Source organism: Bos javanicus, chromosome 3 (assembly GCF_032452875.1).
Source record: "Bos javanicus breed banteng chromosome 3, ARS-OSU_banteng_1.0, whole genome shotgun sequence".
Taxonomy (NCBI): domain Eukaryota; kingdom Metazoa; phylum Chordata; class Mammalia; order Artiodactyla; family Bovidae; genus Bos; species Bos javanicus.
The window spans coordinates 120,858,492-120,929,301 of NC_083870.1; the positions used below are offsets into that span (position 1 = coordinate 120,858,492).

The window sequence follows — 70,810 nt, forward strand, 5'->3', positions numbered from 1 at the left end:
TCCCTCCAGGTCCTCGGCAATGTGTACATGTGTGTGTGAGACAGCATGGGCGGTCCCTCCAGGTCCTCGCCTGTGTACATGTGTGTGTGAGACAGCATGGGCAGTCCGTCCCGGTCCTCGCCTGTGTACACGTGTGTGTGTGAGACAGCACAGGCAGTCCTTCCAGGTCCTCCTGGGGCGGCAGCACCCAGGCGGGGCTGGGGGCTGTGGTGGCAGGTGTCGTGCAGACAGTTTAACCCCAGCTCCACGTGGTCCACCTCAGCCCTGGGACGAGTGGGGTGGCCGTCCTGGGAGGGAGGCTCTCTAACAGCCTTGGACTCTGATTACAGGCCCCCCAGGGGCTTTGACTGCCCCCAGCAGCCCCACTCAGCCCCCTGGGATCCCACCCGTGGGTCTCCTGTGGGTGGCATGGTCTGAACAGCTGCAGTCCACGCTTCCATTTTCAAAAGAAAGAAAAAATCTCAGTCATTGTCACATCTTCGTGGGTGTCTGACTTTTTGAATAATCCACTGGATCAAATGAGAAATCACAGGAAAATTGGAAAACAAAGTGAAGTGAATAGAAATGAAATGCAACATTTCAACAAGTACAGGATGAAGTTAAAGTAGTTTTAGAGGGAAATTTCTGTACCACATTCTTATGTTTGAAAAGAGAAAAATCAGAATCAATGACGCAACTTCAACCAGAAGAGGCTGGAAAAATTGAGTACATTTATCTTGAACTGAGTAGAAGGAAGAAAATAATAAAGCCAATATATTGATTATATTTAGAAAACAAGTAAACGGTAAAATCAGAGATAGACAAAGAATTAAAAAAATCAATGATCACAAATGCTGGTTGTTTGAAAAAGTCACACAAGTCGCTGCACTTGCAGTGGAACAACCGAGGCAGAGCCTGTTGATTTTACCCCAACTGCGAACTTCCCGCCTTCTTGTGGCTTCTTTGTCTGTGGCTGTGGGGTATCTTTTTTGGTGGGTTTCAGTGATTTTTGTCAATGGCTGCTCAGCAGGTAGCTGTGATTTTGCTGCTTTCACGGAGGCAGTGAGCTCACATCCTTCTGTATCACTGTCTTGGCTCCATTCTCCCAAACTTGCTGTGAAGAGGGGGCCCTGGGGGACTGCGGTGTCTCTGAAGGGCACGATGGAAACTGGACTCAGCTGCCGCTGCAGGAAGGCTCTCCTGCTGCCACAGACAGACGTGAGGGTTCTCTGCAGTCACTCTGTCCTGAAGGACCTGCGTGTCCTTGGCCTGATTTACCTTCCTCACATGATGGTAGCTTGTTGTCAGCACGAAGGCCACCTTCAGAATCCTCCTCTCCCTCAGGTGCTGCCCCCAGGCCCCTCCCATGGGTGCTGCCCTCATCTACCCGTCCTTCCATCTGTCTCTCCACCCATCCATCCTTCCATTCTTCCTTCCATCCTTCCTTCCATCCATCTGTCTCTCCATCCATCCTTCCATCCATCTCTCCACCCATCCATCCACCCATCTATCCTTCCACCTATCCATCCATCCATCCATCCATCCATCCATCCTTCCTTCCATCCATCCATCCATCATCCCATTTGTGGATCCATCCATCTCTCTATCTAGTAATTATGATTATTTACATGCCCTTTTTGGTCATAAGTGACTGTCTTTCTCGGTTAAGTGCTGGGTGATAGAATGGATGATTGATCTAACACGCTTACTATGGGTAATTCCCCTCAAAGAGCACATTGAAAACTTCTTAAAAACAAAATCACCTCAGCAGTTTGGCCAAAGATAACAGACAAATGTGCTGATTTTGGGGGAAATTAGACCCCCTGCCGAGGGCCAGTGCCAGCACAGAGTACTGCACAGATGAGGTGGAAAATACGATTAGAGTGGAAAACACCTCCTCCTGGAGGAGGCTGCAGCTTCTCGCCTCACCCTTGCACTTCTTTTTTTTTTTTCCTTTTAATTTTCCAAGGCGACTTGTATTTTTACTCTAGGGAGTACAGACCACTATGGAAAGTATTGACAAATGCACTGCATTAAAATTAAGCACTTGTGTTCATACCCTGCCCCCATCAAAAAGAACTAAAGAAGGTATTCAAAGCAGCATCACAGGTAAAAGGAAATGCGCAGCGCGGCGAGTCTCAGCGCCTCACAGCAGGCTTGAGCCTGGGAGGCGGCTCAGCTTTTGTTCCATCACTAAGTCGTGTCGGACTCTGTGGCCCCACGACCGCAGCACACACTCAGGCTCCTCTGTCGTTCACTGTCTCCTGGACTTTGCTCAGGTTTGTGTCTACTCAGTCTCACCACTGCATTTCTATGCAGTTCTGGCGAGTTAGTGCCCAGGCCGGCCCCTGCCCTGGGACCAGTCCCGTCCATGCAGTGGACTTGCAGCTGAGCCTCCACGAGTACCGAGGCTATGTTCATCTCTGTTCAAAGCCCAGCCCTCAAGGGTGGTGCCTCTCGGTGAGGAAGGGGGCCTCTGTGTGGCTGGAGGTGGTCCTTTCAAGAAAGCTTCCATCAGTGTGATAAACAGCAGCGGAAGGCTGCCTTTTACACATACTCCTGTTCTCAGAACGCGTCCTTGGCTTTTCCATCTTATTAGTCATGAATGAAAACACACTACAGTCTAGGATGAACAAAGTGAAGCTACGGAAACAAAAAGTAAAAGAATTAAGAAAACCAAGGTCAAAGGCAGTCTGGAATTTCCAAGCGTATATAAATTTTTTCTTTTCTATTGGTTGCTGCAGGAAACTGTGAAGCACATAAAAATCCACAGGAAGTTGGGAAGATGTCTCATCACCAGCCCAGCAGCAGTGCTGGTGCTTTTTAAAAAGCTGCTGTAGACTGACACACATATGAGGGATCTGACACACATATGAGGGATCACAGTGTAATATGCGCCTGGCGGGAGGCCAGCCTGGAGTGAGCCGATCCTACAGCAGGAAGATCCCGGGATTGCCCCAGGAAACGTGGTCCCGCATGCTGGGAGCTTCTGGTAGCCTCGGGCTGGGACCCCTGTGCCCCAACTGTGCAGGCGACTCTCCAGTGATGACATCCAAAGATAAATGAAGGGTCCAGGTGTCCATATCATCAGTCTGAACCTCCCTCCCAGGGTGGCCGTTCCCAGGAGGCTGCTGTCCCCTGCGCTCGTCCGGACCTGCCCACGCCCTTCTTGGCCCGGGGCCGGCCGGGCTGGAGAGGGTCTCCTGTGGTCTCTGTGGCTTGTCTCCCCAGTGCGTCCCCCAGTCTCTCTGTTGCCGATGGTTTGTCGTCAGGCTTGGCCGGTTTCATGTGGTCGGGTGCTTCCGCCTTTCCCTGAGTGCCCACTGAGTCTGACCACAGCTGGAGGAGCCCTTCTCCTCCCAGGAGCAACCACGGCTCCTTGCCTTTTCTTCTGGGACCTTATGGCTTTGTCTGGACACTCATGCCATGGGCACACTGGCTGCTTTACTCTGCGGTCTGAGGGTGGCCCTGATCTGATTTTGCTTCAGCGGCCGGCCAGGCTTCTCATTGGCATTTCTCCAAAACCTCTTGCTCTTCTTGCACTGAGTTCAAGCGCCACTTTGTCCTTCACTCGGCTGTGGGCAAGGGGTTAGCTTTCCCTGACTAGCTGTTACACGACTCTCATTTTTTTAGGATGAGTTCCAAATCTCCATCTGGTGTACTTTCTTTTTTCTGGAAGAGCATCTTTCACCTTTTTGTTTTGTAATGAGAATCTGCTGGTGATGATTTTTTTTGGCCTGAGAAGTTACTATTTCATTTGAGTTAAAAAACATTAACTATTTCTGTCGTCTTGGCTGCACTCTGCGTTCGAGGTGGGCTTCTTGTTGCGGTGGCCTCTCTTGTTTCAGAACACGGCCCTCAGGCGTGTGGGCTGCGGTAGCTGTGCCCCCAGGCTCGAGAGCCCAGGCTCAGTAGCTGCGGTGCACGGGCTTCACTGCTCTGTGGATCTTCCAGGACCAAGGATGAAGCCCTGTGTCCCTGCCCTGGCAGATGAATTCTTAACTGCTGGACCTCCAGGGAAGTCCTCATCTTATTGTCGATGGGCAGACTGGCAGCGGTTTTCTCTCTATGCTGTAAACAGCTGGCTTCTTTCCCAGAACCTCGGGCCACGTCTGTCTGTGGTGCGCCCCGATCTCCGCCTCCTCGTGGGTTCTGTGGGGAAGCCTCTGGGCTGTGAGGCTCAGGGGCTTTGTGGGCTTGTCTCCTTTCCGAGGGGTCGCACACCTGTGCCTAGGGCCGCTCAGCGCTGGGAAGCACTTCCCCTCATAGTTTGTTTGGTTTTATGATTGTCTGTAGTGAGAGACTAAGTCTCACTCTTGTTAAGGCATCTTAGCTAAAAATGGAAGTTCCTATTCACTTTTTGAATGTCTTTTAAAATTTATAATGAGAAAAAATAAGCCGGCAGTGTATAGAGTGCTTAGTCTGTGAAGTTAAACAACAGTTTCACCTTCTTAATGTGGAAATTAGTGGTGTTTTACTTACAGAGCATCACAGCTTTGTTCTTACACAAGCTCCTGGATGGAATCAGGTGTGCAAGCACAAACGCTGCAGGCTGGGATTGTGTGTTTCCTTATCAGTTCACGTGTCCCAAGAACGTGCTCTTGGCAGATAAATGTTTCCTTGCATAGAAACAGAAACAGCAAAACATTAGCACGAGGTCGAACAAGCCGTTCTTCTCAAAGGCTACAGACACAGCTAGATTCTGAAGATGACTGACACAGGAGAACAGGTCAGCGCCTCGGCTCTGGAGCACGCGGAGAGCTGTCCACCATGGGGGTGGCGGCTGCAGCCCCTTCTTCAGGAACAGAGAGGTGATATTTCATAACCGCATCGTGGGTAAAGATGCCAAAGCTGAATGGCCAGTGAAACCCTGCGGGGTTGCTTGCTCTGTGTGAGCAACGGATCTCCCTGACTTGTGAATCGGATGCATCAGCTTGTCGCGTGTGCGGGCCGACACGCTGTTCCCCACGGTCCCAGCCTGCTTCCCGCCTGGGTGCCCTAGCTGAAGCAGGGGTGCTTGCTTTTTCTCGGTTGTTCCCCAAGGTTTTCTGGGTGACGTGAACTTGGTCGCAGGGCCTGGGCCCCCATCAGATGCACATGGGCTGGTTTCCTGTCTTGTGCTGGTCTTGTCCCCCTGCAGCCAGGGGCAGAGACAGACCACGTGCTCCCGGACGTGGCCCTTAAACAGTCAGACCCTCCTGTTGACAGGAAGTTAGCATGTCATGGTAGCATGTTAACATGTCATGCCACGTCAACCTAGCATAAACACGGACTACATCCTGAAAACTCTTATCAAAGAGGAAGGAGTCATGAATCACAATTCTGGAAAGCTATTTTGGTTGACATTGGGCTGGTATTACTCATTACTTGTGGGCGGATATCAGAGATGCAAAAATCCCATCTTCCCCTGAGGGCTGTACTACGTGTTTCCATCCCGTGGTGGGAATGTCTCAGGTACAAACACGTGCGTGCTAAGTCGCTCAGTGGTGTCTGGCTCTGTGTGACTCCGTGGACTGTAGCCCGCCAGACTCCTCCGTCCATGGGGTTCTCCAGGCAAGGACACTGCAGTGGCTGCATGCCCTCCTCCAGGGGTCTTCCTGACCCAGGGCTCAAGCCTCCATCTCTTATGTCTCTTGCATTTGCAGGTGGGTTCTTTACCAGCAGCGCCACCTGGAACCTGTGAAGCTTCAGGGCAGGCGCACGGTGGGGTGAGCCCAGGGTGACAGAAGGGTTTGGAAGAGAAGAGACTTCCAGGAGTTTCCGAGATGAAGGTAGCTTTCTGTTTCTGGAGGGACATGGACTCTGCTCAAAGGTCTGGCCTCGCGGCATCAGAGCGTTCAAGGAGGAGAAATGCTCTTTGGGGTGGCGATGGACACCGTCTGCCTTCACCGTGTCCTCGGTGAGAGCTGCTGATTTCCCTCCTTGGTGTCTGATGCTACCATAACTGTTTCTTAGTCTGTCTTCCACAGAACTGTTAACTTGTTTTCTTCAAGAGTCCTCGATAATTTGACTCACAATCGTTAAAACTTGCGTTTCCCACGGCAAATATGAGAAGCAGAGGACAGACAGAGGCTGGTGGTGCCGGTGTAAGTCAGCCACTGAACCTGGGCCCCTCACAAGCTTGCCGCCTGCCCGGAACCTGGGGCTGAATTACGAGCACCTGTGACTGAGCTGACCCATCACCTGCTGTCGTCCTGCAGTGCCCACGCCTAGTTTGTGAGTGCAAAGCAAAGACGCGATCAGGACGACCCTGCCGTCACGGCGACAAAGCAAAGCGGGGCTGGGGCTGCAGGGAGGCCTGCTGCTCTGGCACCTGGCATCACGTGCCCTCCTGGAGGGCAGCTAGCCATCCTGTGGAGATTTCCCGTCATTTCTGGCTGTGCCCCAGCCCTCTGTGGCCTCTCCGTGGTCATCTGCACAGCGCTGGACCCGAGCACTGGCTCCTTGCGGCATCCAGCCCAGAGCTGCATGGCCAGTGCTTCCCTAGCGGCCACGCGAAGCTCAAGTCAAAGCCAACCTGGTGTGACCCGGGCCCTCCTCCCGCGGCCCCAGCTCCAGCCTCCTCCAGGCCTGAGCGGCTGCGTCCAGAGGACTCCAGGTTGTGTGGACACGCGGGGTGTGGCGCCTGACCCCTTCTTCATGTGAGCCTGTGCCCAACCTGCCCCCGACACCAGGCCAGGGCCTGTCCTGCTTCTGTGCTGCTCTCTGGGGGCTTCAGCCCGGGTTTTGGTCAGCATGGTTGGGGGCTGCCAGGCTGGGCCTGGAGAAGCCGAGTCAGGGCCCTTCACTGCTCAGACAGGAGTGCCTGCTGAGCCCAGGGCAGAGGAAGGAGGCGAGCGGTAGGGAGTGTCTGAGAGCAGATGCTCGAGGGTGGGCAGGGAGGCCTGGGGTAGGAGAGGTCTGGGCTGCTCAGTCGTCTGGAGCGACAGGAGGAACCAGGAGGGAAGGGGCTCCTCACTGCAGGCCTGGGGGGCAGCAGTCAGTGCCCCGCTCCCCCTAGGCCTGCTCCCTCCTGGGTGGGTGCATGGACTGTGCTGTCTGCTCCATGCTGAGCTCTGTGAGGGACCCCAGCCGACCTCATCCCAGACCACACCCGGTCCTCCCCAAAGGTCACCCGGATGTGGCTAAAGGTGGCAGACTCGGGGGTTCTTGGGGGGCTTGTGGCTCAAGGAGGCAGACTGGATGGTGTCTCGGGGCCCGTGGCTCCCCTTTTGGGAATTTCTAACACAAGCTTCCCTGGTGGTTCAGAGGGTAAAGCATTTGCCTGCAATGCAGGAGACCTGGGTTTGATCCCTGGGTTCGGAAGATGCTCTGGAGAAGGAAATGGCAACCCACTCCAGTATGCTGGCCTGGAGAATCCCATGGACTATATAGTCTGCAGGTTCGCAAAGAGTCGGACACGACTGAGTGACTTCACTTTCTTTTCTCTTTCTTTCTAACACACATTCACTTCAGGTCTCGGACTTTTGTGCCACTGCGCTCTCATTTTTTTGAAAAAAGATCTCTGTCTACTCTCTCTGGCTTGCCTTGTCATTTTGGAAAGCTGGCTGTTTCCATCACTCCCTGTTTGTCACTTTGGTTCCAGGGATGGATCAGGAGGGTCAGGGAGTGGCGGCAACAGGGCATCTGATTCTTGGCCCCGTGGGCTGGGGTGGCTGCGGGCTGGGGGCCGTGGGCTGGGCAGTCGTGGGCTGGGGTGGCCGTGGGCTGGGCGGCCATGGGCAGCACTTTTCTGGGTCAAATGTGCCAGTTTCCCTGCACAGTCTCTGGAGGCCACTCACAGGCGCCCTGCAGACAGTAGGTCAAGGCCCACATCTGTGAGCTCTTCTTGTGAGCCACAGGTCAAGGGCGGTCAGGCCCTCTGGCCAGGGCCTTGCGTGGGTGACAGGGAGGGGTGGGCTCTGATCTGAGGTCTGGGGTGAGTCCCCTCTGTCTGCAGGCTCCCCCAGCATGGGCACAGCTCAGGTCCTCACCGTCATGGGACTGAGGTGGCTTCCTGGCTGTCCAGCCTCTGTCCCTTCAAACCAGCGATGGTGGGCAGAGTCCTTCTCACCACCCAGCGTCTCTGACCCCTTTCAGAGGGCAGAGGAAACAGTGCTCCTTGTCTGCTGGGGTCCGTGTCACAGGTCAGACCCTCTGGACCGTCTGGGACACAGTCCCAACCTCAGGTCTCTGGTCTTAGTCACTTCCTCAGCGTCCTTTGGCCCTGAGAGGGGACATATCCACAGGTCCAGGGATTGGGACGTGGAGTGGGCCTGTCGGCGGACCGGAAGCCCATAAACAGGGCAACATCCAGGGAATCCAACGCACAGCCACCGAGAGCATCTGGGGAGAAAACAGAGCAGCTCGCAGGAACCTGCAGGTGGCTGGTTCCACCTACAGACCAGGTAACGAGCCGGAAAGGACGGCTTGTTCGTGCCAGGACCAGGGGCTCCTGGAGGCTGGGCCCTTCATCCCTCGGGGGGCTGCAGCCGCTCTCCAGGGGTGGAGAGGGATGCGGACCTGGGGAGGACACAGGCCTCTTGGCTAAGCGGAAGGCTTGGGCGACGTGGGCAGGAGCTTGTTCTGCTGGGTCCTTAACGTCTGTGGCGGTGACGCAGGGTTTTTAAGCTTATGTCTATTACATGGTGCTAAGATCTCGGCCAACTGGCTGAACTGGCTAAACTGTTGCCCCTTCAGGATCAGGAGTTAGAGTCTGGGCTTCGGTCTTCTGGGTAAAGTTCACTGTGGGCTCTGGCTCTATCAGAAGCCACTCTGACTTCCATGGATGTCAGTGGAAAACAGAATTCACTTCACTGTGATTGAACATAAACCTTAGTCCACCATCTTCCAGCCATTTCGCGAAATAAGAGCCAATCCGTGTCACGTTTTGTAGAACAGTGACTGGTAGTTATCCTTGGCTGAATAAATGGGTCCACTTTCTGCAGTGCATGCCTTCCTGCGTCTAGATTTCATTCTCTCTCCCTCCGGATTTTTAGCCTAAAAGTCTTAAGTGAAGTCAGTCAGGTTTTGGAGAATGAGGAGCCACCAATGGCAGGGTTTTCAAGGTTTTGGGACAAAGCCCTTCTCAGGAGCTGTTGTTGTCAAACAAACAGGACGGGCGGTGGGGAAACAGAATGAGCCCTGACCTCCCAGGGGCAATGAGATTCTTGGAGCGCTTGCTTGTTGCTCGCTCATCTTAGACACTCTGGACGCAGAAAGTTCTGGGTGTGGGGCTGCCTGTCCCCACAGGGTGCGGGTCCTGGGCTGGTCCCTGTCTGGTGGGAGATGGAGTCTCCCTGGTCTGAACGGTGGGAAGCCGTCTGCTCGTGAGAGTGGGGGAGCAGCCAGTGTCTGGGGGCCTCGGTGGCCTGACGGGGAGAGGGGAGCAGTGACCAAAGGCCCATCCTCCTGCCTGTTACTGCCTGGCAGACCCAGGCTGCCTGGGAGCCGCCTGCCCTGCCTAAGGACGTGGCCTTTGGATGCTTTGTGAAGCCTCTCTTATACTTGACTAAACCCTTGCTGGCCTTACGATCTAGGCCACGGACTTCAATGTTAGTGCCTCTCCAGGTGGGCCCATCACACCCAGGTCCTCCCAGGTTGGGATGCAAGCTCTGAGAGTGAGCATTGTGCCCCAGCATCTCAGATGCTCTCACAGAACCAAGGGAGCATCTGGAGTTCCACAGATGCCTGTCAGCTGATTGAGTCACAGTTTACAGGCGGCATTAGGCAGGTGTATCAGTCAGCGCTGAGGAAGCAACACCATGTGACAAGCTGCCCGGATACTCTGGCTCACAAGAGGCACTTATTCTCACGCTCGTGCAATGAATTTACCGCGTGTGTCTCACCCTCCTTGTCCTATGGCCACCTGGCCTTGCCCCTCCCCTGTGATGGAGCATAAGAGACAAAGCCACATGCGCATGTGTTAATGCATCTGTTCTTGGGACATCTGACAACATTTGATTGGCTGATGGAAATCTCATTGATGGGGCAGAAAACACATTGGAATCATGCAGCTCGGGGAGCACACGCATGCCACATGACAAAGGGTGTGTGCACAAGTCTTCTCACAGAGACAGATGGAACAGGACCAGAGACCCCCATCTGTCTACCTGGGCAGGGAGGCAAAGGGGGCCAGGTCCAGCAAGCACCCTTGCTTCCTTCTGCTCTGGTTGCACCTGAGTTTTATATACACTGATCCCTGTAGCCCATCTTAGCAGAGTTGTGAGATGCTGATAAAAATCCGAGGATGAACAAACTTCAGGAGCCGGCTTCTGAAGCCCAGGCCTCTGACCTTGGAGCTTCTGTTAGAGCAGGAATCCTGATGCCTCGCTGTGTCCTTGGGATCCCGCTGGGTGCTGTGGGTGATGCCATGCTGACCGCAGCTGCTTCCTGCCCCTTCCCTTTCCAGGGGCAGCTACCCAGTTGGGGAGGGAGGGCTTGAGCCACAGCTCTGTACCTGCTTTTGCGAGGGGAATGTCCCAGGCCAGGATTGACCAGGTGTCCTAGAGGGCAGGGCTGCTCCCCACCTCATTGTGCTGACTGTTTCGGGACCACCGAGGTTGGTGCCTGATTGCTGAAGAAAGTCAGGTTTTCAAGAGTCTCCGGCTAAGTGCGGGAGATGCTCTGGGTCCTAGATGTGGTGTGAACTTCCTTCCTGTGCAGACCCTGATGGCCAGGAGCTCCGTGCTCAATTCCTGTATTTTATGACCTTATTATAGAACCTAATGTTTATCGCCTTTGAAAGTCGGCCATTTGGAATATTCCGAGATGATGGATCCAGGAGTTTCCCAGCCTCCTCTCCTGTTCTTACTCCTGCCAGACCCAGCAGGATGGCCTCAACCTTCAGCCTCTGGCAGCCTCTTCTGTGAGGCCATCTAGGCGATGTGCCCCAGCCGTCACAGGGGATTTCTGCCCCAGGCACGTGGACCATTGGGATGATGTCTTCCTGAGAAGGCCCGGGCGGCCCTGGCCTGTGAGTGGCCTTAGCCCCATGGAGACTCCAGCAGAGCCCTGCCGGGCAGGAGGCCGTGCAGCCAGTGGATGCTCCCTGTGGTGCCCACAGCCCCGTGCGCCCAGCGAGGATGCCTGCTGTCCAGGATGACAGCCTCGTGTTAACAGTTAACTCAGACTTTGAACACGAGCTTGGTAAACGTTGTGCTGAGTCGGAAGGACTGGAGACAAACATACAGGTTTTACCAGATGGCACGCTGGCATCGCAACGGTCCATAGATCTGAGTCTTCTTCTGTTGTTCGCTGTGGTTCTCCCAGACCCCCAGGCAGCACCTTAGTCTTCATTCTCTGCCAAGTCCTGTGAAGTGGACGTTAAGAGGTAGGTATTTAAAGTACTGAGTATCTGAAATGGTCACATATTTTAGGAATAATATATTTTGTTACAACATATTTTTAGTCTCACTATTTTATTAACAGTATGCCTTTGCATCCAGTTTTCTAACAATGTATGATTTAAAAGTTTAAGTGGCAGAAATTGCTCCAATTTAACGTTTTATTCATCTGCAGGCTGAACATTTCAATCACTTCTCTGTGTGGCCGGGCGCCCCTGAAAATGCCTGTTGTGTGCACCTCGGGGGCCCAGAGGCTCTCCTTCGGGGATGGGGTGAGGCTTGCTCCAGGCGGTGCAGCGCTTGCTTATGGAACCTCTGAAGCACATGGTGAGGCTGATGTCAGTGCCTTCAGGTTTCCATAGTAACCCTGGCTCCCTGCATGGGACCCTCAGGCATGGACGTCGACCCCTGGACCCAGAGCCTCATCCAAGCAAAGGATGAGTGAGGAACATGGTTGGATCCGATGCCCCTCACCCTCCAGACCCGAGGGCAGTGCCCCTGCCAGGCGCACCGAGGAGTGCTGCCCTGACAGGCTCTTCCCTGGCAGTCCTCTGGGGGCGCTCCTTCTTCTGCCGGGGTCCCACACGCCTCAGCGGGTGACGCAGTCTCTCCCATCAGCTGGTAAAGAATCTGCCTGCAATGCAGGAGACCCCAGATTGATTCCTGGGTCAGGAAGATCCGCTGGAGAAGGGGTAGGCTACCCACTTCAGTATTCTTGGGCTTCCCTTGTGGCTCTGCTGGTAAAGAATCCGCCTGCAATGCAGGAGACCTGGGTTCGATCCCTGGGTTGGGGAGGTACCCTGGAGAAGGGAAAGGCTACACACTCCAGTATTCTCGCCTGGAGAATCCCATGGACTGTATAGTCTCTGGGGTCCAAGAGTTGGACATGGCTGATATAAGGTATATCAAGAAATATTTCCACTGTAGATTACATGAAAGAAACACTTTTATGTTGTAAAAATAAAGCTATCCTAAATTTAAATGGTAAAGAGCGTGTGTTGGTGGGAATGTAAATTGATGCAGCCACTATGGAAAAAATTATGGCAGTCCCTCAAAATGTTAAAAACAGGATGACCTTGGGATCCAGCAACTTCACTTCTGGGTGTTTTTCTGAGGAAAACAAAAACACTAACTTGAAAAGACACATGCTTTCTTATACTCACTGTAGCGCTGTTCACAAGAGTGAAGATAAGGAGTGACCTGAGTGCCCACTGACAGTTGGAAGGATAAAGAAGCTGTCGCACACGAACACGGTAGAACATTACCAACCCATGAAAAGAATCAGCTTACCACCTGTGACAACGTGGACGGACCTGGAGGGTGTTATGCTAAGTGAAGTATTAGACAGAGAAAGACAAATAGTCTATGATTTCACTTACATGTGGAATCTAAAAACACAGCAAGCAAACAGAAATGGAAACAGACCCACAGATCCAGAGAAGGTGCAGGGGGTCGCCCGAGGGGAGAAGCTGCGGCAACGAGTGACGCGGGTCACAGACCAGAGGCTCAGCCCTCCAGGCATAAGGCAACCGAGTCGCGTGCAGGCACCAGCCTCGGAACAACCCCGTGTGAAGACAGATGGCAACTCGCCGTGCCGCGCTAGTCACGTGATAATGTCCACGAGGGTCTACCCTCTCTCTTGTACACCTGAAGCTGATACATCTCTGTAAGTCAAATGTACTTCAAAAATGGCCCAACAGTTTGGAAACAGTGATTCGTTTCTCCCCTTCCTGGGAGACTACTTGGCAAATAGTGTTTAGTTCCAAAAGAAGCTGGGTAATAAAATACGTGTTATTCATGCTTTCTAATATTTGTGCAACACCCGCCCTTCTTCACGCTCGGATGCGCACGTCAGTGGGTTTCGACAACGTTCCCCCAACCCCTACCCCTGTCCTGTAAACCACTTGGCCCGTGGAGATGTCGTGGACTTAGTTTAGTTCACTCGGCTGTTCTGTTAACTTGGCCAAATCATTCTAAGATCTGTCTCTTGGGGGTGGGGGCTGGTTGGTGGAGACTGGCCTGTGGAGACTGACCATGGCTCCATCAGTCCCCCTCCCATCAGGAGGGGACGGGTGACCACATGACAGTTCATCCCGCCCCTGGGCTGTCTGTCAGTGTCCCCCACGGTGGACCCTCGGATGGGTTGCGGAGCCCCTCTGGGATGTGGGGGCTCTGTGTCACTGTCTGCCCCTGACTTACTGCACACGAGGTGTAATAAGTGCACAGGGTGGAGGGCTTGTCTCCCTACACGGAATCTCCCTACATGGAGTATGAGCTTCAGCAACAGTACCTCCAATGAATATTCAGGACTGATTTCCTTCAGGATTCACTGGTTTGATCTCCTTGCAGTCCAAGGGTCTCTGAAGAGTCTTCTGCAACACCACAGTTCAAAAGCATCAATACTTTGGTGCTCAGCTTTCTTGCTGGTCCAACTCTCACATCCATACATGACCACTGGAAAAACCATAGCCTTGACTAGACAGACCTTTGTTGGCAAAACAATGTCTCTGCTTTATAATATGCTGTCTAGGTTGGCCGTAGCTTTTCTTTCAAGGAGCAAGCGTCTTTTAATTTCATCGCTGCAGTCACCACCTGCAGTGATTTTGGAGCCCCCAAAATAAAATCTGTCACTGTTTCCACTGTTTCTCCATCTGTTTCCCATGAAGTGATGGGACTGGATGCCATGATCTTCATTTTCTGAATGTTGAGCTTTAAGCCAACTTTTTCACTCTCCACTTTCACTTTCATCAAGAGGCTTTTGAGTTCCTCTTCACTTTCTGCCATAAGGGTGGTGTCATCTGCATATCTGAGGTTATTGATATTTCTCCCGGCAATCTTGATTCCAGCTTGTACTTCATTTAGCCCAGCATTTCACATGATATATTCTGCATATAAGTTAAATAAGCACGGTGACGATATACAGCCTTGATGTACTCCTTTCCAACTTGGAACCAGTTTGTTGTTCCACATCCAGTTCTAACTGTTGCTTCTTGACCTGCATACAGGTTTCTCAGGATGCAGGTAAGGTGGTCTGGTGTTTCCATCTCTTTAAGAGTTTTCCACTGTTTGTTGTGATCCACAGAGTCAAAGGCTTTAGTGTAGTTGATGAAGCAGAAGTAGATATTTTTCTGGAATGCTCTTGCTTTTTCTATGATCCAATGAGTATAGGCAATTTGATCTCTGGTTCCTCTGCATTTTCTAAATCCAGCTTGAACATCTATGTGTTCTGGTTCACATACTGTTGAAGCCTAGCTTTGAGAATTTTGAGCATTGCCTTGCTAGCGTGTGAGATGAGTGCAACTGTATGGTAGTCTGAGCATTCTTTGGCATTGCCTTTTTTGGGGATTGGAGTGAAAACTGTCCTTTTCCAGTCCTGTGGCCACTGCTGAGTTTTCTAAATTTGGTGGTATATTGAGTGCAGCACTTTAACAGCGTTATCTTTTAGGGTTTGAAATAGCTCATCTGGAATTCCATCACCTCCACTAGCTTTGTTCATTGTGATGCTTCCTAAGACCCACTTGAGTTCGCATTCCAGGATGTCTGGCTCTCGGTGAGTGATCACACTGTCGTGGTCATCTGGGTCATGAAGATCTTTTTGTATTGCTGTCAGGTTTAAGTTCATTCTTTAAATTCTCTTAGGCAGTGCATGTCATGTGACCTTTTTTAAAAATGGAAAGCTGCTTATTGGAAAAGCAGCTGTTCAGAACATATGGGAGATAGTAAGAAATACTGAGAAACCAGAATTGAGTGTTCAGCTTTTGAAAAACTGTGCTTCGAATCTCCATATGGGGAGGTGAAACTTGAGGTGCCTCGTTACCCTTGATGTCAAAACCTGACAAAGACTTTAAATAAAGGAAAATTACGAAACGTCTCTTTCACGATAGCAAACAAAGAAATCCTAAGCAAAAATTGGCCAAATTACATAGAAACGCCAATATATCATGATGCAGTGGGTTTATTCCAGGAAAACAAGGGTGGTTTAAAGCTAAAAAGTCAATGTAATTCAACACTATCAGATGAAAGAGAAAACCCCATCTCAATGGACGCAGGAAAAGTATTGATAAAATGCAAACTCCATTCATTGTGAAATCTTTTAACCAACACTAGGGACTGAAGGGAACCTCCTCAGTCCAATAAAGAGAGTAGATAGCTGTCCAGCCACGAACAGCACTTGTGAGTTAGTAACACTGCCACCATGTCTGTTCAACAGTTCTCTGGGCAAGAAAAACATGCCTGAGGATTTGAAAGGAAGAAATAAAATTCATAATGTGATTGTGTACAGAGAAGGAAAGAATACATTTAAAAACTCCCCAAATAAATATGGATACAGATCAATATTAAGAAATCACTTGTAGTTCTCAATACCAGCGACAGACAACAGAATCCTAAGATAGCAACCTTTCCAGTCGTGCAAACAGTATCCAGCGGTATGTGGATGCCATGTGCACTGAGAACCAATCTCAGCTGAAGGAAATGAAAGGTGAGTGGGGCGAGAGGCCACACGGTTTTTGAATGTCAATCTTCCTCAAACTGACTATAAATTCAGTGCGATTCTAATCAATATTCAGTGTGATTCTAATCAACATTCTAGCTGATTCCTTTTCTGGAAATCAACACGCTTACTTTGAAGTCAATGTGTGTGGTCATCAGCCTCTGAGATGACCCAGGGACCCCCAACTTCCCCCCTGTAGCCACCCCCGTCCCCTGCCCTCACCAAGGTGGGCTGGCACAGGGACCCTCTCCAGTGAGGGTACAGTGTCACTTCTGAAGTGCTGAGGTTAGCTTCACTCAAGGAAGCCACTCCTGGATTCCTGATTTACGCTCAGAGATAATAAGTGAGGGTGTTTACACTGCTGAGTTTTGGGTGGTTTGTTTCCCAGCAACAAATAACTAATACAACACAGAAATGCAAAGGGCCTAGAAGAGCCAGAGCGCATGTGAGAACACAGCTGCAGGACTTCCTGCAAAGCAACAGTGACTGAGACTGTGTGATGCTGATGTGTGCTTTCCTGGTGGCTCAGCGGCAAAGAATCAGCCTGCCATGCAGGAGCCACAGGAGGTGTGGGTTCAATCCCTGGATGGGGAAGATTCCCTGGAGGAGGGCATGGCAACCCCCTCCAGTATTCTTGCCTGGAGAATCCCATGGACAGAGGAGTCTGGCGGGCTACAGTCCACAGGGTTGCAAAGAGTTGGGCACGACTGAGTGACTAAGCACACAGCACCACGATGCTGATGTAAAAGCAGACAAATGGAACCACAGGACCAGACAGATGACACAGAAACCGCCCCCTGATCCAGGCCACGGTGGCGCCTCGCTGTGCGGAAAGGACGTTTTAAAAATAAAATGTGTGTGCTAATTGGTTCAAGGTGGGAAAGAGTGACGTTCTGGCTCTTTCCACATTTTATGCAAAAACAAATTCACATTCTAGGTGTACTGCAGGTCCACACGTGGACGAGGAAGCAGTTAAGATTTAAGGAGAAAACAAAGAGAATGCCTTCTTTCTTCTGGGAGGTAAAGGCATCTTAAGCAGGAAGCACACACTCTATAAACATGAGGAACAGGCTTGCTACCTGTGCGACGCTGTGATTAAGAACATCTGCTCATCAACAGACACAGCGAAGAAAGTGAAAATGCAGGTCACAGAACAGGAGGCTTTGTCTGTATCTGTTTATCTCTATATACTTACATGCGTCAAAGTATCTCATCCAACGAAGAACTACAAATCGCTCAAATACACGCACAGCAAATAAAGTATTTACACAGGCCCTTCAGAAAAGAAAAATATTCAGACAGCGTGTAAATGGCAAAAAGGGCTAAAGTGTTACTCGTTAGGGAGTAAGGCATAAAACCCCAGCGTGACACCATGGCACACTCACCATGGCACACTCACCAAATGGCTGGAAAGAACTCACGTGCTGACTTGTGGCTGGCATGGCATGAGTGCAGCCACCACGCTGGAGGGGAGACAAAAGCCACGTGTGTTCTGAGCCTGCAGCCCTGTGCCTCCCTGGCTCAGAGTCCCCACGGCCCCACGGATGCACGCACTTGAGCTGCTGCCAGAGCAGGCAGCCGGAGGCAGGTCCAGGCTCAGTGACGGCGTCCAAGGGGAAAGAGCTCCCGGGGATGTAACAGAAAGAGCCCAGCGGATTGGCTCCTGAGGGGGAACTCGTCCTGAGATGACAGACGCTCCAGAAGGAAGTCACTGTGCAAATCTGTGACACAGCCAGGAACCGTTTAAGCTTTATTGAACAGCAGCCCTGGAGCCACAGAGGCTGGAAAACGGGCTGGTTTCCAGACAGTGTCGTGTGAAGGCGGGAGGTGCGGGCAGTCGTCTGCTGGTCACTAGTTCCCCAGAAGGCAGATGTTGCCCATAGGATCAGACCAGTTACATTCATTGTTGGTTTACTAACCTGAAGTTGTTTCGGCAGGAAGCATCATGCGGATCAATATAATCAAACCTGCAGCAAATCTGAGGGGCATTATTTTATCCTTTGATTTAATAGTTTTCCCTCTTCGATCTGGCTTGTAAAGAACTGAGCCTAAATGCCTGTGTGGCCCTTGTATGGTGATTTGGTTGCAAGATTTCAAACTTTATTCAATTTCAATCAGGGAAAAATCACATTTTATTACAGTTTTTGGGTATTTCCCCATATTAAGTCCCAATGCCAGCAAAGTCATAACTGAGATACCTGTTTACTTTAAAATAAGGTATCTGATTTCTTTGAAACTATGGACCAGATAGTAATGGAGGGCATTAAATTTTGTCTTTTATATTGAACAATATTTTGGCAATATTAGACTCGGTGATTCACGACAATGGTGAACTGCTTTATCGAAATAATAGAGACAAACGAATTTCAAGACAGAAAGCCTGGGAAATGGCCAACTGGACCCTGGGGTTCTAGAACATTCACTCTGACGGCACTTTCCACTTCCAGTTCGTGAGGGATTTGGCGTCACCAGGTTGAAGCTGGGGCTGTTCCAGAAGCTTGGATAGACAGGAGGACGGACGAGCCCCGGGGTTCGAGTCTCCCTCGAAGTTCCCAGCAGGGAGCGGCAGCCCCACAGCCCTGTGCATGGGGAGAAGCTGCTGGTAATGAAAACACTTTTCTGAAAAACCCTTAACTGGAGTAGAGGCAGCCGAGGGCCGGGCCTTGCTTTAGCGGGATTTAAGAGTCTGACACGACTGAGCGACTTCACGTTTACTTTTCACTTTCATGCACGTGAGAAGGAAATGGCAACCCACTCCAGTATGCTTGCCCGGAGAATCCCAGGGATGGGAGCCTGGTGGGCCGCCATCTATGGGGTCGCACAGAGTCGGACACGACTGACGTGACTTAGCAGCAGCAGCAGCGAGGGTCGGTAGCTGTCATTCTAGCTGTCTGTCTGGTGACTCCACCAGCTGCTGTGGGCGGTGCTTGCCGGGGGCCCGCCCACCGTATGCTCTGAAAGAGCGTAGCCCCCCAGGGGCGTCCCTAGGGCCCTCTGAAAGGGCGCCTCCTCCTTGTCCAATTCGGCAGCTCTCACAGCTGCGGGAGGCCGGCCTTTGTTTCCGTGCCTGTGCACTGCAGTGAGCTTGTGCACACACACACGCACACACACGTGCGTGTTGGCTCCAGGAGGGCCCAGTGTATTCCCTGCAGGGTTGCGGGGCTGTAGATTGGGGCCTGACCTTCGCCACCTCCCAGGAGCGTTGGTTCCGGTCAGAGCAACACAGGGGCTGCTGAGGAGCCGGGCTGGCGGAGGGACAGTGAGAGGCAGGGGCGTCGGGGGTCCGGGTCGCCGGGGGTCCGAGACGCTGGCTGGAGACCCTCAGGGCCTGCAGCCCGGCCCGGCCCCTGGGAGGCCCTCGGGTCTCCCTAAGGGCACCTCAGACAGCGGTGAGGCTGGGTTACATCCGTGTGTGAGATGTATCACTTGTAATAGGGCTTGCTTTTAACAGAAAATAAAATGATGCATAGAAATAAAGCTTTGGGGAGACACAGAAGTTAATAGAAACGATAAAGCTGACCACTGCAGTCACAGGCAACAAGAAAAACAAGCCCTGGGATAAATAACAATAGTAACAGAAAAAGGAATCGAATTAGAGGAAACACTGACAGAGGAGATTAGCAATCTATTTTGAGCTCCAGGCTTAACCTTGTGGAACTGCACGTTGAATTCTGCGGATTGCAGTCCTGTGCACGTGCCTTGAAGAGCTGAGATTCAAACGTGGAACTGCAACACGCGAAAGCCGACTCTGCCCTTCAGACGCCCGTCTTCCTCTGCTCCTGCTCCCTTGCCGCAGGCAACTCCGGAATTCTCGATGCGCCGATGTGCTGGGGTGGCCGACCTGACCTTGAGCTGGTGTTTGGCAATCCTTGCTCCAGGGATGCTGGATCATTCCGGGAGTGGAGGGGCAGCGAGAGTCCCACGGGAGGAGGAGGCCCCTGTTTGTGGGTGGTGGTCCAGGGGCCCACCGCCCTGCATCTGTGGGAAGGCCCCCTTATTCTGTTTTCTGTGCCTTATGCAGCCAGATCTCTGTCTGGGACCCTGTGCTCGTGTCCTGGGGATGGATGGTCTGCGGGAGCCATGTGCAGGGTCCCCGGAGCCCTGGGAGCATCACAGCGGCCGTCTGTGGATCTCCCCAGGACAACCTGCCCGGCCCAGACACTGTGCCCTCAGTCAGTCAGTTCAGTCGCTCAGTCGTGTCCCACTCTATGTGACCCCATGAATCGCAGCACGCCACGCCTCCCTGTCCATCACCAACTCCCGGAGTTCACTCAGACTCACGTCCATCGAGTCAGTGATGCCATCCAGCCATCTCATCCTCTGTTGTCCCCTTCTCCTCCTGCCCCTAATCCCTCCCAGCATCAGAGTCTTTTCCAATGAGTCAACTCTTCACATGAGGTGGCCAAAGTACTGGAGTTTCAGCTTTAGCATCATTCCTTCCAAAGAACACCCAGGACTGATTTCCTTTAGAGTGGACTGGTTGGATCTCCTTGCAGTCCAAAGGACTCTCAAGAGTCTTCTCCAACACCACAGTTCAAAAACATCAATTCTTCGGCTCTCAGCTTTCTTCACAGTCCAACTCTCACATCCATACATGACTACTGGAAAAACCCTAGCCTTGACTAGATGGACCTTTGTTGGCAAAGCAATGTCTCTGCTTTTTAATATGCTATCGAGGTTGGTCATAACCCTCCTTCCAAGGAGTAAGCGTCTTTTAATTTCATGGCTGCAATCACCATCTGCAGTGATTTTGGAGCCCCCCAAAATAAAGTCTGACACTGTTTCCACTGTTTCCCCATCTATTTCCCATGAAGTGATGGGACCAGATGCCATGATCTTAGTTTTCTGAATGTTGAGCTTTAAGCCAACTTTTTCACTCTCCTCTCTCACTTTCATCAAGAGGGTTTTTAGTTCCTCTTCACTTTCTGCCATAAGGGTGGTGTCATCTGCATGTCTGAGGTTATTGATATTTCTCCCGGCAATCTTGATTCCAGCTTGTGCTTCTTCCAGCCCAGTGTTTCTCATGATGTACTCTGCATATAAGTTAAATAAGCAGGGTGACAATATACAGCCTTGACATACTCCTTTTCCTATTTGGAACCAGTCTGTTGTTCCATGTCCAGTTCTAACTGTTGCTTCCTGACCTGCAAATAGGTTTCTCAAAAGGCTGGTCAGGTGGTCTGGTATTCACATCTCTTTCAGAATTTTCCACAGTTTATTGTGATCCACACAGTCAAAGGCTTTGGCATAGTCAATAAAGCAGAAATAGATGTTTTTCTGGAACTCTCTTGCTTTTTCCATGATCCAGCGGATGTTGGCAATTTGATCTCTGGTTCCTCTGCCTTTTCTAAAACCAGCTTGAACATCTGGAAGTTCACGGTTCACGTATTGCTGAAGCCTGGCTTGGAGCATTTTGAGCATTACTTTACTAGCATGTGAGATGAGTGCAATTGTGCGGTAGTTTGAGCATTCTTTGGCATTGCCTTTCTTTTGGGTTGGAATGAAAACTGACCTTTTCCAGTCCTGTGGCCGCTGCTGAGTTTTCCAAATGTGCTGGCATATTGAATGCAGCACTTTCACAGCATCATCTTTCAGGATTTGGAATAGCTCAACTGGAATTCCATCACCTCCACTAGCTTTGTTTGTAGTGATGCTTTCTAAGGCCCACTTGACTTCACATTCCAGGATGTCTGGCTCTAGGTGAGTGATCACACCATCGTGATTATCTTGGTCGTGAAGATCTTTTTTGTACAGTTCTTCTGTGTATTCTTGCCACCTCTTCTTAATATCTTCTGCTTCTGTTAGGTCCATACCATTTCTGTCCTTTATTGAGCCCATCTTTGCATGAAATGTTCCCTTGGTATCTCTGATTTTCTTGAAGAGATCTCTAGTCTTTACCATTCTGTTGCTTTCCTCTATTTCTTTGCATTGATTGCTGAAGAAGGCTTTCTTATCTCTTCTTGCTATTCTTTGAAACTCTGCATTCAGATGTTTATATCTTTCCTTTTCTCCTTTGCTTTTCACTTCTCTTCTTTTCACAGCTATTTGTAAGGCCTCCCCAGACAGCCATTTTTGCTTTTTTGCATTTCTTTTCCATGGGGATGGTCTTGATCCCTGTCTCCTGGACAATGTCATGAACCTCATTCCATAGTTCATCAGGCACTCTATCTATCAGATCTAGGCCCTTAAATCTATTTCTCACTTCCACTGTATAATCATAAGGGATTTGATTTAGGTCATACCTGAATGGTCTAGTGGTTTTCCCTACTTTCTTCAATTTAAGTCTGAATTTGGCAATAAGGAGTTCATGATCTGAGCCACAGTCAGCTCCTGGTCTTGTTTTTGCTGACTGTATAGAGCTTCTCCATCTTTGGCTGCAAAGAATATAATCAATCTGATTTTGGTGTTGACCATCTAGTGATGTCCACGTGTAGAGTCTTCTCTTGTGTTGTTTGAAGAGGGTGTTTGCTATGACCAGTGCATTCTCTTGGCAAAACTCTATTAGCCTTTGCCCTGCTTCATTCTGTATTCCAAGGCCAAATTTGCCTGTTACTCCAGGTGTTTCTTGACTTCCTACTTTTGCATTCCAGTCCCCTATAATGAAAGGACATCTTTTATGGGTGTTAGTTCTAAAAGGTCTTGTAGGTCTTCATAGAACTGTTCAACTTCAGCTTCTTCAGCATTACTGGTTGGGGCATAGACTTGGATTACTGTGATACTGAATGGTTTGCCTTGGAAACGAACAGAGATCATTCTGTCATTTTTGAGATTGCATCCAAGTACTGCATTTCAGACTCTTTTGTTGACCATCATGGCTATTCCATTTCTTCTAAGGGATTCCTGCCCGCAGTAGTAGATATAATGGTCATTTGAGGAGCAACCCCATGTCTAAGGAGTGGTGGCTGTGCAGGCGCAGGAGGGCCAAGAGGAGCTACTCCACGTTCAAGGTCAGGAGGGGCAGCAGTAAGGAGATACCCCTCATCCAAGGTAAGGAGCAGCAGCTGTGCTTTGCTGGAGCAGCCATGAAAAGATACCCCAAGGTAAGAGAAACCCAAGTAAGATGGTAGGTGTTGCGAGAAGGCATCAGAGGGCAGACACACTGAAACCATAATCACAGAAAAGTAGTCAATCTAATCACATGGACCACAGCCTTGTGTAACTCAGTGAAACTAAGCCATGCCATGTGGGGCCACCCAAGATGGGCAGGTCATGGTGGAAAGGTCTGACAGAATGTGGTCCACTGGAGAAGGGAATGGCAAACCACTTCAGTATTCTTGCCTTGAGAACCCCATGAACAGTATGAAAAGGCAAAATGATAGGATACTGAAGAGGAACTCCCCAGGTCAGTAGGTGCCCAACATGCTAGTGGAGATCAGTGGAGAAATAACTCCAGAAAGAATGAAGGGATGGAGCCAAAGCAAAAGCAATACCCAGCTGTGGATGTGACTGGTGATAGAAGCAAGGTCTGATGCTGTAAAGAGCAATATTGCATAGGAACGTGAAATGTCAGGTCCATGAATCAAGGCAAATTGGAAGTGGTCGAACAGGAGATGGCAAGAGTGAAGAATCAGTGAACTAAAATGGACCAGAATGGGTGAATTTAACTCAGATGACCGTTATATCTACTACCGTGCCCTCAGCTCAGGGGCTTTTCTGGGGGATTGAAAGCCAGCATGTTCCTGTTACTCCAGGAAAATGTTTTTTGCAGCAAATGTGTGCGTGTGGGGACAGCCGTGTGAGGTGCCCAGGACCCACCGTGACACAGGCGGGGAAACACCAGGGCAGCAGAGAGGTCAAGGTCAAGGTCAAGGAGCAGGAAGCGGGTGGGGTCTGCCCAGGCCTGGCAGAGGTGGAGGGTGCAGCCCCCTGACCTCGGGGACTGGGGGCCAAGTGGGCACCTCCTCCCGGAAGGTGGGCCTCTGACAGCTGCTCTGAGAGGACAGGCCTCAGCACTTGGGGTCCACACGGCCCCTCACCGACCGTCACCTGCTGTCCTGGGTGCCAGGTGGCGGAGTAGCCACAGGCCACTCTCTGGGGTGGAAATTCTGGTGATGACTGGTGTGTTGACCGCGGTGGCCACACTGACTCTTCTGGTCCGGCCCCCCCACCACTGATCAGACTGTGGCATCCAGACAGGGGCCAGGGGCAGCGTGGACCCTCCTGCTTGAGGCTGTGAGCTTCTAGGGCTTGCTAAAAATCGTTTGACTTTAAAATAATTAGAGTTACAGAAATTGTTTGCAAAATAGTACAAGTAATTCCAATAAACCCTTCACCCAAATTCCCCAAATATTATCATTTTATTGCATTTGAGTCATCATTCTTGTGCACCTGGCACTTTCAGGTGGGTAGGAATCCAGGTAAGGGGATGGGTAGGTGGGTGGGCAGATGGGTGGCTGACTGGGTGGGTGGGTAGGTGGGCAGATGGGTGGGTGGCAGGTAGAGGGAAGAGGGTGGTTGGATGGGCAGAGGGTGTGCATGTCTAATTCTTTCTCGGAGACTTCTTGATGTGCTTATTGTATCCAACATGTCTAAATTACTAGAGCTACAACTTCTAGAGTCATATTAAAGCATCCAAATTATGAATATTTAATAATAATCACCGTTAATTGGTTTAGTTTATGATTGTTTGGCACTTAAAAGCATCAGTTCCTTTCCTTCCACATTTAAGGTCGGCATCTGCGTCTGGACCACAGAGCTGTTTGTCTCTGCTACTCGGAGTGCTGCGGGGTGGTCTGCAGTCACAGATGGGCTGTGCCTCAAGGGTTAGGGTTCCTGACAGCACCCTGATTCTGATGAGTAATGCTTTATAAGGATGAGGCCTAAATTCTAACAGCTGAGTAATCCCTGACTCGATAGAAGAGATACCACAAAGGACAACAGCAGCAGAGTCATTTGCTGTCACTTCAACCCCCAGACTCCCACCGGCTCAGCCTGTTTTGTTGGGGGTGGTGGGGAGGGAGGCAGACCGTAAGCCCACTCAGAGAAGGGTGGCCATGGTGAGGGGCTCCCCAGGGCACAGGGAGAAATGCCGAGGGAGGGGAGGAAATGTCCTCGTGTTTGGGGGCTGCAGAAGACACGAGAAAGGGTGGTCCGAGGTGATCAGAGGGCGGGGGGCCCAGCCTTGCAGGGATAATTCCAAGAAGCTCCCTGGGAGGGAAGGCTGGGCTGGGTGATGCTAGGTCTCGTCGCTCTGGTTTTGAACTTGGTGGCATGTTCTGTTTGGTGCAGTCAGGAGCCACCCAGTATCTCCAAAGGTGTCTGAGACGGTGGGGGGCTGATTGCCCACGACCAGGTGGTGCAGAGAGCTGGAGCAGCAGTGGCTCCATTGGTCACTCCTCACTGAGGAACAGGTTAGGAGTGGCCCTGAGCATCTGTGCAGTGGCCCTCCCAGCAGAGCCCATGGCGCTGGGCAGAGGAGGGGCATGACCCTGAGGTGGGGAAGCTTGGGCACCTGGGAAGGACGCGTGCAGGTGGGGTGTGGCTCTGGGGCCTGGGGCCGCCCACCCTAATAGCAAGGACCAGAATGCAGAGGGCGAGGGTTGGGCGCACTGGGGAGGCCCTCCTGGGGGGGTGGCCCATTGAGTGCCCAGGCCTCCAGCGCTGGGATGAACAGCACCTGCAGATCCCTTGAGCCTGGCAGAGCCCCCTCCCCAGGGCTCACCCTCCTGTTCCCAGGCTCGCAGCCTGGCTCTGTGCTCTGGAGCAGACACCTTCTCTGTGATGAGTTCACCTTCGGGCACACTTCTTGGCAGCAAGGTCTTTCCAGCTTCAGGTCAGGGAGGAAGGGTTCCTTTTCCAGACAGGCCCCCCAGCCCCGACTTCTGGTCCTCCAGCCTCCACTTAGATTGGTCCAGCTAGAACATAGTCAGGATTTGGCAAAATCAGACACACACCAACAAAATAATTCTCTCTTGGGGCAAAACAGAAGGCACAGGACAACCTGGTGGAAAATGAGTCGTAAAACTTAAAAAACATTTAAAATGTGTCTCAGCCACAACGGAAGAGAACTGAAGCTCCACACAGATTCCAGGACACAGGAGGGGATGAGACACGACCCTCAGACTCATCGGGTCCGAGGCAGATCGGCTGTCAGAGCTCACTTCTCTGGGGTTTCGAGCCGACGGTGCAGCCGCCCACGTCAAACACAGACTCAGTCTGGAGACCATCCCCATTTCTGTGGCCAGTGGAGCCCCAGGCAAGTCAGATCTGTGCCACAGATGTGCAGACCAAACGATGTTTCTTTACAGGTTGACGTGTAGCCTTTTAAAAGTTTGAATGTTTACTTTTTTCAGTCCTGTTTCTGCTTCTCTATCTTAATTCTGAATATCCTTCCTTTCCCTTCCTCCTCCCCCACTCCCGCCTTAGGTCCATGGGGGTGTATCTCCTCTCCGACTGCACCACAGGAGCCGACCCCTGAGCTGGTCATGTGTTGGATGAAGTGCTGTGGCTTCATCACGCCCAACCGCGGCAGGCAGGGGACATCACTGGTGTTGACGATACAGCCGGGGACCTGGGTTGAGCTATGAGTCCACAGCCGGATGCCTCTGTTGACACAGGGCCCCTTAGAAACAACACCAGACGAATGCTGGGCCTTTCTCTTCATGCCTGTTTCAGCTCTCAGGTGACAAGGCGCATGCACTTTCCAGAGAAATGTTGGGAAGATGTGGGGAAGAATTAAAAGGGGAGAAAACACCAGATGTATTGCAAACAGAATGCATTTTTCAGCAAACACCTGTCCGACCCACTAGGAACTGCCAGTTAGATCTCTCTCACCAGATGCCTGTCTTCACTTCGCCACCCACTTCTCCAGCCTTTTATTCCCCGTTCATCCTAGGTCGATGCCTACTCACAGCGTTTCTCCTTCTGGAGCAGAGTTTACACACAGTGAATGTGGGAGCACTCATGGAGCTTTGACACGTGCTACTCCGAACAGTGTGGGACGGCCCCTGCAGAGACAAAGTTTCCGGGGTCTCTCCAGGTCCCCTGCCATTTCCCTGACGCAGTCGTGGGTCCTACATGTCTCCACCACGGGCTGGCCTGCCTGTAGCCTCACAGGACAGTACACGTGCCAGGCTCACCTGTCGAGACTCACCTGTGCGGTGGGGACAGGAGGGACCTCTGCGAACCCTCCCTGTTCTCCACCCCTCCTGCCTGCGGGCTCCTCTGCAGCGGGACGTCTGGCTGCTGAGCGTCTGCTTTGGCCCTTCTCTTCCTGAAAACGTCTGTTTCCATTGCCCTGGGGGTCCAGGCTGTAGGGGTGGCACCTGCTTAGTTTTATGGAGCTGCTGGGCACCGCCCCCCCCCCCAGCCTGTCTTCGCTGTTCGGAGTGCTCAGCACCCTCTCCCCACCGGCGCCGTCAGCTGTGTAAATTCTGCCATTCTTCCCGTTGTGTGGCATTTACACTCGACTCCCTGTGGCTGGTCTGCTGAGAGTTTTCTCATGGCTTATTTCCCAGCGCTTGGCTTGCTGTTTGTTCAGGTGTTTTCACCGTTGTTTTATTGAGTGGTTTGTACTGAAGTTTTGATGTTATTTATTCTAGGTGTCCGGAGAAGGCAATGGCACCCCACTCCAGTACTCTTGCCTGGAGAATCCCAGGGATGGGGGAGCCTGGTGGGCTGCGGTCTATGGGGTCGCACAGAGTCAGACACGACTGAAGTGACTTAGCAGCAGCAGCAGCAGCAGCAGCAGCATTCTAGGTGTCAGTCCTTTGCCAAATATGTTTTTGAGAATTATATACATCTGCAGTCAGAGCAGTGATTTGATGAACAAAGATTTTAATTTTGATAAAGTCTAATCGTCAAAACTATGATTTTTCCAGTAGTCATGTATGGATGTGAGAGTTGGACCATAAAGAAAGCTGAGCGCCGAAGAATTGATGCTTTTGAACTGTGGTGTTGGAGAAGACTCTTGAGAGCCCCTTGAACAGCAAGGAGATCAAACCAGTCCATCCTAAAGAAAATCAGTCCTGAATATTCATTGGAAGGACTGATGCTGAAGCTGAAGCTGCAATACTTTGGCCACCTGATGCGAAGAACTGACTCATAGGAAAAGACCCTGATGCTGGGGAAAATTGAAGGCAGGAGGAGAAGGGGATGACAGAGGATGAGATGGCTGGATGGCATCACCAAATCAATGGATGTGAGTTTAACTAAGCTCTGGGAGTTGGCGATGGACAGGGAAGCCTGGCGTGCTGCAGTCCATGGGGTTGCAAAGAGTCAAACATGACTGACTGAACTGAACTGAATCAATAGAAGTAATATGAGTGTGTTCCTAACGCACACGTTTACATGGTTCACGTGTGCTTCCGTGATTACTGTATGTGTCACATGAAATGTGGTGACTGTGCCCCCACTGTGTAAGCCCACCACACACTCTGCTCTTTCGGTACAGATGTTGCAGGCAGGACATTGACACGAACTCTAAGCTGCTGTAGCTTTTTCTCTGAGCATCACATGCAGTTGATACTTTTCTGCAAAACCAGGGGCTGCATCTCAATGTCCTGAACCCACACTGTGCAGCCTTTTGCTTTGTCACCACAATAAGATTGACCAGAGGGGAAGAATGCTGTGATGCAGGGTCTTCAGCAGCCTGGAAATTCCTGGAGGTGGTGCTGTCTGGGCACCAATTGTCTGGTGTGGCTCCTGGTCCCACCATGGGGGAATCAGTTAGACTGACAGGTCCCTGACCTCCAAACAGCCAAGTGTCTCTTTCAAGTGTTCTGGGCACCCCTGTAACAGCGTCTGGGCTGCTCACAGTCCATAGAATGTGAGAGTGGTCGGCTATACCTGCCTGATTCCTGGTGGTAGGCAGTGTAATGATGACTGTTGAATGGTTTTCAGTTTATGTTGACGAACAGCCTCAGCCAACCCACTGAAAGAGTAGTGTTGTCTGCATTTGGGAGCCCCCACTTTAATGCAATCAGGTTTCCCTCCCCCTTTCAGCTTCCAAGCAAAGCAGTGGTCCAGCTGTTAAAAGTCTGACACTTTACTTGGAGTTTTGATTAGAAATTTCAGGGTATGGAATTGTTAAATGGCACCAGGTTTCTGTAGGAATGATGGCTTCACATATGAGTCATATAAAATCTTCATAGTTTTACTGGAGAGCTGTACTGAAGCCTAGTAAGGGGGTTTTGAGGGTTTGTCCAAGACTGAGGAACAAAGAATAATCTTCAGATCTCTGCCCACCCTGGTAAATAGGCATGAAAGTCCCACAGTCGTGTCCGACTCTTTGTGTTTCCATGGACTGCAGCCTGTTCCGCTCCATGGAATTCTCCAGGCAAGAGTACTGCGGTGGGTTGCTTTTGCTTCTCCAGGGGATCTTCCCAACCCAGGGATCGAACCCAGGTGTCCCACATTACAGGCGGATTCTTTACCAGCTGAGCCACCAGGGAAGCCCAAATAGGCATGAGAGTGACCAAAACCGAAAATATCATCTCCAGTGGTATTTCTCCTAAAAGCACTGAAGTGGACCAATCAGCATTGCTAGATGGGAAGACGGTAAGTGAAGGTCAAGGACACTGGCATCAAGAAGGACCTGGGAGAGGTGCGCGTGCAGGGCTGGTTCGTTACGGGGCTGCACGTGCATCACACCCGGCGGCGCCAGCCAGGCAGATGTGTCCCGGCCTCTGCCTCTCGCGTCAGGACACTCCCTTCCTGACTGAGCCCGTGGGTGTTGGCGCTGCTGTGACCTATGTGAAATCGATGCTCCATTTCCAAGCGTGGGTTAAAAAGTGGTCACTGTGGGTTGGTGGTGTAGTTTTCCAAATTAAGCGGCTGACCGACCGGAGGGTCACAGAGGAGGTGTCCATCAGTGGAGAGAAGGCCCGCTTTGTCCGCGGTGAGATGAAAAGTGGCCTCGGAACAGTCTTCCCCACAGACTCTGCAGACGCCGGGCTTGGGGGCACCTGAGGGGCCTCCTCACCTCAACCCAGGGCCCCCGCCACCCTCCTTCCTGTGGCTGCCTCCCCGGACCCCCCTGCCCCGCGCCTGCCGGCCCCCACCCTGCCTTCCTCTAATCCAGCCGCCCTCGCCCGTCCTTCCCGGCTGGACCCTCCCACCTGCCGAGACCCCAGGGCCAGGCCTTCACCCTGCACAGCTCTGGGCCTGGGGATGTCATGGCTGCCTGGTCCCCCACCCGGGCGGCCCCCTCCCTCACCCGCATCCCCTGCGGGGCGCCAGATGGCCCTGACCCATCACTGTCTTGCCGTCTCCCTCGGGGGCAGCTCATCCGCTCCTGTGTCTCCCACTGAGGACCCCACGTTACCCCTAGGTGCTCAGCCCCTGCTCACACCCCTGCTGACTGTGACTCTGAAATCTGGGGACGGCTGCCCTATGACCCTGCCACCCCCAGCTCCTTGGTGTCACCAACCCTCATGCTGAAATGGATGAGCCAGTGGGAGGTGTTTCTCAATCACAGACACGCAGCCTGACGGTGTGTAACGAGACCCCACACAAGTTCTGATGATAGCTGAGGGTGAAATGTATGTTCCGGTGCCACTTTTTGGTATTTTAACCGTTTCTTCTCCCTTTCATGTGAGAGGTTTGCCTCTTCTGTTTCACTCACCTGCTGGTTGACTTTTTCTCAGGTTCTCTCCACATTCATCTCTGAGGGAGTGTGCTTTGCTTCCTGTCCTGAAAAGTCCCTCTGGCTTTATTCTTTACCTCACTGAAGGTCAGGGCTTGCCATCCTGGTTGGAGCAGGCCTGTGGCCCTGTGGTCGCTCTGCCTGGGGTTTTCTGTCAATCAGGGCCTGTTTGGGCTGCTGAGACGATCCTGGCTTGTTTCCACTCATCCGTCAGGTGCTGCCGCCTGTTGACTGGGGTTTAAGAGTGATGTCGCTCACACGTGGAGCTGCCCCATCATGGGGTGCAGCCCACTCTGTCCCTGGGGCCCCCTTCCCGTTAGAATGTGTGGAGTTGGTTCAACTGTCCTCGCAGAGAGTCCGACATGACTTAGCAACTGAACAAGAACAGCAGCAAGAGGAAGGGAGCCCAGCTTTCAGCTGGTGAGCTTCTAGCTCCACTTTGGAAAAAGAAAGACAAGATGGAGACAAGCATAGCCATCACCCTGAGGAGTATGAAGGCAGCAATGGAGATTTTTAATGACAGAGAAGTTGGTGTCCACACTGGAGGTACCACAAGGCTGGCATTCGGAGGGAAGCTGCTGGAGACCATCACCATCTTTGCAATTCAGCGACCCCACAGGCAGGTCAGACGAGTGGCCTCTGCTTGCAGCTCACTCCTGATGTCCGGGGTTAAGTCTGGGGTTACAGTTGCATTTGCCCACTCAGGCGGCTGTAACAGAGTATTATGGATGTAGTGCGAACAACAGACATTTATTGTCTCCCGTCCTGGAGGCTGGAATCCAAGACCCAGGTGTGGGCAGGACTTGTCCCCCTGAGGCCTCTCCCCTTGGCCTGTGGATGGCCGTCTCCTGCCTGTGTCCTTGCTTGGCCACCCTGTGTGTGTGGGTCTCTATATCCTGATCCCCTCTTCCCACAAGGACACTGGGTCTATTGGATCAGGACCCACCCGAATGGCCTCATTTAACTCAATCACCTGTTCAAAGACCTTGCCTCCAAAGGCAGGCCTGCTCAGAGGTGCCGGGGGCAGGGCTTCCACACACACGTCTGAGGGGCAGACTCTGAGCATCACACCAGCCAGAGGCATGCGGCCCTTTGTGTGAAAGTGGTAGACTGGCACCCCCACGGTTCTGGGGCTGAGCTCCCTCCACGGTTCTGGGGCTGAGCTCCCCCCACGGTTCTGGGGCTGAGCTCCCCCCACGGTTCTGGGGCTGAGCTTCCCCCACGGTTCTGGGGCTGAGCTTCCCCCACGGTTCTGGGGCTGAGCTCCCTCCACGGTTCTGGGGCTGAGCTCCCTCCACGGTTCTGGGGCTGAGCTCCCTCCACGGTTCTGGGGCTGAGCTCCCCCCACGGTTCTGGGGCTGAGCTCCCCCCGCGGTTCTGGGGCTGAGCTCCCCCCGCGGTTCTGGGGCTGAGCTTCCCCCACGGTTCTGGGGCTGAGCTCCCCCCACGGTTCTGGGGCTGAGCTCCCTCCACGGTTCTGGGGCTGAGCTCCCCCCACGGTTCTGGGGCTGAGCTCCCCCCACGGTTCTGGGGCTGAGCTCCCCCCACGGTTCTGGGGCTGAGCTCCCCCCACGGTTCTGGGGCTGAGCTTCCCCCACGGTTCTGGGGCTGAGCTTCCCCCACGGTTCTGGGGCTGAGCTTCCTCCACGGTTCTGGGGCTGAGCTTCCCCCACGGTTCTGGGGCTGAGCTTCCCCCACGGTTCTGGGGCTGAGCTCCCCCACGGTTCTGGGGCTGAGCTTCCCCCACGGTTCTGGGGCTGAGCTTCCCCCACGGTTCTGGGGCTGAGCTTCCCCCACGGTTCTGGGGCTGAGCTTCCCCCACGGTTCTGGGGCTGAGCTTCCCCCACGGTTCTGGGGCTGAGCTTCCCCCACGGTTCTGGGGCTGAGCTCCCTCCACGGTTCTGGGGCTGAGCTCCCTCCACGGTTCTGGGGCTGAGCTTCCCCCACGGTTCTGGGGCTGAGCTTCCCCCACGGTTCTGGGGCTGAGCTTCCCCCACGGTTCTGGGGCTGAGCTTCCCCCACGGTTCTGGGGCTGAGCTCCCTCCACGGTTCTGGGGCTGAGCTTCCCCCACGGTTCTGGGGCTGAGCTTCCTCCACGGTTCTGGGGCTGAGCTCCCGGGCAGAACATGACCTGTCTGAGGACTGGAACACTTGCACCTACAGCTCCTGGGGAAAGGACATGCATTTGGAACATGAGTTGGGACCTGGCTTAGTGTGTAGGTAGTGCCCACAGGCCGAGCAGACCCTCTCCTAACTGGCCGTGTCCTGGCGTCCTGTGCTAAGCCAGGGCTCCCAGAATGAAGCCTCTCCCAAGTTCCTGTTAGGGCATGTCTGTCAAGGGGAGGGTTTGTGATCCATATGGTGATGGCTGGAGCTGGAGGCATGGTGCAGACTTTCAGGGACTGAGCACAGACGTGGGCGGGATGAGATGACACGCTCAGACACGTCTATGCACGGGTCAGTACACGAGTGTCCCTTCAGGCATCGATGCCTCGATCCGAGTATCTTGGAGGTCGTTGGTGTTTATTTACTGGACACGCTCCACCATTGCTTCGGACATGCCAGCCGCAGCTGTGAGTGTTTGGGATCACCTGAATTTCTCAAACAGCAAAGAACCTTTGCGGTTCACGCTACTTCTGTGTTATTCCCACGTCTGCCCCCTTTGCCCTGGGATCACTAGATCTTCCCTGTTTACACCTCGGCCTCCCTCGTCCAGGGGGTGCGTCTGCCCAGGTGAGCTGTTACCTCTGATCAGCCTGAGAGGCAGTGCGGTTCTGAGATTCCAGCCTGGACAAGAGCAGTGGCAGGGCGCGGATGTGGCCTTGGATCTGTCATCCCAGGGACAGACGTTGACTGTGGAACGGTGAAAGTGCCTGAGTTTGACCCCGACTCTGACCCTGACCCCAAGCCTAACCCTTCCGATCTCATCTACCCCATAGACACACAGGCTCCTCTTTAGTGGGGAAGACTTTTACTTTGAAAAATACTCTGACAGTAGGTAAGGGTTACCTTCCGGAAGGTTCAGTTACTCAAGAAATATCTGCCTCCAGGCCGTGTGTGAAGCATGTCAGGGGCGCATCAGGTGAGCCGGTGAAGCAGGCTTGGGGATTGCCGGGCCTTGTAACGTTCCTTCACTGGTGCAGGTGCGCGCCCAGCATGGATGGGGACAGAGAGAACTTTCCTGTAGAGGATTCAGTTGGCGGGGGCAACTCACCGTGTTACGGGGCGGGTGGAGGGTGTTCAGGAGGGTGGGACGCGGCCGGGGAAGGGGTGCGAGCGGTCACAGGACCGTCGGTCGGGCGCCCTCTCCCCTGACCTCCGAGTCTCTGCAACAGATAGGGCTGAGCTCACCCGCCCCCTCCCGCCGGCAGGAGGAATGCGCCCACAAAACTTCCGCTTTGTGGAACTCTGTTTCTGGGGTCCGTCTGCCTCTGAGTGCAGCTTCAAGGTCTGTAAGGGCTCTGTGCCCGACTCCGCTTCCCTCCTACGAGCCCTTGGCCCTGTCTGCGGTAGCTGCCTCTCCTCGGGTCGCCGCGCTGGCCCCGCCTCTGCGCTGCCCCCGGCCCCGCCCGGCGTCTTCGGGGTGGGTAGGGAGACCAGGGGCGTTTCTCCCCCTCCCTCGGGGTCTCGGCTTGAGTCTGGGCTCTCTCGCCGGCTCTGCGCCTGGCCTCCCAGCGCAGGGGTGGGCCGGCTCCCCGCGCCGGTTCTGGGGGCCTCGCTGGCTGGTTCCCGCCCCTCAGGCCTCTCAGCTTCAGGGATGTGAAATGAACGCCCTTTGTGGTGAGAAAGGAAGCAGAGGAGAAGAGGAAAGGCTCACCCTGTGACCAGGAAAGCTGCAATCACAGGAGAGGGGCGGGACCTCCCGGGAGGGCGGTGGGCAGGGGCGGGGTGCGGCCAGGACCCCCTCCCCGCCACCCAAGCACCTGGCGTCTCAGGCCCCGTGACCCTGCTGTAATGTCTGCTGGTCCCACTGAGACCCCACAGGCTGCAGCCGTGGGCCCCGGGCCAGGCCGGGGGAGCACCGCGGTCAGGACCCTGCGTCTTGCTGATAAGGAGGCCGCTGGGTCCCTCGGAGGGGCAGGCTGGGCGCTGTCATTCTCCTAGGCTCGTGCTTCTCCTCTCGGCACTTCCCTCTGTTACCTGTTTATGAATCTTGTGTCCCCCCCCCCCCCCCTTCCCCGCGCGCCAAGCCAAGCCCAGGCAGCATCTCAGGGAGGGGGTGAGGCCACCGGTTACCACAGTCACAGTACCCGCATCTCAGCTCAGCGGCCATGGTGACTAGCAACAAGATGACGTCATGACCTCTGACCCCTCAGCAGGAGGCTCTGCGTTGGAGGGACTTGGAGAGTTGCTGACGTCCGTGCGCGGTGGTCAGGCTAACTGCCCTGGAAGTGAGCCCGGGGCCCTGAAGGAAGGGGGAGCGGGGATCCCTGGCACCCCTGAGCTGTAGACCCTGTCCTTGCCCACTTCCCGGTCATGCCCCCACACCCCCCCAGATAAGGGGCTGGACCTGGGCCTGTTCTTACTTCCCCCGCTCATGAGGCTCATCAGGGGCTCATCTCAGCCCCCAAGAGCCAAGGTCAGCAGATGGGGGACACAGTGCTGCCTTTTACTGGTGAGTACATGTCAAATGATCGATGATGATTAAGTGCTTACAACAAATGCCCGGAGGATGGAGCGGCTGTCTGTGGGGCGTGTCCTCCGGCTTCAGGGGAGGAAGGCCCATCCCCGTCTCCCCTTCTTCTGGCGGGTCCCGCGTCTGTTTATGAGCTTTGCACCTCCTCCAGGCGCTGGCGTTTGTCACCTCCATGCAACACGATACTGCACGCTAATCCGCACCTAGTGTGCTAATTTGTGCAGTTTTTAAAAAGAATTGTCTGCTCATGTCCTCTGCCCGTTTTCCACTGAGGATTTGTGTTTGCTTCACACTTGCGCACGTGATAATAAACACCTGCTTCAGGGCAGCCCACGACACTGCATTTGATGGTGAAACTCTTTAAACTTTAAATTTCAAGTTGATGGTGACAGGAGCACACGTGCTGCCCTGCTGATCTTGTCACTCAAGGAGAACAGGGTTTCTGGGGGCAATTGCCAAGTGAATACTGAGTGTCTTCGCGCATTTGAACTACCCCTGCATCCAAAAAGATTTGAGCCGGTTTTTGATAAAATGCTCCTATAAATAACTACACGAAAATAGAAATGCATACTGAAAATTACTAGAGAGGGTGAGAAGATGCTGACATCAAAACCATGCCAGAAGCAGGTTCCTGCAGCTGACGTTCAGTTTAGTTCTAAAGTTTTTATTTATCAAGGCAAAGACACATCATCTTCAAATGCAAGTGCATTCATTTCTAAATTTGTTGCACCAACTAAGCTTCAGCCTAATTCTCCTAAAGACTGGGAAAGTAATCTTAATCCTTCTAGAAAGTATCAGAACCACCATGCTCTCTGGTGTTTAACTTTTTCCAGGCAACACAGCTCGCTGTGCCCTCTGGCAGCCCTCTGGCTTCATCTGACCTGAGCAGGCACACTGGTTCTTCAAGGGTGATTTTGTTTCTATTTATTTGTGGTTATATTATGTTGGCTTGAAGCACTGAGCAGAACTCCTGGGACAATTAAGCCACATTCATTAAGAAAGATTTAGCTGAGTCAACAATATTCTTATTTGGGCTCCAAAAGAATGCAGACTACAGCACTATGTAGAAAAGGCTGAAATCAGGATCTTCTAACAGGAATACTTGCACGAATGGTTGGCAATTTTTTTTTTACTAAGAATGAGAATGCGTGGCCTGTGTTGCTGCATATTGTATGTTAATTATCACCCCCCCCTTTTTTTTTTAACTAAAAATGCCTGATTGTTAATGAAAGTAAAGAGACAAGACCCTTGGGTGTTATTAATGGCTCTGAAGAACCCATAATCTGTTGGTGTGCTTACATTTTAAAGATCAAAATTTATAATGAAAGCAGATAAGAAAAGAGGAATATTCTTGTTTATCCAATTAAAGCAATTTCTCTTTTTTGTGTTTAACTATCACAGGGGTCAAACCCTATGGTTTTTCCCAGTAGTCATGTACAGATGTGACACTTGGCCCCTAAAGAAGGTTGAACACTGAAAATTGATGCTTTTGAACTGTGGTGTTGGAGAAGACTCTTGTACAGCAAGGAGATCAAACCAGTCAATCCTAAAGGAAATCAGTCCTGAATATACATTGGAAGGACTGATGCTAAAGCTCCAATACTTTGGCCACCTGATGGGAAGAGCTGACTCATTGGAAAAAACCCTGATGCTGTGAAAGACTGAAGGCAGGAGAAGGGGACCATAGAGGAGGAGATGGTTGGATGGCATCACTGACTTAATGGACATGAACTTGAGCAAACTCTGGAAGATGGTGAAGGACAGGGAAGCCTAACATGCTGCAGTTCATGGGGCTGCAGAGTCAGACATGACTCAGCAACTGAACAAGGGTCAGTAAACTATGAATCCTGGCCTGAACGAGTCCCTCGGTGTTTGTGTAAATCAAGTTTTATTGGCACTCAGCCATGCTTGTTGGTCGTATCACCTGTGCTACTATGAGCTTGAAGGGAAGACCTAGGCTGCTGTGACCGAGACCAAATGGACCTGGAGAAGAAGGAGTTTATGTCTGGCCCTTTGCAAGAAACCGCACTGCCACAGCTTCATCATGTACCTTTCACGGCTAATCTAGGATTTTCCAGCACTTACCCTGGTCTAGCGCTGGAAATACCAAGCTGAGGGAAAGGCCCTCACGGGCTCCCTCAGGCCCTGAGAGAGACACGGTCAGATCCCTCCTAGCCCCTCACGGGCTCCCTCAGGCCCTGAGAGACACGGTCAGGCCCCTCCTACATGGGGCTGAGCGCAGCGATGGTGAGCATGAGGAGCCGAGGGGCCTGGATGGCACAGAGGGCTGGCGGGCTAGGGGGGGCTGGGGACACCTCTGCTTAGTTGCAGGATGAGCAGGTGTTCTCCAGAAGACGATACTCGCTGGAGCAGGATGCCCTAGTGTCTGCAGCTCTGGGGACAGGAGAGACCCTGGGGCACTCGAGGAGTGGAAGAGCGGAGCTGGAGCCTGGAGACAGCCTGAACACAGGGCAGGACAGAGCTGGTAAAGGCTGGGGCTCAGTCCCACAGAGCCCGCTGATCATGGGGAAGACATTATTCAGACCAAAAGGAAGTCATGGAAGGTTTTTAGGTGCAGGCCTGATGTGATAAAGCATCACTTTGAAGCCTTACTCCTAGCTGCAGTGAGAAGAGTGAATGGCAGTTCATGAGAGCTGATGCGGGTGGGTCATTTTCTACTGCAGTAGTCCAGGCAGGAGGACATCATACCCTGGACTATCAGCAGGCATGGAGCTGCAGAGAGAGGATGACTCTTTCTACTCACGCCTCCCTCCATCCTTTCATCATCCACATACCCATCTACGAATCCATGAACCCACCCACCAACCACCCTCTGTCTACCCATCCACCCATCCAGCTGTTCATACTTTCACCACCACCCACCCACCATACTTCCATCTACCCACCCACCATCCATCTACACTCATCCATCCATCCACCCTCCACCCACCCACCCATCTATCCCCTAGTGCCAACCAGGTCTTCCCACATGAGCTGCCCACATCCACCCCACATGGCCCTGGCACAGGGCCATGCACGTCGGTGGTGGGCGAAGGGGCTGAGGAGGTGGCAGAGACCCAGAGGCTGGTGCTGGCCCATCACGGCCTGGGTGGTGTCTGGGGTCAGACTGGAGTGGCCGGAGCCTACCCCTCTGAGGTCAGCCTCTGTGCAGTCCCTGTGGGCACGTGTACTGCAGAAATACAGACCCAGGGCTGACCCCGTTGTCAGAGGCAGCAGGAAATAGGGTGTATCAGAACCAATAGGCTCTACTGTCTATTATCTATCAATTATCTATTATCTGTCTAGAGACTGATTTATGTTAAGGAAATAGCCCACACAACTGTAGGGCTGGCAAGTAAGAAATCTGCAGGGAAGACCAGCAGCTGGAGACCGGGAACAAGCTGATGCTGTAGTTGGAGTCTGAGGCTGTGATTGGGCACAGACCCCTCTTCCTTGGGGAAGCTCAGTGTTTCCTCATAAGGCCTTCAGCTGACTCGACGAGGCCACCACGTTATGGAGGATGACCTGCTCTACTCAAAGTCTGCAGACTTAATTTTCAATTCTATCTAAAAACATCTTCATGGTGACATCTAGGTGGTGTTTGACGCCAAATAGTACTGTGGAGCTATGGTCTGAATGTTCATGTCCACCCAAATTCATATGTTGGACTCCTAATCCCCAGAGTAATAGTGTCAGGAGGTGAGGACTTGGGGAGGTGATGGGTCATGAGGGTGGGGCCCAGTGAATGGGGTTAGTGCCCTTAGAAAAGAGACCCCAGGGAGGTTACTGGGAGAGGTCAGCATCTGCAACTGTGAGGCCAGCCTTCGCAGGAACCCAACCAGGTCAGCACTTTAATCTCAGACATCCAGCCTCCAGATTGTGAGAATTAACTGCTGTTTATAAATATCTAGCGTATATAACTTCCCATAGAAAGACACACAGCCTAGCCAAGGTGACATAAAATGAACCATCAGGTATGGGCTTAATTGCCACCTGATTTTTACATTTTCCCAACTGATCAAGAGTTTTCTTTGGGCTAGATTTGTTCTTCAGCCTGAGGTTGGTGCCTTGGCGGGGACACATCAGTGAAGTGTGAGTGTGAGTGACAGGCGGGGGTGGGCGGTCCAGCCCTGCAGCCACGGTTCTTCATGGTGATGCTCTCTTCCAGGGCTGACCTCTGAGCTCTTGGCCACCACCTATGGCCAGCACAGGGCGAGGGGAGGGGACAGCCCGAGCACAGGCCCACCTGCCTGCATGGGGTGGAAGGGGGCCTGGAGGTGTGTAGCTGGGCCACACTGTCCTGTTCAGAACATCTCACCCCAGTGGTGCCTCTGCAGCCCATGTGGAACAGTGCAGATCCCAGAAGTTATAGACGTATTTTGTAGCAGTGACATTTAGAAAGTAGGAGGCATTTAGCTTGTGCTCACAAAGAGAAGATGCTTTATTGTTGATGATTATCTGTTCTCCTTTTTTTTGCCAAGAAATAAAATAGGAAATTATTAAAACCTTTCCAGTTTTTTATTTTATCTGAGGATTCATCTGTGAAGAAATACTGAATAAATTGTCTTTGCAACCAAAGGAAAGACTTCTTATCTCCTTGCATTTGGAGTAATTACCCTGTGTCTTGCATTATGGTATTAGGAAATGGACCAGAAAGTATGCTGATTGAATATCATTTTAAAAACAAGCTCATAGGATGTGTTTGGCACCCAGCTCTGCTCACTGAAGCAGTTCGGCAGAAGGGACAGGACCTCCTGAAGGGTGGGGAGTCGTGGCTGGCGCCTGGGACGGCCACATGCAGACAGGGGTTCTGGAGGGAAGGTTTCCTGAGGCTCTGGTTCCACTGCCATGGACAAGGCTGGGAGCCTGGGAGCTCAGAGTAGATCCTCGCGGCCCTGGCTCTTAAGCCAAGAGGCACAGAAGCACAGAGACAGAGAGAATGAGACCGAGACAGGGAGAGGGACTCCTGGAGGCTCTGTAACCAGGAGAGTGATCCCACTTGTGGGGCTCCACCCACACGACCTCACCACCTCCCCAAGGCCCCACCTCCTGACAGCATGGCACTGGGGATTCCGGACAACCCTGTCCAGCACAGCTCAGCTGCGTGTCCGGTGACTCCTGCTGCCCTTGGCCAAGGCATGGTTAGAGCCCAGGTGGAGAGGGAGCCAAGGCAGAGGAAGGCACAGCCCTGTCCCCAAGCTCACGCACGTCTGCCTGTGTCTCCAGGGAAGCGAGGACCATGTCTCATCTCAGTTTGCTCAGTTTGGAATCTGAGATCACGTAATTAAAAGCAGAAAAGCAGATGGTATACACGGAGATGTCAAGGGCTTCCCCCGCGGCTCAGATGGTAAAGAATCTGGCTGCAATGCAGGAGACCCAGGTTCAATCCCTGGGTCAGGAAGATCCCCTGGAGAAGGGAATGGCAACCCACTCCAGTATTCTTGCCTGAGTTCCATGGACAGAGGAATCCGTGAGGATACAGTCCGTGGGGCCGCAAGAGTCGAATAAAACTGAACCACTACCCCACCAGACCAAGATTTCACCTTTATTACACAGGTGAGGGTGAGGGTCTCTCAAAGGAAAAAATATATGCAAAGATATATCTGACTTAAATGAAACTATCTTTTGTTTTCAGGGTAAAAAATGTGAGGTGTCAAAACATGCCTGAATTCACATCTGTAAGATCTCTTTTGAGACCTCAGTTTTTCTTGATTATTAAAGCTGTCACTTTAAACAAAGAACTGAACAAGAGATAAAAATTGAAATTTTGCCCACAGGGAAGTAAAAGTACTCTGAAAAGGATTAAGGGAATCTTCTCTTCACACTTTGCTCTATTAGGGGCCAGGCGCAGGCGTCTGCTTCTGTGTGCGGGGTGGCCCTGCCTGCGGTCCGGCTCTGCCTAGCGCAGCGGTGTGGCCCGGGCAGCCCAGGCTGGAGAACGGGGCTGCGGGGGCTGCAGGGGCTGTGGGGGCTGTGGGGGCAGGCCGGTAGGTCGGCCTCACCACTGGGACAGAGACCCTGACTCCCGGAGACAGGACAAGAATCGAGTCACTTGAGAGGCGACCAGCTTGGGAGCGGAGGCCCAGGACTCAAAGCAGGGGAGGCAGGCAGCTCCCCCTCATGAGGGGCTCCGGGTAGCGGCCCCGAGGGGGGTCACCGGGGCTCCTGCCCGGCCTCACACCCTGCGTTCAACCCCGAGGAAGCTGGGGGGCTGCCTTCCCTGCGTGTGCATGGCCGCCACCCTCTCCCGGCCCCGCCCCCACGGCCGGGCTGTCCCCCTGGGGACGAGGCGGGGGTCCACTGCGCATGGCCGCCTCCTCCCGGGACAGGCCTTCACCTGGTAGGGACCAGCCGGCTGGCTTCTCCAAAGCCCCCAGGTGGGCTGGGACTGCTCCCACCCGGGACAGGGGGGTGGGGAAGGGAGGACCCCGGCTGGACCATGCAGCCACCTTGTCACTTCAGTTCTGTCAAGACTCTCCCAGACTCGGAGGCTGTGGCCTGGCCTGGGATCTCCGTTGTGCTCCTGGACTCACCTGGAGCCTGACCACGGATGCTGGGTCCCCCCAGGCTGGGCCCACAGGTGGGCGCTCTGGGTGAGACCCGCTGGTGTGGAAGGGATGGGGAGGAGCAGAGTGCAGAGTGGCCTGGGTCCTTACTTGCTGGGGGCTCATGCTAGTGTGTAAAGGCACACTGGTCACTTCCTAGGCCTGTGGAGAATCGTAGGGAAAATCCCGCACCTTGGCAGCTGGTGCTTCTCTAACTGAGTCTGCAAAGGGACCTCACAAGGCCCATCGGGCGGAATTCCTTTCTGCTTCTCCAGCAACTACTCCACGTGGCCAGGCTGCCCCACTCCCAGGTCTACTCCTGACTCAGGCAGCGCAGAAGCCAGTCTCTCCTCTCACAAAGGCAACCGTCTGACCCACTGGCTCCATTCCTCAGCCTCCAAAAGCCTGCAAGCTTTTCGTCCCTGGCATGCGAGGGCGTTTCTGTCTCCTTCTCAAGGATACCTGTCCCACATCCTTGCCCACCTTCCCTCTATGCTTCTACCATGGCTGATTCACATTCTGTCTCTAATTGCACTTTCCAGTTGTTCGGTCGCTGAGTCATGTTCAACTCTTTGCCACCCCGTGGACTGCAGCACACCAGACTTCCCTGTCCTTCACTGATCCTGGAGTTTGCTCAAACTCATGTTCACTGAGTGGGTGATGCCATCCAACCATCTCCTCCTCTGTCGTCCCCTTCTCCTCCTGCCCTCAATCTTTCCCAGCATCAGGGTCTTTCCCAATGAGTCAGCTCTTTGCATCAGGGGGCAAAAGTACTGAAGTTTCAGCTTCAACATCAGTCCTTCCAATGAATATTCAGGGTTGATTTCTTTAGAATTGACTGGTTGGATCTCCTTGCTGTCCAAGGGACTCTCAAGAGTCTTTTCCAGGACTAAAGAATCGAAAACATCGATTCTTCAGTGCTAAGCCTTATTTATGGTCTAGCTTTCACATCCATACATGACTACTGGAAAAACCATAGCTTTGACTATATGGACTTTAGTCAGCAAAGTGATGTCTCTGCTTTTTAATATGCTATCTAGGTTGGTCATAGCTTTTCTTCTAAGGAGCAAGGGTCTTTTAATTTCATGGCTGCAGTCACCATCTGCAGTGATTTTGGAGCCCAAGAAAATAAAGTCTGTCACTGTTTTCATCGTTTCCCCACCTATTTGCCATGAAGTGATGGGACCAGATGCCATGATCTTAGTTTTCTGAATGTTGAGTTTCAAGCCAACTTTTTCACTCTCCTCTTTCACTTTAATCAAGAGGCTCTTCAGCTCCTCTTCAATTTCTGCCATTATTGTGGTGGTCATCTGCATATCTAAGATTATTGATATTTCTACCAGAAATCTTGATTTCAGCTTGTGCTTCATCTAGTCCGGCATTTCGCATGATGCACTCTGCGTATAAGTTAAATAAACAAGGTGACAATATACAGCCTTGATGTACTCTTTTCCAATTTGGAACCAGTTTGATGTTCCATGTCTGGTTCTAACTGTTGCTTCTTTTTTTTTTTTTGGTGTAGAACATTTATTTATTTATTCCATGGAACACTCGAAGTTTAGATCAGTGGGAATTTTAATCAAAGAATTGTACATTTTCTTCCTAAATATATCGCTTTGTATTAGGAAATGACATTGTGATCCATTTCACTACAATATTACAAAATATTTACAAGAAAATATTAAAAATAACTCAAACATGAAAGGCAAGATGGGGGTGAAATAAACTGGCTTTTCCAGAAATCTCTACTCCAGTGCCCACAGCACACAATAAAAGAGCCAAAACAAATAACAAAGTTCCCCTTGATCACAAGTTTCCAAGGAACTAGAGTAGGGGAAGAAATCTCATGAAAACAGTGGTATGAAAGGGGATGGGTGTTATTAGCAGCACTGCTTCAATAACCAATTTATTTTGCATGAAATATCCTCTCCTTTATATGTAGTAAATTCTGAACAAGGCTAAACTTTAAGATATTCCTTGAAATAAAATTAAAAATGCCCTGACAGTGAAAGCAACTCTTCCACCTAAGCTGAGTAAGAGCCTCTTTCTCCATGAACCACTGATGTGAACAGAAGCCTGATCTAGCATTCAAAGCTGTCACAGCAGCCCTTCCGTCTCTTTCATGAAAGCCTCAAAGACGTCGTCCTTAGTCTGCACCGACACGGGAACAGATGGGCCAGATTTGGGTGCTGTTTTGGCAAGAGGCACAGCAGAATCATCCTCCGACTTTCTCTGAGGAGCAGCAGCAATCCCTTTATTCTCCTGACGCACCCGTAGTGCGGTTGGCATGAATCGTGTGATCTCTGCCTTGGGGTGAGTGATCTGTGGCTTGGCACTGATGGCTGCTGTGGCTTTCTTCTTGATGGTGGCTGCGCTTGTGTCATCTGCCTTGGGTAACTGGATCAAGTCGAGCGGAGCACTTAGAACCCCCGGGTTGGGTAAGGGAGCTGGTGGGAAGAGCTCTGGTGGGGCAAGTCCAAGAGGAGGCACCAGAGGTGGGCGCATCATGCCAGGACGGGGTGGAGGGATACCTGGAGGTGCAGTGGGAGGTAGCTGTTGTGGGGGTCCCCGAGGAGGAGGGCCAGGAGGCAGACCTGGGGGCGGACTTGCAGGTAAAAGGCGGGGCAGAGGCCCTCGGAGTCCTGGCATTCCAGGCGGTCTCAGGAACGGAGGAGCTCCTGGAGGTGGTCCAGGTGGCTGTAAAGGTGGAGCAGGTGGCAGTCCAAGCGGAGGTGGTCCTGGCATGGGGGGTGCTTGTATCTGAGATGGAGGAACAGACTATGGAGGGGCTTGCTGCTGGGAAGCTGCAGACGTGCCGTGAGAGAGAGATTCCTCCTTATGCTGTTTCTGTGATTGCTTTTCTGCTTTGGAATCATCTGAATCTTCATCATCATCCTCTGAAAATTCCTCAACTTCTCGTCCCTCCTCAGGGATTTCCTGACCTGCCATTAGAAGCATCATGGCTTGGAGAGGAGTCAGCTCCTTCATGTTCTTCTTCTTCCTAGATTTTCCAGGCATATCTGCAAATCGTACACTCAGACCTGATTTTTTCTTCATTGTTGTCTCTCTCAGTGTCATCACGGTGCACAAGTTCATCCCCTTCACTTTCTCCATCTGATGTGTCACTGTTGCTGTCATCAGTACTGTCGTCATGCTCATCTGGCCCATGTCTTCAGGATAGCCACCATCTTCACTGGTGCAGGAAACATCATCGTCATGACCCCGCTGAGCACGTTCAGGACTATATAACCTGTCTTCATCTCGCCTACGAGTCGGAAGATCTAGGGCAAAGCCCACTTTGCGGCCATACATTTATAAGACTTGAGGAGGAGGTGGGCCTGGGGGAGGACCTGAAGGTTTCCTGCCAGGGGGCAAACGTGGAACACCATGTCCAAGAAGAGGAAGTATAGAAACTGCCTGAGTTGGAGGTCCATAGGTTGAGGTCTTCTTAAGGATGGAGGGTGGCTGGGCCCCAGGAAGTGGAATGTCCTGGATCAAGATGTTGGAAGGAGCATGCGGCATATCTGGCAGAGGAATACTCTCCACTTCCACATGCTGGGCATTCTTGACAGCATCAAAATATTGGCTAAGCTGAGCCCTCTTCTGTTCATATTCTACTTCTAGCTTTCTCAATTCTTTGTAAAAATCTGGATTCTCTTTCTGATAGAGTCATAGAATACATTCAAATGTTTCATGTAGCTTTTTACGCTTGTCTTTCAGCACTTTCTCATTTAACTGTGGCTGCTGCACTGGGTTAAACTCCATTTCATCCAATTTTTCCATGTCCTGGATGCCGAGGTCCAGCCCCGGCTGATCCAGGGTATTCGAAGGGGAGACGGCGTCGGTGACTATTTATTTATTTATTCATCAAAGATATAAAGAATAATAGAATGAGGATAGCTCAGTAGGAAAATTCAGTGGAGAAAAGAAGCTGAGTAGCTTGGTTTACACGGAAAATCAATATAACCCGTGACACCAGGTTAGCTCTGACCATGGAGGCTGCAGGTGCCCTCTCGAATAGCGGAAGGTGCCCCACCTTAGACACATTCTCGAGTGGGTCTTAGAAGCCCAGGCAAATAAATGGTCGCAGAGGATATCCGCGCTCCAGATGGAGACTCAGCTGGAAATTGAGGAGAAGAATGACATGGGGAGACCAAGCGTTGGTGAGCAAGGCCCGTAGCTTTATTTTTAACAGGGGCTTTTATACCCTAAGTTACACATAGAGGATAATAGGGGATGCAAAGTCAGCAGTCTTTGATCCTTATCAAAAACCAGGGTTTCTTTCCTGCAAATTTATCGTATACAAATGGTTTAGGTGATTTACATCACCTTCTGGCCAGAAGACCTACTAACATTTTATGACTCTTGACAAGGACTTATTAACAAAGACTTATTTTCTCTAAGAGTAATTATTTTAAGGTTTGGCGCCATCTTCCGAAGATAAAATTGCATTCCTATAGGGCGGATGTGTAATGGGTTTACAACAAAGGAAAGAATTTATTACCTTAAGGGTCTAAAGTTACTAACACCAAGGCCACTACTTATTTTTTCTACATACCAACTATTAATTAATACATATTCAAGGATACAATTCAGGGGATGTGAAAACTTGGCAGCAAGCATTGGCTTATCAATGAAATCTTTTACTAGTTTTATTCTGACAGTTTCTAACTCTCTGAGAGGCTCTAAGCTATTTGAATATCTTAAGCTTCCCATGCCTCTAGAGCCTGGGAGACTATAAACAATCGTATGCATAGCTGTAGGAGTCCAGGTAAACTTGTCAGGCGAGTTAGAGAGCCATCTGAGGGGTTTGGATTTAAACACTCCTACTTGCCCAGGAACTTTATGAATTGTAGCTGTAAGTTAACTCTTTGACAGAGAGAGCGAGATGGTGGTGGGGGACAGCCCCCAGTAAAGTCAGAGGTGAGAGCACAAAGCAATAAAGTAGGCAGACTCTGGTTTTTTGGGGGTAGATGCTCGAGAATATCCAGGGGGACTCCTGAGGCTCGATCCCGCCTTTATGTATGCCGAGCCTCCTTCCTCATGACCTTTGTCACGAGTGGAGTGTCTCTCGCCGGCTCCCGGCACCCGGATAATTGGTTTGGGATCCTTCATCTTTAAAACTGCAGCTCGTGCCATCATGCGCTGTTTTTTGTTCTTCTTTAATTCTCTTTTCCGAGCTTCTTTTCTGGCTTGGTCTGTAGGGTTCATAAATTTTCCACTTTTGGTGGATGATGTGGATCTCCGCCCCAAGTTGACAAGTTGTTTGATTTACTTGCTTGTTTAAAAAATAAAGCCTAAAACACTCACGCTTCTGCTGGGCTCCTGCTGGGCTCCTGGGGCTGGGAGAAGTGGGGAGGGGATGATTCTCGGCCCGTTTGACTTCGTAGGGGCCTTCACCTCTGCTTTTCGGTCAACCACCCAACTACCTCCATCTTGAAAGCTCCTAACTGTTGCTTCTTGACCTGCATACAGGTTTCTCAGAAGGCAGGTAAGGTGGTCTGGTATTCCCATGTCTTTAAGAATTTTCCACAGTTTGTTATGATCCACACAGTCAAAGGCTTTAGTGTAGTCAATAAAGCAGATATTTTTCTGGAATTCCCTTGCTGGGAATGGTCCAACGGATGTTGGGAATTTGATCTCTGGTTCCTCTGCCTTTTCTAAATCCAGCTTGTACATCTGAAACCTTTTGGTTCACATACTGTTGAAGCCTAGCTTGGAGGATTTTGAGCATTACTTTGCTAGCATGTGAAATGAGTACAGTTGTGTGGTAGTTTGAACATTCTTTGGCATTGCCCTTCTTTGGGATTGGAATGAAAACTGACCTTTTCCAGTCCTGTGGCCACTGCTGAGTTTTCTAAATTTGTGGCATGTTGAGTGCAGCACTTTTGGGGCATCATCCTTTAGGATTTGAAGTAGCTCAGCTGGAATTCCATCACCTCCACTAGCTTTGTTTGTAGTGATGCTTCCTAAGGCCCACTTGACTTCACACTCCCAGACGTCTGGCTCTAGGTGAGGGACCACACCATCGTGTTTGTTTGGGTCATTAAGACCTTTTTTGTATAGTTCATCTGTGTATTTTTGCCACCTTTTCTTAATAATTTCTGCTTCTGTTAGATTCATATCATTTCTGTCCTTTTTTGGGCCCATCTTTGCATGAAATGTTCCCTTGGTATCTCTAATTTTCTTGAAGAGATCTCTAGTCTTTCCCATTCGATTGTTTTCCTCTATTTCTTTGCATTGCTCACTTAAGAAGGCTTTCTCTCTCCTTGCTATTCTTTGAAACTCTGCATATAGATGGGTGTATCTTTCCTTTCCTCTTTGCCTTTCACTCCTCTATCTCAGCTATTACTCAGCACTTCTCAGTAAATGTGGGCCTTTGCACAGGACACTTCTTCCCACCCATGTCTCCAGCCACCGTCATGGCTGGCATTCTGGCTGACAGCCAGGCCAGGAGCACATCAGTCCATGCCCCTCAGCCCCTGGTTCCGGGTAGAACCTGAGCAGCTCTGGTCCCCAAGCCCCTGCCTCCGTGGGGGATAATGTTCTATATGATGGTCTACACTGCAGGTCCTTGCCTCACTGTGTAGGGCCGTGCCTAAGGTCCTGTTCATAGTCTGGCTCCATGGCCAGCCTGTGTCCACCTTCACAGCTTCATGGATGCTCTCTGGTGTACACACCCACTCACCCACCTGCCACCCACCTTGCTCCTAGCTAAACTCAGGAGGTTTGTGTTTTCTCTGACAATGTCCACTTGAAATATGTATTTGACTTTTAAGGCCTTCAAAGTGATCTTCAAAAGATCACAGACACACATGGGGGAAACACAATGATGACATTTAGCTACTAAATCAAAGTGCAAAGGAAAGGGGGTTTTAGGAAAATTGTCTATCATCCATCTCTCACTCATCATGCACCATCTGCCATCTAACAATCTATTCACCAACTCACCTGCCTACCCACCTCCGCTCCTGACCAGACACCTCTATACACCCACCGGCTCTAATAACTGTGCCAGAGGCTTCTGGATAATTCTGCTCTGATGCTTTCTGCAGCCGGTTATACCCCCACCCCACCCCTGCCCCAACCTCTCCTTGACTTGACATGCTTGAGGGTGTTGGTAGTCCAGGTGTCCAAAGTGCAGGGGAGATGGATGTTGTCCAGAGTCTCCCCTACCCTCTGGGATGGTGGTGCCACCCTAGCTGGAGGCCTTGAGGCACCTCAGGGAGCCTGGCCCCTCTGCAGACAAGCTTCTGTGATGCATCAGGTCCGCTTCCCTTGGGTCAGTCTCACATTCTTTCCGGGGTGTGCAGTTCCTATGGGAAACCGAGCTGAGGGTGAGAGCTCAGCCTCCTGGAAACCCTGGGACAGGAGGTCCAGGCTGAGGCCTGCGCTCAGACACCAGGGTCCCCCAACCATGGAGCCTGCCATGGACAGAGTCCACACCGGTCACCTGCCCTCACCCACAGCAGACTCAGTCAGGAGGCAGCGGCCGACGGTCCTGGCGAGGGAGGGCCGAGGCACAGCCAGACCTAGCCGGGTCTGTTCCTCACCTGCAGGAGAGGCCCATCTGCCTCCCAGGCGGCTCCTGGCATTGCCCAGTATGCTTAGACAGAGCCAGAAGATATGTTCTCAGTTGGAACAGGCTCTATTATTTATGAAGTTCTATTTTATATTTGAAAATCAAAACCTTGGAAAGAAAGCATCCAACAGGGTCTCAGGGTAAACAAGCAGGCCCTCTGATGCCACGCTGTGGGGCCTCAGCTGTGTGGCCAGGGTGAGGCCCCTGGGAGGCAGCAGAGGCCTCGGGAGGTCGGAGAGCCTGCGCTGACATCTGGGTGAGCCTCCCAGGGTCTGTGTTAAAACTAAACACTCCAAGTTAACTTTTGGGACTCATAGCACCCCTCATGGGTAAGGACTTCTGCATTTAATTTAGAAAAATTTAGTCCTAGTCCTAAATACTACATCAATTTTCTTTACAAAACGGAAGAAAGCACCTGTGGAGACTGGAGCCAAGTCTGCCGGCCTCCATGTGAGTGTAGCTCTGAGATAACCAACCAGTGTGTCTACAGTGGGGCAGGCTTATCTCCACGGGGGCAGGTGTGTCTACACTAGGTCAGAAGCGACTATAGGAGGGCAGGCATGTCTACATTGGGGCAAGCGCGTTTCCACGAGGGTAGGCAGGTCTCCACAGGGCCAGGTCCTTCCCTTATTTGCTCTACATTTTTTCCCAGGAGTTCTGTGTTTGGGGAAAGTTTAAAGCTACATCTTCCAGACAAATGAGAGCCAGGCGAGGTTGGATGCAGCTCCCGGGATGTTGGAAAGCTCCCAGGCCCCGCAGGACCAGCTGAGCTGAGCCGCGCCACAGCGCTGATGGTGGTGCTGCGCTCAGGAGGGAGGTCGCAGTGTGTCCACTGCCAGAAAACCCAGGGCTCCAGGACCACTCTGGCCGCCGTGATCACCCTTGGCACCAAGGAGCCCTGAGCAGGCAGGCGGCAGACAGAGCCACCTGCGGGGGTGTGGCCTTTGGGAAGGAGGTCGACGTCCTCAGGGAGGGGGCTGGCCCTCCGCCGCAGGTCGCCCCGCAGACCCGCAGACTGAGGGTGGAGCGCGAGGAACCAAGGTTCCTGGGGCACCGTGAGCCCCTCCTGCCCTTGGCGCACCCGGTGAGGGGTGCGGAGTGGAGCTGGGGGCACACAAGGGGCCGCGGGGCCCCGCCCCAACCAGGGTCTAATCCCACCTCCACTCCCACCCCTACCCCACCCCCTCACCCACCGGCACAATTCAGATGCCTGTTCTGTGTCTAAACTCTGAACCTGCTCCTTCTTCCATCCCTCCTCCCACCTCCCTCAGGCCACCTCCCAAAGACACCGCGGTCCCTTGAGGGTGGGGTGAGTGGGCCCCCCACGGGCCGCAGCCACAAGGAGGCATTTGGCCTCAGCCGGGAGCCCCTCCAGGTCACACGGAGACCTTCGTGCTTCATCCAGCACGGCGTTTCTCCTGATGTACTCTGCATATAAGTTAAATAAGCAGGGTGACAATATACAGCCTTAACGTACTCTTTTTCCTATTTGGAACCAGTCTGTTGTTCCATGTCCACTTTTAACTGATGCTTCCTGACCTGCATACAGATTTCTCAAGAGGCAGGTCAGGTGGTCTGGTAGTTTCGTCTCTTTCAGAATTTTCCACAGTTTATTGTGATCCACACAGTCAAAGGTGTTGACGTAGTCAATAAAGCAGAAATAGATGGGTTTTTTTGAACTCTCTTGCTTTTTCTATGATCCAGCGGATGTTGGCAATTTGATCTCTGGTTCCTCTGCCTTTTCTAAAACCAGCTTGAATATCTGGAAGTTCATGGTTCACATATTGTTGAAGCCTGGCTTGGAGAATTTTGAGCATTACTTTACTAGCATGTGAGATGAGTGCAATTCTGTGGTAGTTTGAGCATTCTTTGGTATTGCCTTTCTTTGGGGTTGGAATGAAAACTGGTCTTTTCCAGTCCTGTGGCCACTGCTGAGTTTTCCAAATTTGCTGACATATTGAGTGCTGGACTTTTACAGTATCATCTTTTAGGATTTGAAATAGCTTTGTAGGACTGGCTGAAGAAGCACAAGCCCTATTTGCTACATAAAAACCAGTATAGACCTAAACATATAAAGATTAAAAAGTGAGGAGGGAAAGATTTCCCCACACAATGAAAATCAAAAGAGGTGGAGTGGCAAATTGTTACATTAAATTTAAAATAACAAAAGATGCTGAAAGTTAAATGACATTTCAGTTGAAGAAGAAAATTCTTAACATATGCACTCAAAAGCATATACCTACAGAGACAGAAAGGAGAAACTGGAGTAACTCAAAAAGAAACACCTACACCAATAAAGATCAAAACAGAAAAACCCTTCACACAAACTGGGATGTAAATTGTGTCTTCAGTACATTGCATCCAAATGGGAATAATTATTAGGTGCATACTTTGCCAGAAGTCAATTTGGGGGTCACTTAGTAAATTTAATAAAATTGTGTATCAAGATCTTTTTGACCAACATGTGAGCAAAGGTATCAAGTATAGAAAAGAAGCACCAAAAACAATGATGAAGATTACTGGAAAAAAAAAGGGGAATAAAGAAATTCATACATGATAGACAGACTAAAGGAAAACTAAAAGCCCCTAACAACAGATAAAGCAATCTCAATAACCAGAAAAAAGCTCAGAGCAAAGAAAGAAATGAAAAGGATTTAAAGTTAAAGGTAATAAAAAATAAAGACAATAATGAAGAAAGTAAATAAACAAAACTATAGTTGAAGATTACAGAAACAATAAGATCACAATGAATAAGGACTATTTTGACATAAATGACAACTTCAGGAGAAAAGGATATGAGTTTAATAAGTTCAACCTCAAAGAATGAAAGACATTCAGAAACTGTAACAAAAATTACCAAGCTCTGAGACCCACAACTGTGGTGAAACTCTCCTGAAAGAAAAAGGCTGGTCTTCACAGGTGAATTCTTTAGGTCACTTTGAAAGCTTTTAGACTGCATGGGTAGAAACATCTCCTAAAACAAGGCACAATCTGTCCTGGCCAGTGGCCAAACATTTAGAATATTACAGGCAATACACGGATGAAAATAGATCAAATTCAACAAGAATATAGAACAAAGCCACAAATACACATACTCATCAAGTCTTAAGAGAGGCCACAGATCCTTCAAACAATCTCAACACCCTTTCTGGAGTCAACTACAGCAAGAACCAGAAGAAAAGAATGAATGCAGGTTGGAAAAGGAAACAGTGGGGCAAGAAAACCTTGAGATGCCATCAGATTTATGTTTAAGTTAATGAAGCAAAATGTCCCGGGATAGAAATACAGCAGAAGTTTCTTTTCCAAATTTCCCTTAATGAAGAGAAACAATTAAGAATCAAATCACATTACCAATCATAACAAAATAATACAGCTAGGGACAAAGGAGCTGTGAGGGAGAGAGGAAAATTCCATGTTCCAGGGTGGGAGAATAAAATATTGTGGAAAAGATTATATGTAACCTCAAACAATTGTCATGGGCAATTTTTCACAAGATTTAATCTTCCCCAGCCAAAGAATATGAGTGCTCACTCAAAGACAGCTAAGCAGATTAAAGAATGGATGGAGGCCAGAGGATAGCAGTGGATATTAATGACCATCTTTTAAGTGGTGCTGGGAAAACTGGCCAGTATGTAAAAAAACTGAGCCACGTGCCTACACACAAAATAAAACACAAAATGATTACAAAGGTCCCTGTAAAGACCATAACGTAACTTTAAAAAACTTATTTATGAAACATAAATATAACAAGCAATCTTATTTAATTATTACAGCAAGAACCCTCTGTGATCCTACCTCACAAAATGAAAATAAAAACAAGACCTATAAAGTTAAAAACTTTGTAAAGATAAACCAGGTTGAAAAAAGACCTCAGAACAGGAGAAGAAAGAACAAAATGAAAGCAACAACAACAACTGACAAAGGAGATTACTTGCAAAACTATTTGGAGGCTAAATAACTCAGTAAGAACACACAGCCTAATAAAGATGGGCACAACCAAAACACTCTTCAAGTATATGGATGCTAATAAAATATGAAGAAGCTAAAATAAAGGTCTCCTTTTAGCAAAACTACATGAGACAACGGAAATCATCAGAAATTCACAATAATGTGTGGACAGTGTGGGGAAAAGGGAGAGTGTTCACTGTGGTGGAATTAAAGAACACTAGAGAAAGGCCATGGATATTCCTCAAAAAACAAAACAAAACAAAAAAAACTGGAAGTAAATGGCTAACCCACACTGGCATATCATAATGAAACCATAATTGAAACAGGCACGAATCCACAATATACTAGTAAATATACAGGAAGCACTGTTTATTAGCCAAGGAAATAGGAAGGAAAAAGACATTGATGATACTGTGGAACATACAAAAAGGATGAGCTATAAAAGAACTCATCTGGGTCACTTGCAGTGAATGTGGATGAACAATTATGTCACAGGAAGTAAATGAGGAAAGGAAAAGACAACGGGAATCTAGAACATGATAAAGAAACATTTACAGTTAGTACAAGGGAACATAATAAAAAAAGGCTACATAGAATGGGGCGGGGGGAGACAGGAGGATGGGAAAGAGAAAAATAGTGGGAAAATAATGACTATGTATAAAGAAAAGCCTGGGATGTCTGTGGACTCAAAGTGGGGCTATAATTAACACCTGGATGGAGCAGGTGGTCGGGTAGAGAGGGACGTGGAGAAAGTATGGATATTTTCTTAAGGCAGAAATACATATCTTCATTAAAATTAAGTTAAACGTGGGACTTGGTGAAATGGAACATTCACAAAAGTCTAATGGGACTAGGAGAAAAGAACTAAACTAAAGTGATGAAGTGAAATGAAAGATACTAGTGCAATTTAAGAAGGCTGAACAAAATGGTAAAACAGAATGCTTGAAACATGGAGTGTGAAGTTGTACATAAACAAATGGTGAACTTAAAATGCAAAAACAAACATAACAACTAGAAAGAGACCCCACACAACAGGAAGAAGGCTGAACCAACAGGAAGGAAAATATTGTAACTTTTGGACTAGGTGATCTGTACGAGAATTTTGGAAGATGAATGTATAAGCCTACTTAAGTTATCTTAAAAAGACAAACAACAAAAACAAAAAAAGAAAATAATATATAAGCATGATAAAAACAACAGAGTAAAAGGGAAAAAACAAAAAAAAAGTAAAAAAAAAAAAAGGCGGGTTGGGGGTGGGGGCGAGGAAGACAGGGACAGAGAAAAAGAGCTGAAGAAATGAATCCAAAGTTGCAGGAAGCCTATGCCTTTCTATTTTTTTTTTTTTGCCCATTTACACAGAAAGTTTTAATAAATATAATGAATTAAAACATTTGACAAGCTATCTTTAACAGGTTAGGATATGATATAAATTTTTCCTTTTATAAATTTGGTAGCTATTTTTCTTCTACTCACTAAGATCAGGAATTCACGTTAAGTAAAAATGCAGGTGAAAAGCACATTGCTATGACTGTATTTCAAGTCAAGATATTACAGTTGAATTTATACTATAAATCTATTCACTTCAGTCACTCAGTCGTGTCCAACTCTTTGCAACCCCATGGACTGCAGTACGTCAGGCTTCCCTGTCCATCACCAACTCCCAGAGCCTACTCAAACTCATGTCCATCGAGTCAGTGATGCCATCCAACTATCTCATCCTCTGTCGTCCCTTTCTCCTCCCACCTTCAATCTTTCCCAGCATCAAGGTTTTTCCAATGAGTTGATTCTTTGCATCAGGTGGCCAGAGTTGAGTTTCAGCTTCAGTATCAGTCCTTCCAATGAATATTCAGGACTGATTTCCTTTAGGATTGACTGGTTGGATCTCCTTGCAGTCCAACGGACTCTCAAGAATCTTCTCCAACACCACAGTTCTAAAGCATCCATTCTTCAGTGCTCAGCTTTCTTTATAGTCCAACTCTCACATCCATACATGACTAGTGGAAAAACCATAGCTTTGACTAGACGGACCTTTGTTGGCAGAGTGATGTCTCTGCTTTTTTTTTTTTTTCTTATTCCAACCATTTTTTATTCATAACTAAGCTTGGAAAACAAAGCTATAGGATCTCTTGTATCTATTTGGATATATGTATATCTCAGTGTGTGTCTTTGTTTTTTTTTTTATTTTATTTTTAAACTTTACATATTTGTATTAGTTTTGCCAAATATCAAAATGAATCCGCCACAGGTATACATGTGTTCCCCATCCCGAACCCTCCTCCCTCCTCCCTCCCCATACCATCCCTCTGGGCCGTCCTAGTGCACCAGCCCCAAGCATCCAGTATCGTGCATCGAACCTGGACTGGCAACTCGTTTCCTACATGATATTTTACATGTTTCATTGCCATTCTCCCAAATCTTCCCACCCTCTCCCTCTCCCACAGAATCCATAAGACTGTTCTATACATCAGTGTCTCTTTTGCTGTCTCGTACACCGGGTTATTGTTACCCTCTTTCTAAATTCCATATATATGCGTTAGTATACTGTATTTATGTTTTTCCTTCTGGCTTACTTCACTCTGTATAATAGGCTCCAGTTTCATCCACCTCATTAGAACTGATTCAAATGTATTCTTTTTAATGGCTGAGTAATACTCCATTGTGTATATGTACCACAGCTTTCTTAAAAATATGGAACGCTTCACGAATTTGCGTGTCATCCTTGCGCAGGGGCCATGCTAATCTTCTCTGTGTCGTTCCAATTTTAGTATATGTGCTGCCGAAGCGAGCACGCCTATGCCTTTCTAAATGAGCTTGTTTTGGGCCTTCATCAACGGCCCTGAAGGGAGAAAAGCATATGTGCCTCTCTGCCGGCATCATTCGGTGGAGGACCCTGAACGCTAGAAGAGTGTCCAGTGAGAACGCATAGAAATTGGGGAGGACCTCACTGGAGAGCAATGTTGAGGCAAGGGTTTATTGTTGTCTGGGGAGGGGTTGTCCTTAGGCAGGGGTCTGGGGTGGGGAGACCCCTAAAGCGGAGCGGATAGGTGGGCAGACATATGTTTTCACAAGTGTGTTAAGATGTGAATGGTGAGCCCACGGAACTGCTCTCCAGCCCACATTTGTGTGCTAAACTTGGAAGCCCAGCAGTGAATCTCTAGCGTGCAAGGCTGGAAGGCCCAATGCCCCCAAATCATTTGTATCCTGAGCCCTTTGCTCCAGGGGGCCAGGTTGGAAGTGCGTGTGTGTGTGTGTGTGTGGGGGGGGGGCTCCTCAAGGGGAATTCCCCTAGCAAAGTGTGGGCTGTTGGATGGCGGGAGTGGGAGTGGGCAGGCCCTCGGCCGCCTCAGCCAATGAGGAGCTTGCACGTGCGGGGGCGGGGCTGTGGGAAAGCCCCCAGAGGCCCGAGGGGGCGGGGCCCAGGCCCATATTTTGGAGCCGGATGTCTGAGGGAAGGAGGCGTCGGCGTGCAGCTGCAGGTAGGAGATGGAAAGCCTCGTGGGCCTTGTGTGCAGAGCCCCGGGGGCTGCTTCTGAGCACGGGGGAGGTGTGTGTCCGTCTCCCTTCGACGTCTTCCCCGGAGGGCAAGGTTGTGGGCCCAGCGCCGCTGGTGCGGATGCCCTTTGGGGACCCTCTGTCCCTGAGGGGCCGTTGCTGGCGCTTGGGCGACCCCAGCGCGGTGACTTGGCTCCTGGGTCAGCAGGGCTGACGCCTGGCCAGAAAGGCGCCCTGAGTTGGAAGGGGCCGTGGGGGGTGGGGGCTGGGCTTCAGAACCTGGGGAACACCTGCTACGTGAATGCGGCGCTGCAGTGTCTGAGCCACACGCCGCCCCTGGCCCGCTGGATGGTGTCCTAGCAGCACGCCACCCTCTGTGCGGCCCGCAGCGCCTGCACGCTCTGTGCCATGCGAGCTCACGTGACCCGAGCCCTCCTTCACGCGGGAGAGGTGATCCGGCCCCGCAAGGACCTGCTGGCGGGTTTCCACAGACACCAACAGGAAGATGCCCACGAGTTTCTGATGTTCACTCTGAATGCCATGCAGCAAGGGTGCTTGAGTGCATCCCAGCCGTCGGGCCATGCCTCCGAGGACACCACCGTCATCCGTCAGATCTTCGGCGGGACCTGGAGGTCTCAGATCCAGTGTCTCCGCTGCCTCGGTGTCTCGGACACGTTCAACCCTTATCTGGACATCAGCCTGGATATCACGGCGGCTCAGAGTGTGGAGCAAGCGCTGAGAGAGCTGGTGAAGCCCGAGAAGCTGGACGCGGACAATGCCTATGACTGTGGCGTCTGTCTCCGGAAGGTGCCTGCCACCAAGAGGTTGACTTTGCACAGCACCTCCCAGGTCCTGGTGCTGGTGCTGAAGCGGTTCACACCGGTGAGCGGGGCCAAAAGGGCTCAGGAGGTGCGCTATCCCCAGTGCCTGGACCTGCAGCCCTACACGTCCGAGCGGAAGGCAGGGCCACTGGGCTACGTGCTCTATGCCGTGCTGGTGCACTCCGGGTGGAGCTGTGAGCGAGGACACTACTTCTGTTACGTCCGAGCGGGCAACGGCCAATGGTATAAGATGGACGATGCCAAGGTGACCGCCTGTGACGAGACCGCTGCCCTGAGCCAGAGCGCCTACGTCCTGTTCTACGCCCGGGAGGGTGCGTGGGAAGGGGGCGCTGGGGGAGGGGCAGCGGCCCCCGTCGGGGCTGACCCCACAGACCCCGGGCAGCCTGCAGGAGACGCCAGCGGCAGAGCTCCTGGGCCGGAGGAGTCCCCGGGGGACACAGCGGTCGAAGGGATGAGCTTAGAGCAGTGGAGACGCCTGCAAGAACACAGCCGACCGAAGGCGGCCTTGGAGCTGCGGAAGGTCCAGTCTGCCCCGCCGGCCGGCGCAGTCGTGATTCACCAGTCCAAACACGGAGGAGGGAGAAACCGCACGCCGCCCCGACAGGAGCACGAGCGGCTCGACCGTCCCAGCACGGACACCCCGCCTCCGGGGCCGAGGAACGTCGGCAACGGCCCTTGTGCCAGCGGGAGGGCCAGAGCCACCAAGGGGAAGAACAAGAAGCCGCGGCCGTCTCTGGGGCTGTGGCGGTAGGTCGGCTCTGACGCACATGCGTGCAGACGCCCAGGCACACGCTGTGTGGGGCACGCCCTGTGTGACGCACCAAGAGTTCGACGAGGAGCGAGTTCCTCTCGGCCGTGTGCGTGCTGCAGCCTCCTGGGAAAAAGCGGGGCCTGGAGTGTGCCCGGGGTCTCGGTGTTCACTTGGGACGGGCTCGTGCCTGAGCGGCTGAGCTCTGGAGGGCTGGCTCTGCTGGGAAGTCGCTGGAGAGGATGGGGTGATGGGGTGCATGAGCGGGCCTGGGCACGGTCCGAGGGCCTCCCACTTCGGCGAGGGTGGGAGAGTCCTCTCGGGATGGGACTTTGGGTGTGGGTTTGCCTTTCGTTCCCCGTCTCCGTTCCCTGGCCGCACCGCTGGCCTCGGGTGAGTGACGCGGCCTGGAGACGCCTCACAGAGCGCTCACAGCCAGCCGAGCAAGGAGAAGATCTCGGGAGCCCTTCGGGGGGCAGGGAAGAGCGGGTGCAGGTCCATGAACCGTCTCCTTCCGGCCGGTCAGGCTCTCGAAAATGCCCCAGACGTCGAGAGGCGTCCGGGGAGAAGACGGGCAAGCAGCCTTTATGGGTGTCTGTCCTTGGGAGGCCTCGTGCTACTTGGCGGAGGGTCCGGCAGGAATGAGGCGGGGATGCGCGCGTCCCCGGCACGACGCTCGTCCGCAAAGATCCCTGGGGCTCCATGTCCGGTGCAAGGAGTACGCTGGAGAAGCTCCAAGTGCCAAACAGGAGAAGCGATCCACAAGGCCATGAGCACCGCCACCAGCACCACCAGCACCACCAGCACCAACACGAAGGCCAAGGGGAGAAAGGCAACCCAACCAGTCCCAAAGAAACTTCTCCACCAGCATCGCACTGGTGCCTAAGTGGAGATATGTCGCGCCACGTTCATTTCTGAAAGCAAAGGTCCTCCCCGCACTGAGGAAAGACCCGAGCCTACCCTAGATTGTGATAGCAAGACAACTGGACTTCCGACTCTGCCCGTCCTGTCTGGCAGTCTCATCCAGCTGGGCCCCGGGCAAACGCCTCTGGACGCGAGGAGATGCGGCCGGCCTCCAAAGTGCCTGGGGCGGTGGGGAAGCTGTCCTCCCCTAGCTGCTTTCTCGACTGCCTCATGGGCCCGTGACCCGCAGGAGGGGCACCTGAGGCCCCTTATCGACCACCTCTTGCGTTTTCTTTCTTTGGCTTGGCTGATGGCTTCAAACCCCAAACCCTCATCAAACTTTGGCAGACCGGGAATTTGCGATGTAACATCTCCGACCTCGAGGGCCAACTCTGGCTCCTGACTGCGCTAGTCGGCGTGGCAAGGAACAGAGAACGTTCCGATGGCTTGTTTCCCCCGCATGGCTACCTACGCCGCACCATGCCCTCCGCACGTAGAGAGGACAAAGAATGATGAGCAGTATCTTCCCCCGAGAACACGAACAAGCGAACAAGCGTGCCCTGCGCGAGGAAGCGGAGCCACCCACAGTCCGCCCTCATCATCACCACGCATCTTCCTCCGCCCCATCGTCTCAAATGGACTTACTGTTGCCCCATGCACACCCTCTGAAGAAGGAGGAGGAGGACGAGGAGGAGGAAGAGGAGGAGGAGGAGAAAAAGGAGAAGAATGTCGATTGGGGTGGCGTGGCAGAGGGAAAGGGAAGGTGGCCTTATGCTGGGCGAAATCCGTGCAAAAGAGAGAAAAATCCTGGCTGATCTCGCTTCTCTGTGCCATGGGAAGGAGGTAAGGGGACAGCAAGGGTGTGAGCACTTGGATCATAAAGCACAAAGCGGTAGGCTCCTAGGATGGGATGGGGGAGCGGGAGGTGGGAGGGGTGCAATAGGCTAAGGAAGAAAGCGGGGTCAGGGCCCTTCTTTCCTAGTAAGGACCAACGGAATCAACACTCCAGCTATGGTAAACCTGTGGACGGTCAAACCCCCATAGTCCTGGAAGGCAAGCATAATGTCCAGGACGGGAGAGCAAACAAACACACGTCACACACCGAGAAGGAAAGCAACAGTCATCCTCCTCCAGGAGGGAAATTCTTTCATTTCATTTCAGTTCAGTAGGTAACTCGTATTCCTCTTTTTGCAACCCCATGTACTACAACTTGCCAGGCTTCCATATCCAATATGTAGTCTCAGAATTTAGTGTGTCTAATATCCTTTGTGTTGGTGGTACCATCCTGCCATCTCATCCTGTGTTGTCTCCTTCTTTTCCTGCCTTCAATTTTTCTCAACATCAGGGTCTTTTCAAATGAGTCAGTTCTTTTCATCAGATGTCCAACTTAGTGGAGTTTCACCTTCAGTATCAGTGCTTCCAGTGAACATCCAGCCCTGATTTCCTTTATGAAGGACTGGCTTGATCTCTTTGCAGCCAGGGTACTCTCAATAGTCTTCTCCAACAACACAGTTCACAAGCATCAGTTCCTAGGCACTCAGCTTTCTTTATAGTCCATTTCTCTCTTTCATACATGCCTATTGGGCAAACCATAGCCTTAACTAAAAGTACCTTTGTTGGCAAAGTATTGTGTCTGCTTTTTCATATGCTGAGTTGGTTAGTCATACCTTTTATTCCAGGGAGCAAGCATCTTTTAATTTCATGGCTACAGTCACCATCTGCAATGATTTTGAAGCCCCAAAATAATATAAGCTGAGTTCTCCGCCACAGCAGCAGAGAGACTTTGAGGCAGAAACGCCCACATAAGCCATTTCTAGCTCACAGACTGTGAGGAGTTTAATAGGCAAAGTTTATTAGTGCAGTCTTGGAGTAATGCTGCCAGAGAGGAACAGAAAGCACCGTCTACCAGGAACCAGGAACTGACTTCACCACTCACCACCATCTCCTACCAGCCTCCCTCCAGAGGCAACGCTCACATTCCTAGCCTCACCTGGGCAGCTCACTTCTGCCTTCATGTTTCTGTGTAAGGGCTGCCTGCTTTCAGACGTGCTTCTCCTAGAATTGTGCAGGCCCAGCTCCTTCCTTCATCCTGGTCACCGCAGCAAGGCCTTTTAGACCCTCTTGACCAGTGACTCCAAGCCCTCCCTCACAACGCCCTTTTTTATTTTCAGTAGAGCACTTGTTCTTTTCCTTCCCTTGTCTGGCTTCCATACTTTTCTCTTTCTTCACTCCAAACCGAGAGCTCCTTGAAAGGACGGGCCGCTGGTCATTTTCAGCACTGTTCTCTGTACCACTGACTCACCTGGCATAGAGTGAGTACTCACAGCCTGGGGGCAGAGTAAATAAACGTGAAGATCCTGGGGCTCCCCTTCCTCTTCTGTCCAGGTCGGTCTCTTGAGATGATCACTCTTACTAGGAAGCGCGTGCTGTTTCTGAGGCGGGAGCATGGCCAGAATGACCTCCACCATCCTTTTTCTCTCTCCAGTTGCTCCTGCAAAGCTCAGCCAGCAACCCCGACCGGGTGCCTCCTGGTGGCCCGCGCTAGCATTGCAGGACTAACCCGAACCTTCTTTCAGGTCTTCAAGGCGGAGGCTCTCCAGAGTTCCAGAAGTGAAAGTGTACTTCAGGCAGGCTGTGGAAAGACCCAGGAATCTCCTTCTCATTTTTCATTTCCTCTCCTCTCTTTGGTGTTTAGTTCGTTCATGTTGCATCCTCGGCTCAGACAGAGCAATAATTTCCTCCTACTTTCAAATTAGAACCTCTGGAATCCGGTTAGGGCTGGTCTTCTTTCTGGAACCCTGACTCTGGGTCCACAACTGAGCCCTCTCCTGCTCACCACAAGCCCTTGTTCCTTCAGCTCCTCTCTCCTCTGAGGGACCTCTGTGAGTGGAAAGCATTTTTCCAAGCTCTCAGACACAGGGGTCAATGGTGGAGAACCAAGGTCGACAGATTTCCCAAGCATACTGAGTGAACGCTTGGGGGGTCCAACAGCAAGCACACAATGTTCAGGAAAGGAAAGTAAGTCCCTCTGTCCTGTAGCACCGTCTATACTGGGGAATGGGGTGTGTGCTCAGCCTGGTTTTAACAGCCCAGAAAAGTGGACTGTGGGGCTGAGATCGCGTTCACTGGAGAACACTGAGGAGAGGGCCCATACCCAGGCAGAACTCAGGGAACGTGGAGAATCCCCCTCACTCTTTGGACTTCTGAACGCAGTGCCCGTTGCCAGGAGCGGGGTGTGGAGGCCCCTGCTCCATGGCGGAGCTGCCTCCAGCCCTTCCTGCTCTCCCAGCCCTGACACTGTGTTCTCCTCCTTTACCATCTCACATCGTCCCCACTATGGACCCTATTTCTGTTTGTGCCTGCTTGTGTGAGCATGAAAATGCAGAGAGAATAATGGCCCAAGTGGGGCCAGGTTGGTAGAGTTCACCAGGAACTTAGGGTCTCACTTCCAAACCAAGCATGATGGATAGGACTGCGAACTGGCTTAGGGAGCTGGGGTCCTCACTTTCCTACTGGCTTCTGCTCACATACTGTGTTCCAGACAAGTCTGCCTCTTTCTAGGCTTTAGTTTCAAATTATACCAGGGGGGCTTGGATAAAAAGCGGCATAAGCGCATGCACAGGCAAACGTGTTCTCTGACTCCAGCAACAATAGATGGGTTGTTAGCATGGGTGGTCTCAGGAGGCCTGTGCTCCTGATGTGGGCAGAGGCAGGCGAGCTTGTAGCAGGAGTGGCCAGGACACCGGTCCTGTCCCAGGACCAGCCAGAGGGCATGTGCAGGGAAGGGACAGTGGGCGCACCCGTGCCCGCCTCCCTGCACAGTCACCGACACTGGACCAAGGGCTCCGCTCCGAAGGGGAGTTCTTTCTGATACCCCACCTGCAGCTTCTAAAAGGCCCGCATTGTCTGGAGCCCTAAGGACAGATGATTCACATGGAAGCGGTTCCCAGCAAGTAAATGCAGTGTGGAAGGGATATTTTTCGTGAAAACACTCAGGCTATGAAAAGACACCCCGTGATGTGCCATACATTTCCCCTTTACAATGGAGTGAAATAAGCCCAAGGAACATGCCTGCATTTGAAAGCACATGTTGACGATGGAAAATCCACAAATTAAAGGTTGCTGAGTCCCAGAATCTCTGACTGGAGGAAAATCAACAAGAAGAATCACTTGCTATTTGAAAGTGATTTTATTTTATTTGTATTGAGCTGTTAATGAAGAGAGCTTGCCAGGTGGCGCTAATGGTAAAAACTGAGAGTGTTAGCAGCCTCGGTAGGACGGTCAGAGGTCCCAAAGCAGCAGGAACAAATGAACTGCAAGTGGCAGACTCCTTTCCCTTCTCTGTTGAGGACACCTGGTTCGTCTGAACTTAACTTTTCTCAAACCTTGAGCTAACCAATGCGTTTTTCTTATGGAAATGTTTGGCGGCTGTGACCGGCGCACTAAGCGCGGCCGTGAGGAGCTACCCCGCATCCGAGGTCAGGGGCAGAAGCCGGGAGGCCCCCATGCCCGAAGGGTGGCGGCCAAGAGGAATTACCCCACGTCCGAGGTCAGGAGCAGCGGCCAGGAGGAGCTACCCCATATCCGAGGTCAGGGGCAGCGGCCGGGAGGAGCTACCCCATGCCCCCACGCCCAAGGCCAGGGGCAGCGGCCGGGAGGAGCAACCCCACGTCCAAGGAGCCGTGGCTGCGCGGGCGCAGAAGGGCCTAGAGGAGCTATCCCACGTTGAAGGTCAGGAAGGGCGGCGGTGAGGAGATACCCCTCATCCAAGGTAAGGAGCAGCGGCTGCGCTTGACTGGAGCAGCGGTGAAGAGATACCCCACGCCCAAGGTAAGAGAAACCCAAGTAAGACGATAGGTGTTGCAAGAGGGCATCAGAAGGCAGACACACTGAAACCATACTCACAGAAAACTAGTCAATCTAATCACACTAGGACCACAGCCTTGTCTAACTCAATGAAACTAAGCCACGCCCGTGGGGCAACCCAAGATGGGCGGGTCATGGTGGAGAGATCTGACAGAATGTGGTCCACTGGAGAAGGGAATGGCAAACCACTTCAGTATTCTTGCCTTGAGAACCCCATGAACAGTATGAAAAGGCAAAATGATAGGATACTGAAAGAGAAACTCCCCAGGTCAGTAGGTGCCCAATATGCTACTGGAGATGAGTGGAGAAATAACTCCAGAAAGAATGAAGGGATGAAGCCAAAGCAAAAAGAATACCCAGCTGTGGATGTGACTGGTGATAGAAGCAAGGTCCGATGCTGTAAAGAGCAATATTGCATAGGAACCTGGAATGTCAGGTCCATGAATCAAGGCAAATTGTAAGTGGTCAAACAAGAGATGGCAAGAGTGAGTGTTGACATTCTAGGAATCAGCGAACTAAAATGGACTAGAATGGGTGAATTTAACTCAGATGACCATTATATTTACTACTGAGGGCAGGAATCCCTCAGAAGAAATGGAGTAGCCATCATGATCAACAAAAGAGTCTGAAATGCAGTACTTGGATGTAATCTCAAAAATGAGAGAATGATCTTTGTTCATTTCCAAGGCAAACCATTCAGTATCACAGTAATCCAAGTCTATGCCCCAACCAGTAACGCTGAAGAAGCTGAAGTTGAATGGTTTTATGAAGACCTACAAGACCTTTTAGAACTAACACCCAAAAAAGATGTCCTTTCATTATAGGGGACTGGAATGCAAAAGTAGGAAGTCAAGAAACACCTGGAGTAACAGGCAAATTTGGCCTTGGAATATGGAATGAAGCAGGGCAAAGGCTAATAGAATTTTGCCAAGAAAATGCACTGGTCATAACAAACACCCTCTTCCAACAACACAAGAGAAGACTCTATACATGGACATCACCAGATGGTCAACACCGAAATCAGATTGATTATATTCTTTGCAGCCAAAGATGGAGAAGCTCTATACAGTCAGCAAAAACAAGACCGGGAGCTGACTGTGGCTCAGATCATGAACTCCTTTTTGCGAAGTTCAGACTTAAATTGAAGAAAGTAGGGAAAACCACTAGACCATTCAGGCATGACCTAAATCAAATCCCTTATGATTATACAGTGGAAGTGAGAAATAGATTTAAGGGCCTAGATCTGATAGACAGAGTGCCTGATGAACTATGGAATGAGGTTCATGACATTGTACAGGAGACAGGGATCAAGACCATCCCCATGGAAAAGAAATGCAAAAAAGCAAAATGGCTGTCTGGGGAGGCCTTACAAATAGCTGTGAAAAGAAGAGAAGTGAAAAGCAAAGGAGAAAAGGAAAGATATAAGCATCTGAATGCAGAGTTCCAAAGAATAGCAAGAAGAGATAAGAAAGACTTCTTCAGCGATCAATGCAAAGAAATAGAGGAAAACAACAGAATGGGAAAGACTAAAGATCTCTTCAAGAAAATTAGAGATACCATCCAACCATCTCATCCTCTGTCATCCCCTCCTGCCCTCAATGTTTCCGAGCATCAGGGTCTTTTCAAATGATTCAGCTCTTCCCATCAGGTGGCTAAAGTATTGGAGTTTCAGCTTCAGCATCAGTCCTTCCAATGGATATTCAGGACTGATTTCCTTTAGGATGGACTGGTCGGATCTCCTTGCAGTCCAAGGGACTCTCAAGAGTCTTCTCTCTCAGGACTATGTGCCTGGTAGCCATGGGGATAAGATGCCTTTGGCCGAACTGGCCTCCCAGACTGACAAACATGAGATTCCATACCAAGATTTCCCATTGCCAAAAGGCTTGTAATAATCCCCTATATAGTCAGTCACCTTTGTAAGCTTTATGGCACCCATTGGTGTAGGCTACCATGTCTAACCAGCTGACTCTTCTGATTATGATTCATGGCTGTAACCTGACTGTATCTCCCTTTAACACTTTCCAGGCTAGGTTTAAGGAATTTGGGGATGAGTACACTTAAGGTATATAAGGTTTTCACAAAAGTCAGTTGGGGTCCTTGGCTAAGAGGAGACTCTGCCTTGGGCCTGCCGGTATAATAAACTGCACTCCACTATCTGCATGCCAAAGCCTTGGACTGTGTGAATCACAATAAACTGTGGAAAATTCTGAAGGAGATGGGAATTCCAGACCACCTGCCCTGCCCTTGAGAAACTTGTATGCAGGTCAGGAATCAACAGTTAGAACTGGACATGGAGCAACAGACTGGTTCCAAATAGGAAAAGGAGTACGTCAAGGCTGTATATTGTCACCCTGCTTATTTAACTTATATGCAGAGTACATCATGAGAAACGCTGGGCTGAAGGAAGCACAGGCTGGAATCAAGATTGCTGGGAGAAATATCAATAACCTCAGATATGCAGATGACACCACCCTTATGGCACAAAGTGATGAAGAACTAAAGAGCCTCTTGATGAAAGTGCAAGAGGAGAGTAGAAAAGTTGGCTTAAAGCTCAACATTCAGAAAACTAAGATCATGGCATCCTGTCCCATCACTTCATGGGAAATAGATGGGGAAACAGTGAAAACAGTGTCAGACTTTATTTTTTGGGCTCCAAAATCACTACAGATGGTGATTGCAGCCATGAAATTAAAAGATGCTTACTCCTTGGAAGGAAAGTTATGACTAACCTAGACAGCATTATTAAAAAGCAGAAACATTACTTTATCAACAAAGATCCATCTAGTCAAGGCTATAGTTTTTCCAGTATTCGTGCATGGAGGTGAGAGTTAGACTATAAAGAAAGCTGAGAGCTGAAGAATTGATGCTTTTGAAATGTGGTGTTGGAGAAGGCTCTTGAGAGTCCCTTGGACTGCAAGGAGATCCAATCAGTCCATCCTAAAGGAGATCAGTCCTGGGTGCTCATTGGAAGGACTGATGTTGACGCTGAAACTCCAGTACTTCGGCCACCTGATGCGAAGAGGTGAGTCATTTGAAAAGACCCTGATGCTGGGAAAGATTGAGGGCAGGACGAAAAGGGGACGACAGAGGATGAGATGGTTGGATGGCATCACTGACTCAATGGACATGGGTTTGGGTAGACTCGGGAGTTGGTTATGGACAGGGAGGCCTGATGTGCTGTGGTTCATGGGGTCACAAAGAGTCAGACACGACTGAGCGACTGAACTGAACTGAGTATCTGCATTGTCCTTCTGAGTGAGTTTGTTTCCCAGAACGCATGGCTACAACAGATTTGCTAAATGAGGGAAAAGCACAGTTTGATTCCCTACCTGATAAGCTCCAAGCTATGCCGGCTGTATCCCATTGCTTCAGATAGCTATTGATTCCTTGGAATTAACTCTGGACTCCTATTCTGAAATGGCGAAAAGTCCATAGATTTTCCATTTCCATCGTCTGTTTCAGTTATTTGTGATTGTGATCAAGGCTGGATAGTAGTTTAGAAAATTTTATCCCAAGCAGAGCAGCTGTCCTCTGTGTCTAATGGGTTAAACATCCAGTGGAGAATCTGATGGTGGATATTGGGGGCTCTTTCTAGGAATTGAAATGGATATGGTCACTGTGGCACAGAATATAGGCATTCCCTACCACCCCCCGCCCCAGAAGACCTAAAAGCCAGATGACACTCTTATTCTTCTAGCATGGCTCCAAGGAGTCGGGCACACCCTAGGCATGAGAGCAGGCATGGCTGGATCAGAGCATCACAAGTGCCATCTGCAGATAGGCCGAGCACTGAGATTTTCCATGACTTAGCATTCATAGGAAAAAAATACGACACTGAAAACCCCCTCAGATCGGTGGGAGTCCAGTGTGCTACTGGAGAAGAGTGGAGAAATAGCTCCAGAAAGAATGAAGAGGCTGCGCCAGAGTGGAACCGGCGCCCAGTTGTGGAGGTGTCCCGTGGTGAAAGTAAAGTCGGATGCTGTAAAGAGCGATATTGCTTAGGAACCTGTAATGTTAGGCCCATGAATCAAGGTACATTGGAAGTGGTCAAACAGGAGATGGCAAGAGTGAACATCGACATTTTAATCAGTGAACTAAAATGGATGGGAATGGACGAATTTAATTCAGATGACCATTATATTTATTACCATGGGCAAGAATCCCTTAGAAGAAATGGAGGAGTCCTCAAAGTCAACAAAAGAGTCTGAATGCAGTACTTGGGTGCAATCTCAAAAATGACGGAAAGATCTCGGTTCATTTCGAAGGCAAACCATTCAGCATCAAAATAATTCAAGTCTATGTTCCAACCACTAATGCCAGAGAAGAACAAGACCTTCTAGAATTAACACACACACACACACAAAACGTTCTTTTCATCATAGGGGTTGTTGTTCAGTCGCTCAGTCGTGTCTGACTCTTTTGTGACCTTATGGACTGAAGTACAGACTCTCTGTCCTTCGACATCTCCCAAAGTTTGCTCAAACTTATGTCCATTGAGTTGGTGATGCCATCCAACTGTCTCATCCTCCGTCATCCCCTTCTCCTCCTACCCTCAGTCTTTCCCAGCATCAAGGTCTTTTCTAATGAGTCAGCTCTTTGCATCAGGTGGCCAAAGCATTGGAGGTTCAATTTTAGCATCAGTCCTTCCAGTGAATATTCCGGGTTGATTTCCTGTCAGATTGACTGGTTTTATGTCCTTGCTGTCCAGGAGACTCTCAAGAGTCTCCTCCAGCACAACAGTTCGAAGGCATCAATTCTTTTGTGCTCAGTCTTTTTTATTGTCCAACTCTCACATCCATACACGACTACTGGGAAAACCACAGTTTTGACTATATGGACCTTTGTAGGCAAAATCTCTCTGCTTTTTAATATGCTGTCTAGGTTCATCCTAGCTTTTCTTCTAAGGAGCAAGCATCTGGTAATTTCATGGCTGCAGTCAACAAACTACAGTGATTTTGGAAACCAAGAAAATAAAGTCTGTTACTGTGTTTGTTTTCCATTCTATTTGCCATGAAGTGAAGATGCCATGATCTTCTTTTTTTTTTTTTTTAATGTTGAGCTTTAAGCCAGCTTTTTCACTCTCCTCTTTTACCTTCATCAAGAGACTCTTTTGTTCCTCTTTGCTTTCTGCCATAAGGGTGGTGTCATCTGCGCATCTGAGGTTGTTGATATTTCTCCCGGGAAATCTTGATTCCAGCTTGTGATTCATCCAGCCCAGCATTTTGCATGATGTATTCTGCATATAAGTTAAATAAGCAGAGTGACAATATACAGCCTTGACATACTCCTTTCCCAATTTTGAACCAGTCAGTTGGTTCCATTTCATGTTCTAACTATTGCTTCTTGACCTGCATACAGGTTTCTCAGGAGGCAGGTAATGTGATCTGGTATTCCCATATCTTGAAGAATTTTCCAGTTTGTTGTGATCCACACAGTCTAAACCTTTAGCATAGTCAAGAAAGCAGAAGTAGATGTCTTTCTGGAACTCTCTTGCTTTTTCTATGATCCAACGGATGTTGGGAATTTGATCTCTGGTTTCTCTGCCTTTTCTAAATCCAGCTTGAATATCTGGAAGTTCTTGATTCACATACTGTTGAGCCTGGCTTGGAGAATTTTGAGCATTACTTTGCTAGTATGTGAAATAAGTGCCATTGTGCAGTCATTTGAACATTCTTTGGCATTGCCCTTCTTTGGGATTGGAATGAAAACTGACTTTTTCTAGTCCTGTGGCCACTGTTGAGTTTTCCAAATTTGTGGAGCATATTAAGTGCAGCACTTTCACAGCATCATCTTTTAGGATTTGCAATAGCTCAGTTGGAGTTCAATCACCTCCACTAGATTTGTTTGTAGTGACTGGAATGCAAAAGTAGGAAGTCAAGAGATACCTGGAGTAACAGGCAGGTTTGGTCTTGGAATACAAAATGAAGCAGGGCAAAGGCTAACAGAGTTTTGCCAAGAGAACATGCTGGTCATAGCAAACACCCTCTTCCAACAACTCAAGAGATGACTACATATGGACATCATCAGATGGTCAATACCAAAATCAGATTGGTTATATTCTTTGCATCCAAAGATAGAAAAGCTCTATACAGTCAGCAAAAACAAGACCAGGAGTTAACTATGGCTCAGATAATGAGCTCATTATTGCAAAATGCAAACTTAAATTGAAGAAAGTAGGGAAAATCATTAGGACATTCAAGTATGATGTCATCAAATCACTATGGTTATACAGTGGAGGTGACAAATAAATTCAAGGGATTTAGGTCTGATAGAGTGTCTGAAGAACTATGGATGGAAGTTCATAAAATTTTACAGAAGGCAGTGCCCAAAATCATCCCCAAAAGAAAGAAATGGTTGTCAGAGGAGGCCTTACAAAGAGCTGAGAAAAGAAGAGAAGTGAAAGCAAAAGAGAAAAGGAAAGATTTACCCATCTGAATGCAGAGTTCCAAAGAATAGAAAGGAGATATATGAAAAGCTTCTTAACTGAACAATGCAAAGAAATAGAGGAAAGCAACGGAATGGGAAAGACTAGAGAGCTCATTGAGAAAGCTGGAGATACACATGATGCGATAGTTGCCAAGCTACATTTTATTTGGGGAAAATGAGGACTGAGCCCAGGAGATGGCACCTCAGATAACTCTGAGAGACTGCTCCAAAGAGGCAGTGGGGGGAGGTCAATATATAGGATTTTGGTGAATGGGGAGTTCAATGCAATCAAGCACTTATTTTACAAAATGTTTTCTGCTGGTCACGAGGAGCTGATGTCACCATGAAGGGAATTAGTGATTTTCTAGATATGAAGAAATGTAAGAGTTGGGATCAAGAAATCAGTTCCTGAAAATATCTGACTATCTAAAAGACCTGTTCCA

General features: G+C 50.6%; 1 protein-coding gene, 2 long non-coding RNA genes, 1 other non-coding gene and 1 pseudogene across 4 annotated transcripts; 2 read left to right on the top strand and 3 right to left on the bottom strand.

Annotated features, from left to right (window-relative positions):
* Nucleotides 1-30,869: 30,869 nt before the first annotated feature.
* LOC133245018 (uncharacterized) lies at nucleotides 30,870-33,473 on the bottom strand. Its single transcript, XR_009735592.1, has 3 exons — nucleotides 33,389-33,473; nucleotides 33,125-33,232; nucleotides 30,870-31,088 (listed from the first exon to the last, which is right to left on the bottom strand). It is a non-coding gene; the product is annotated as an uncharacterized LOC133245018 (long non-coding RNA).
* Nucleotides 33,474-34,911: 1,438 nt separating this feature from the next.
* On the top strand, nucleotides 34,912-36,916 carry LOC133245017 (uncharacterized). The gene is made up of 2 exons (XR_009735591.1): nucleotides 34,912-34,994; nucleotides 36,417-36,916. It is a non-coding gene; the product is annotated as an uncharacterized LOC133245017 (long non-coding RNA).
* A 6,507-nt stretch (nucleotides 36,917-43,423) lies between these two features.
* LOC133245240 (WW domain-binding protein 11-like) lies at nucleotides 43,424-46,828 on the bottom strand (annotated as a pseudogene).
* A 2,639-nt stretch (nucleotides 46,829-49,467) lies between these two features.
* Nucleotides 49,468-58,220, top strand: LOC133245241 (ubiquitin carboxyl-terminal hydrolase 17-like protein 6). Its single transcript, XM_061413187.1, is given in 4 exon segments — nucleotides 49,468-49,471; nucleotides 50,036-50,197; nucleotides 50,414-50,517; nucleotides 56,733-58,220. Coding segments are annotated over 4 exon segments (1,713 nt in total). The 3' UTR covers nucleotides 58,176-58,220.
* LOC133245507 (U6 spliceosomal RNA) lies at nucleotides 55,773-55,879 on the bottom strand. Its single transcript, XR_009735753.1, has one exon. It is a non-coding gene; the product is annotated as a U6 spliceosomal RNA (small nuclear RNA).
* Nucleotides 58,221-70,810: the final 12,590 nt, after the last annotated feature.